General features: G+C 41.9%; 1 long non-coding RNA gene across 1 annotated transcript; it reads right to left on the bottom strand.

Annotated features, from left to right (window-relative positions):
* Positions 1-33,317: 33,317 nt before the first annotated feature.
* Positions 33,318-43,877, bottom strand: LOC307193449. The gene is made up of 3 exons (XR_013830332.1): positions 43,739-43,877; positions 33,821-33,923; positions 33,318-33,410 (listed from the first exon to the last, which is right to left on the bottom strand). It is a non-coding gene; the product is annotated as an uncharacterized lncRNA (long non-coding RNA).
* Positions 43,878-72,089: the final 28,212 nt, after the last annotated feature.

The following is a 72,089-nucleotide window of genomic DNA, read 5'->3' as shown; positions in this document are numbered from 1 at the left end:
AGAAGTTCTCTGCTGAATGTTAACATGCAGTTCAAAAACCTTCACACTTCCTGTCCACTTTCATCCACATGCCTTTTTACTAGGCCTCTTTGTCTTCGATTTCCCAATCTTTCTCCTTTCAGGACCTTGATCAACCAACCATGCCATTCACTACTGCCCATGAGTTTATCTATAGTTTTATTTCAGGCCACTTCTGTTTCTACCCAGAGTTGATGACTAGTTGCATCTAACATCAACATTCTTCCCACTGAGAGGATATGCCCTCATCACTATCCAACACCACCACACTAGAAATAAAGGTTGGCCTTTTTACTTCTCTGTTATCTGGTCATAAAGGCCTCCCAGTAGGTCACAGATGTGAGCTATCGGAGATACACTAATGCAACACTGATGGATGGCATTTGACTCTGGGCCACCTGCTTGATTGGCTTCCTTGTGCTCTCCAGCTTTGATATTTCCCAATCTTGGATGTACCATATCCATCTTAGAATGGATTGCTGCAGGGCTAGCCCCACCTTATGACTTGGTGGCTTTGACTGAACCCAGCTCATGATGGATACTCTTGCCACAAGGTCATTGGTATCTCATAGTCAGAAGCTCTGTATTTACCAAAGCCAAGCAGCACATCAGTAACTGTTTTCTAATGGTGACAGTCCTCTGTTGTAGATGGTAGGGACTTTCTTCAGAACCCCACAGGTCCACATTGTGATTCTTCTATTGGAGCTTCCCATAAACTCTACACACTGTCTTCGCCCACCATAGATGCTGTTAGTCCTACAGGGTCTCCTGGGTCGTATGACTCAAGTGTCAAGAACACTGCACAGCCTTGTCCTTCTGCTGAGCTTTCCTGCTTGAGACACTACTCAAAGTTCACAGGCTTTAGTGTTACCCAGTGAATGGGTTAGCAGTATTGCCAGGTACAGAATATGCTCCCTCTAGAACTTGAAAAGGCTACTAAAATTTATGCTTTCCTAGTAGTGGGAGGTGTAAGATAGATGTAATATTTTGTTGTTTAATTTGGAGAGGATGGTCTAGCTTTCTTCACAACTTCGGATCCTTAAATAGTTCATTAATGTGCTGGGGTTCTGAAGCTTTAATCTCCACCCTCTAGAGCACATCTGTTTTGCCAAGGCTTCCAACATACTTGCTTCTTCTTTCTCATCTGGTTTGATGAGCATGACATTGTCAATATAATGGGCCAATTTGATGTCCTGTGGAATGTCAGACACTTCATACCCCTTCTAGCAATGTAACAGAGAGTCAAAGTGTTAATATAATCTGAGACAAGACCATATTTGTATACTCTTGTCCATCTCACGTAAATATGAACTGTGTCTGGTCCTCTTTTCCTATAGGGATGGAAAATAATGCACTCACCAGATCAACGGCCACTTAATATGTGTTGGAGCCTATATTAATCTGCTTTAGTAAAATCACGTCCGGCATAGCAGCTGCATTTGGGGCCACTACTTGATTTGCAGTAGTGCATCATTTGGTCGCAATTCATTCCATTTTTGTATGGGACATTCTATTGAATTAAATGGGGATTTGTCACAGATCATCACCCTTGTATTCTTTACCTCTTTGAAGGTAGCACTAATATTTACTATTTTCCCCACGTTGCAATATTATTGTTTTATTTACTCTTGGCTTGTGTGGAAGTTGCAGAGACTTCCATCCTGCTTTCACTACTATATTTCTTACTCCACAGATTAAGGAACAAATACTAAATCCAAGGGTTTCTGCCAAATAACAAGCATGTCAATTTCAATTTTTACCAGCAAATGACCATCAGGTGTGTCCTTGAACCCTGTTGATCCACTGTGAGCCAGACCAAGGATTCCAGAATTTCCTTTATTTCCTGGTTCATACAGCACCACTGTATGGCAACACTCCCCAAATTGATCCCTAGATTCAACTCTAACAGGAAGGCTATTTTGGCATATTGAAGACTTTGGGTATTCCCTTTTACCAAATGCATGTCACTTAGTAAATAGCTGTAGTCCCTGGGAGAAGGACTAGAGGAATTTCAACTGAATACAATTGCAGGATCCCTTTTCATAGGAAACCAGCATCTCTTTCTGCCCTCAGTGTTCTGGTTCTGAGAACTGACTCAAGTTTGGAAACTTAACAAAGTAACAAGAATTTTAACTTGAGAGGTTTCCCTCATCTCTTCCTATCATCCATCCTTGATACCTTTTGCTTGTATAAACTAAGAAGTATCTCCTTTGCCTAATTGTCCCCTAACTTGCCTCTGAAAACACCAAGTTCCCATTAATATCTCCATACCTCTTTGGAGGTTAAATTTCCTCTCCAGCCCAACCCAAAGACCTTGGATTTTGCCACATAATGTGGTATCTATGGCCACCTTGCTTCATTACAATAATTGCAACTACCTTGCTTCTGAGGGTTTGAGTGCCACCAATGAACCTTTGCTGTTTGGGGATATAATCAGGCTATTAGGAAGCCCAATTCTATATTAGCCTCTCCTATGATCAGCCTTGATCTACAGAGAACTGTCATGACTAAGCTGATCCAACTTTCACCAGGGTATTCCTTATCAGTATGGCACTTGGAGTGTCCTTCAGGCCCTCCCATGGAACATATTCAACTGGTGGGTTTCCAGCCTTATATAGTATATGCAGTCCAGTGTGCCAACTTCTTTGAAACTTTTGATCTATTCCTTCACCATACTCCATGGAAGTTCTAGCGTTTCTACTTCACAATATGTGGGCCTCAGCCTTTTCCAGATTCTAAAGCCCTTCTAGCAATAGATCAGTATCATCTCTTGGGTCTTTGCAATTGTGTCAAATCATATAAAAAGAAGACTGTTCCCGTGTTGATAAACTCTTGATTATCTAACCTTATGTTCTGTCCCTCTTGATCCAGTACTCCAGGGTTCAGTCCCATGCATATACTACCAGCTACTACAAGTACCAATTAGCCACGCCTTGCAGCTCCTTTGGTGTATACCCTCTCTCCTTCCATAGCAGGCTTATCACATCTCTAGACTGGTTTACTGAGATTCAGTCTTCCTTATTGAATTGGTTGCCAAGAGCGGTGGTGGGACTAATCCTGAAGCAGGCAAGCATTGTTTCATGAGGTGCATGCCTCCTTTGAGGTCTCTGCATCACTTTCAAGGAAAGGGAGGGATACTGTCTTCTAACAAGGCAGAGGGGAGGAGGGGACTTCTGAAGGCCCAGCAAGTCAAGGTCCTTAACCACATCTACTTAGCCCATTACACATCTCAGTAGCCTACTCCTTCCCCATTAGGGTGCTGTATTTGGCATAGAAAGTTACTAAGGCTGAGAATTCAATCCTATCTGAAGCTCTACTACTTTAATGATTAAGTCCTGAGCCTAGTTTTTTATTCTCTTGGTACGAACTCTGGTTGCAGGAGATCAGGGTTTCCCTAAATGCAGCTGAGGCCCTCTAGCTTTCATATTTTGTCTTGAAATGGTGATTAGTCACCTGAGCCTGTCATTATTTATCTTGCAAAAATCAATGGTGCTCAGCAACAGCCACCCAATTCCATGGTCCTTATAATTATATTTTCCTTATCCCTTCAATCATGAGAAATAAAATCATGCAGCAGGGCGTGTATCCTCTTCTGTGGACATCCCATATCATTCTATTGCTGGTGAATGTTTTAACAATTGCACAGAAATTTTCCTGATTTTAACAATTGCACTGATATAGCATTTCAGGGGCAAGCTCTACTCCACCTACTACCGGTGATGGGGTTCTCATTGCCAGAGAGCCAATGACTGACCCATGTCCAAAATTCCATTTTGAAAGGCAGCTTCCTAAAACTACTTTTTGTATCAATGGATTCTTAGATGAGAAGTTGCAAGCAGAAGCTTTAGTAGGAAGGGTTCTTGAGGGATATATATGTAAGGAAGTGAAGATGGCAAGTTTGGGCAGAAGAAGAAGCTGACTTGAAATGAGGTTGTAACTGAGACCTAAGCAGACTCTATGGGGAGTCTTGGAGCTTGAATGGCCCTTCAGAGTTGTCCCAAATTGAGGCAAGACAGCTAGTCTTTTAAATCTCTAGGCAGGCAGTCATTAGCCATAGGTTACCCAGAAGGAGTTATGCATGGGAGGAGGCATAACTTTGGTCAAGTCAGTTCCTAGTGAGAGGCATAGCTGTGACCTATGAGCATTCAGGAGTCAATATTCCAAGAAGCAAGGGGATATGTCATCAACCCTGAAGAGGGAACCTCTGTGGCACATCACAACATCTGTTACAATGACCATCTCTATTATCACCCAACTAGGACCACAGCCTGCATTTCACAGTATCTTACCAGACTGGAATCTCCACACCCTTGCAGGTATAGTTGCTTATTCTAGACATTCAGGGTTGGTTTTTAAAGCAAAAAGAAAATACTCTGCTGCCATAGTACCACCACAAAAGATCCACTAAGCTTGGCTGGCAAGTAGGGGCCATGGGTGATCATGTAGGGTATTTTCGCCATAAACATCTTTGCTGCAAGCATTTTTGCCAAACGTTTTCACCACATAACTAATTGGCCTTAAGGTGATTCTGTTGTAAAAGATAAAATAACAAAATATAAAAGGACATAATGAAACATGAAAAATGAACTACAAAATTAAAAAGACTTTACTGCAAAATACAAAGTATTTGAATATATTTTAAATGGGTGTAGATTCAGGGCAATGCTGTACAAAAAACTGATTTTATTTTTTGGGTTGTACCTAAGCACTTGTCTTCCAAGTCTTTCATTCATAGTTTATATATATATATATATACACTATATATATAGTGTATATATATATATTTTTTCTTGTTGATTTGTCCCCTCATTCAGCATTGCACTTTTTTTCATTTAAATTTCTTCCTTCTTTAAGAAGAGGTAACCATTTCCAAATACCAGGATACATGTTGGTAACCGAGCTTTGTATTGTTTTGTGAAAGACTCTGCACTATTGTTTGTCCTTAGCATCTTGTCAGTTGTACCTTCATAGACTTTCCAAAGTTCTATGGGAAGTGTAGGCTCAATCCTGCATCTTTGGGGCCCTTGGCTTCTTTCTCCTCCAGTGTAGTGTGTTTCAAAATAAGAAACCAACTTTTGGGGGTGAATCATTGTCATCTGACAGTTGGATAAAGCTATCAATAAAGTCACTCACTGGAAGAAATACTAACTCATTTCAATCAGTTGAAACCAAACTGTCAAACCAAAAATTGTCAACCAGTTATCTAATTTTTCATAGCAAAATTGCCTTACTGCCAATTATGTGGTGAAAATGTTTGCGGCAAAGATGCTTATGGCAAAAGTACCTAGAACCATGGATGACAACATGGTGCCAGTTAGTGATGGAAGACTAGACTAGCCCTCCACTCTGTTGGCACTTTGGTTGTAGCACCTTTCCTTTCTTTGGCTCAGAAACTGATGAAATAGGTCTGGAATACAGAGAGAAAAAATTTCGTTTGGCATTACAACTTTTTGACTATGACATTATGCTGATTAATAATCACCTTGAAACTACAGAGCATCACCCTCTAATTAATGTTGCCCTGACTCTCAGACCTCTTGCAGTCTCCTGACTCTCAGACCTCCAGGGTCAAGTCAGAGCCCAAAACAGTCCATTTTATTCTCATCAGAGAGAGAGAGAGAGAGAGAGAGAGAGAGAGAGAGAGAGAGAGAGAGAGAGAGAGAGAGAGAGAATGACTGACAAAGACCGACTGGATGTTCAGCAAACCTTTTCCCTATTTACCATTCACACACAGTTAGTCTGTATCTGCCAGCCTCCTGAAGTTAAGTGTGGCCATGTGCCTGAACTCTGGACAAAGGAATCGAGTACCTCCTCCCATGCCTGGCCCATGGATGCTCCCTACTGCAATTCTCTTTTTTCTTTCCTCTCCTATGAGAAGGCAGGAAAGCGTTCTGAGGACTGAAGGTTAGAGCCATGAGATGTAAGGTACAAGGGTCCTTGGACCTCTGCTTGGACGAAAGCTGTCCAGGGGAGCTGCTCCTCTAAATCAGACTGTTACACAAACAATCATTTGTTATGTTATGCCAGTGGAATTTGGGGGTTGTTTGTTACAACGGTTGGCTTACGCTGACTAATACCGAGATAAGCAAATTAACACGAGTCAGAGGGAACCCAAGGGAACCTGAGCTGTGTTTCTCTCCAGTTCTAGGCATTAATTACTTGGTAACATTTAAAAATTCACAGCACCCACCCAGTGACTTGAGCTGACCAAAATAATCATTTTGAAATTGAACAAGTATTCATCCGAAAGTTACCTTGGTGGAAATATGAGGTAGGCAGGACTTTCCTGTGATCAGAAGGGTCTCAATGCAGCTGAGATTTATTTGTAGCCTCTGTCTTACTCTTTGGACACCCCACATGGAGATGGAGCTCTCATGCAGTAGAGAATGACCTATCTTCCTCCTTCCTATCCCCAGCCTCTTTCTTCAATATAAGCAAATCTAACTGGAGGGCTGTATCCTGCACCTACTTGGAAATGCTTTTTTTTTTTTTTTTAATTCCAAAGAACATAGGATCTGTTGATCTATTCACAGGAGTTTGTCTGGGGGCATTCCCCCAAGACAGTATGTGCACATCAACCTAAGGCATGGAAGGTGGGCTTGGGAGAAACATTCTTGCACTTAGCCATGCTAGCCTGGCACTCTACAAAGTTCATATTCTTCCAATTAAGCTGTTCAATTCTCAATCATCTGGAGCTACTGCCAACTGCTGATAGAGTGGCTGCTGCCGGGAATGTCAGCAATTCTGCTTTTCTGCCTGTCCTGGACTGGCTTCATGTATTCTTCCGGCCACCCCATGACAGTCAGGAACTTACTTCTCTTCACTTAGATGGTATCAAGGGAGACACCTGGGAAGGTGCAGTGGTGCTACTATGCAATAATTTCTTTTAGTGACCGCAGTCTATGCTTGATACTGTGCCATTCCAGTGCTTTAAACCCCACCTTATCCAAGTCAGATGTCAATTCTTGTTCCTGGAGAGAGCAAACAGCATGGGTAGTGGGGAGAATGCTGGCTGAGCATACTTTCCCTGCCAGACTGGGCTGGTGCTTTATATAACATCATCTCAGAGAATCTCTGAATCATCCAGGAAGGTAAATACTGTATCTTGATTTCACAAACAAAGAAGCTAGGAATAGCTAAGTCACTTGACTATCACCTTCTCTCCATTCTCATTACCAACACCCTGGATTAGAAACTTATCATCTTCCCCTGAACCTTGTAAAAGGCTGCCTGGGTTTTTTAGCATCTAGATTCCATCCTCTAGACATGCATTGTTCAATATTGCAGCATTAGCCACATGTGGCTGTTGAGCGCTCGAAACGTGGCGAGACAGAATTGAGATGTGCTAAAAGCATGAATTACACACTGGATTTTGAGGACTTAGTACAATAAAAAGGAATATAAAATATCTCATTAAGATTGTTTAATATTGATTACACGTTGAAATGATTATATTTGAATATGTCAAGTCAAATAAAATATTCAAATTAGTTTTTCCTTTTCCTCTTCCTTTTTTAATGTGGCTAATACCAAATTTAAAGTTACAAATGTGGCTTGCATTTGTGGTTCATAATATCTATGAATTGGATAGTGCAGAGGTTGACCAGAATGTTCTGTGTGAAGCACAAATGGACCATGCTACTCTCCTGCTCCCATAGCAGTAGGATAAACTCCAAGTTCCTTAAAATGGCTGACAAGACCCCACCCCACCATGTTCTGTTCCTTGTCTCTCTCATGTCTCCCAACTCTCCACATTTAATTTTATGCTCCTGCCACCTCCAAGAGTGGGTAATTCTTTACCCACATTATAATATTTCTAGCACCTCTGCTTTGTTTATGCTCTTCCCCCTGCCTGAAACAACTTTCTCCCTAAGAGACCCCTGGAAAACTACTTCCTGCTCATTTTTGCATACTTAATGCCTCCTTCCAGAAGACTTCTCTAATGCTTCTCCTGAACAGAGGGCCAGGTTTAGGGTAAGGCAGTCAGGGCCCCCATGGCACAAGATTTAAGAGCGCTCTTCCACAAACCTAAGAGTAGCACCTCCTTAAACTTGGTGCCCCAGGTACCTAGCTGGCCTCAGCCTAGCTTGCCCTGGCTGCCTTGTTGGATATTCCCCCTCTTGGAGTAACGTCCCTGTGTAAGTCTATGGCTGCACTGAAGCAATGTCTTAAAATTATCTCTGCATGTGATTGTTTTGAGGGTAGAGACTGATGTTTAATCATGAAACCAAGCAGAACCCTGTGGGGCTCCTGGGCATGGAAGCCTTTCTGTGTCCCCCATCTCTTGTTGTAGGGAATAGGCTTCAGCATCTATGACCTTCCCTGTGTTCCAAAGGGCAGGTTTAAACGGTTGTTAATCAGGGAAGGGAGGGGATGCAGAGACAAGGGAGGAACACTCAAGTAACAATAGTGCAAGTGGAAAGGAGGTCCTCTGGACTATGGAGTGCTGGAGTTTGGAGATTCTTTCCCATTATAGGTTATTACAAGATATCAAATATAGTTCCTCTGCTATACAAAGCTGCTGGCCTCACTGAATGCTGGAACAACCTCCCAAAGGCACAGCTGAAGCAACAGCTCAGATATAATTCTTTTTGAGGATGGTGCCTACATACTCTAGGACACAGTATCTACTTTGAATCAAATAACTTAATATGGTTCTGTGGCCCAATAAAAACAATACAGTGGTGACCAATCCCTCCCATCAGGAAACTTGCTCAAACCTCTTAGATAGCCTCATCCACCAGAGGGCAGACAGCAGAAGCAAGAAGAACTACAATCCTGCAGCCTGTGGAACAAAAACCACATTCACAGAAAGATAGACAAGATGAAAAGGCAGAGGGCAATGTACCAGATGAAGGAACAAGACAAAACCCCAGAAAAACAACGAAATGAAGTGGAGAGAGGCAACATTCCAGAAAAAGGATTCAGAATAATGATAGTGAAGATGATCCAGGACCTCGGAAAAAGAATGGAGGCAAAGATTGAGAAGATGCAAGAAACGGTTAACAAAGACCTAGAAGAATTAAAGAACAAACAGAGATGAACAATACAATAACTGAAATGAAAACTACACTAGAAGGAATCAATAGCAGAAAAACTGAGGCAGAAGAATGGATAAAGACAGAATGGTGGAATTCACTGCTGCAGAATAGAATAAAGAAAAAAGAATGAAAAGAAATGAAGACAGCCTAAGAGACCTCTGGGACAACATTAAACGTAACAACATTTGCATTATAGGTGTCCCAGAAGGAGAAAAGAGAGAGAGAAAGGACCCAAGAAAATATTTGAAGAGACTGTAGTAGAAAACTTACCTAACATGGGAAAGGACATAGCCACCCAAGTCCAGAAAGCTCAGTATAAACCAAAGGAGAAACATGCCAAGACACATAGTAATGAAATTGGCAAAAATTAAAGGCAAAGAAAAATTATTGAAGGCAGCAAGGGAAAAATGACAAATAGCATACCAGAGAACTCCCATAAGGTTAACAGCTGATTTCTTAGCAGAATCTCTACAAGCCAGAAGGAAGTGGCATGACATATTTAAAGTGATGAAAGGGAAGAACCTTCAACCAAGATTACTCTACCTGGCAAGGATCTCATTCAGATTCGAGGGAAGAATCAAATGCTTTACAGACAAGCAAAACATAAGAGAATTCAGCACCACTGAACCAGCTCTACAACAAATGTGAAAGGAACTTCTCTAAGTGGGAAACACACGAGAAGAAAAGGACCTACAAAAACAAACCCAAAACAATTAAGAAAATGGTCATAATAACATACATATAGATAATTACCTTAAACGTGAATGGATTAAATGCTCCAACCAAAAGACACAGGCTCGCTGAATGGATACAAAAACAAAATCCATATATATGCTGTCTACAAGGGACCCACTTCAGACCTAGGGACACATACAGACTGAAAGTGAGGGGATGGAAAAAGATATTCCATGCAAATGGAAATCAAAAGAAAGCTGGAGTAGCAATACTCATATCAGATAAAATAGATTTTAAAATAAAGAAGGTTACAAGAGACAAGGAAGGACACTACATAATGATGAAGGGATCAATCGAAGAAGAAGATATAACAATTATACACATATATGCTCCCAGCATAAGAGCACCTCAATATATAAGGCAACTACTAACAGCTATAAAAGAGGAAATTGAAAGTAACACAATAAAAGTGGGGGAATTTAACACCTCACTTACACCAATGGACAGATCATCCAAAAAGAAAACCACTAATGAAACACAAGCTTTAAATGACACAATAGACCATACAGATTAAATTGATATTTATAGGACATTCCATCCAAAAACAGCAGATTACACTTTCTTCTCAAGTGCACACAGAACATTCTCCAGGATCGATCACATCGTGGGTCACAAATAAAGCCTCAGTAAATTTAAGAAAATTGAAATCATATCAAACATCTTTTCAGACCACAACACTATGAGATTAGAAATCAATTACAGGGAAAAAAAGGTAAAAAAACACAAACACATGGAGGCTAAACAATATGTTATTAAATAACCAAGAGATCACTGAAGAAATCAAAGAGGAAATCCAAAAATACCTAGAGACAAATGACAATGAAACATGATGATCCAAAACCTATGGGATGCAGCAAAAGCAGTTCTAAGAGGGAAGTTTATAGCAATACAACCTACCTCCAGAAACAAGAAAAATCTCAAATAAACAGTCTAACCTTACACCTAAAGGAACTACAGAAAGGAGAACAAAAAACCCCCAAAGTTAGTAGAAGGAAAGAAATCATAAAGACCAGAGCAGACATAAATGAAATAGAAACAAAGAAAACAATAGCAAGGATCAATAAAACTAAAAGCTGGATCTTTGAGAAGATAAACAAAATTGATAAACTATTAGCCAGACTCATCAAGAAAAAGAGGGAGAGGACTCAAATCAATAAAATTAGAAATGAAAAAGGAGAAGTTACAACAGACACCACAGAAATACAAAGCATCCTAAGAGACTACTACAAGCAACTTTATGCCAATAAAATGGACAACCTGGAAGAAATGGAACAACTTCTTAGAAAGGTATAACCTTCCAAGACTGAACCAGGAAGAAATATGAACAGACCAATCACAAGTACTGAAATTGAAACTGTGATTAAAAATCTTCCAACGAACAAAAGTCCAGGACCAGATGTCTTCACAGGTGAATTCCATCAAACATTTAGAGAAGAGCTAACACCCATCCTTCTCAAACTCTTCCAAAATATTGCAGAGGAAGGAACACTCCCAAACTCATTCTATGAGGCCACCATCACCCTGATACCAAAAGCAGACAAAGATACTACAAAAAAAGAAAATTACAGACCAATATCACTGATGAATATAGATGCAAAAATCCTCAACAAAATTCTAGCAAACAGAATCCAACAGCACATTAAAAGGATCATACACCATGATCAAGTGGGATTTATCCCAAGGATGCAAGGATTCTTCAATATACGCAAATCAATCAATGTGATACACCATATTTACAAATTGAAGAATAAAAACCATATGATCATCTCAATAGATGCAGAAAAAGCTTTTGACAAAATTCAACACGAATTTATGATAAAAACTCTCTAGAAAGTGGGCATAGAGGGAACCTACCTCAACATAATAAAGGCCATATATGACAAACCCACAGCAAACATCATTCTCAATGATGAAAAGCTGAAAGCATTTCCTCTAAGATCAGGAACAAGACAAGGATGTCCACTCTCACCACTATTATTCAACATAGTTTTGGAAGTCCTAGCCATGGCAATCAGAGAAGAAAAAGAAATAAAAGGAATACAAATTGGAAAAGAAGAAGTAAAACTGTCACTGTTTGCAGATGACACGATACTATACATAGAGAATCCTAAAGATGTCACCAGAAAACTGCTAGAGCTAATCAATGAATTTGGTAAAGTTGTAGGATACAAAATTAATGCACAGAAATCTCTTGCATTCCTATACACTAATGATGAAAAATCTGAAAGAGAAATTAAGGAAACACTCCCATTTACCACTGCCACAAAAAGAATAAAATAGTTAGGAATAAACCTACCTAGGGAGACAGAAGACCTGTATGCAGAAAACTATAAGACACTGCTGAAAGAAATTAAAGATGATACCAACAGATGGAGAGATATACCATGTTCTTGGTTTGGAAGAATCAATATTGTGAAAATGACTATACTACTTAAAGAAATCTACAGATTCAATGCAATCCCTATCAAATTACCAATGGCATTTTTTACAGAACTAGAGCAAAAAATCTTAAAATTTGTATGGAGACACAAAAGACCCCAAGTAGCCAAAGCAGTCTTGAGGGAAAAAAACGGAGCTGGGGGAATCAGACTCCGTGACTTCAAACTATACTACACAGCTACAGTAATCAAGATAATAAGGTACTTGCACAAAAACAGAGATATAGATCAATGGAACAGGATAGAAAGCCCAGAGATAACCCACGCACCTATGGTCAACTAATCTATGACAAAGGATGCAAGGATATACAATGGAGAAAAGATAGTCTCTTCAATAAGTGGTGCTGGGAAAACTGGACAGCTACATGTAAAAGAATGAAATTAGAACACTCCCTAACACCATAGACAAAAGTAAACTCAAAATGGATTAGAGACCTAAATGTAAGACCGGTCACTACAAAACTCTTAGAGGAAAATGTAGGAAGAACACTCTTTGACATAAATCACAGCAAGACTTTTTTTGATCCACCTCCTAGAGTAATGGAAATAAAAACAAAAATAAACAAATGGGACTACTGAAACTTAAAAGCTTTTGCACAACAAAGGAAACTACAAACAAGATGAAAAGACAACCCTTAAAATGAGAGAAAATATTTGCAAACGAATCAACAAAGGATTAATCTCCAAAATATATAAACAGCTTATGCAGCTCAATATTAAAAAAACAAACAACTCAGTCCAAAAATGGGCCAAAGACCTAAGTAGACATTTCTCCAAAGAAGACATACAGATGGCCAAGAAGCACATGAAAAGCTGCTCAACATCACTATTAGAGAAATGCAAATCAAAATTACGATAAGGTATCACCTCACACCAGTTAGAATGGGCATCATTAAAAAAATCTACAAACAACAAATGCTGGAGAGAGTGTGGAGAAAAGGGAACCCTTGTGCACCGTTGGTGGGAATGTAAATTGATACAGCCACTATGAAGAACAGTATGAAGGTTCCTTAAAAAACTAAAAATAGAATTACCATATGACCCAGCAATCCCACTACTGAGCATATACCCAGAGAAAACCATAATTCAAAAAGACACATGCAACCCAATGTTCATTGCAGCACTATTTACAATAGCCAGGTCATGGAAGCAACCTGAATGCCCATCGACAGACGAATGGATAAAGAAGTTGTGGTACATATATACAATGGAATATTGCTCAGCCATAAAAAGGAATGAAATTGGGTCATCTGTAGAGATGTGGATGAATCTAGAGACTGTCATACAGAGTGAAGTAAGTCAGAAAGAGAAAAACAAGTATCATATATTAATGCATATATGTGGAACCTAGAAAAATGGTACAGATGAACCAGTTTGCAGGGCAGAAATTGAGACACAGATGTAGAGAACAAACGTATGGACACCAAGGGGGGAAAGTGGGGGTGGTGGTGTGATGAATTGGGGGATTGGGATTGACATGTATACACTGATGTGTATAAAATGGATGACTAATAAGAACCTGCTACAAACAAACATAAAAAAATAATTAAAAAAAAGAAACAATAGTGCAGCCTTGGGGCAGGGTCCTGGCTCAGCCTCAATGGATACACATAACAGTATCTTTGAGCTCTTCTGCGGAACTAAAACCCCCAACAAATGGAAGATATCAACTACTTAATGAAACATTCTTCACTCTAGAGAGAAGGTCACAGATCGATAACCTTGAGAACCAAAAAAGCTTATCAGGAGACCACCTGAGGTCAGATTAAAGGACTGCAGGCCCTGCACACATCCTGATCCTCATCAGCAACCCTACCCTTGAATTACTGCTATAAAACTCCTCACCAAATCCCCCTGGGTTGGGACACATAAGCCCACTGTGTCCCCACCGTTTGCCTGGCAAAGCAATAAGGCTATTCTTTTCTACTTCATCCAAAACTCTGTCTCTGAGATTCAATTCAGCACTGGTGTACAGAGGCCGAGTTTTTGGCATCAATCATTAGTGAAATCCCAGAAGCCTGCTTTCTACCAAAACATTGATTGTAATACTCATGAAATAAAATTTTGTCGGGAATATCAATCTGTTGTTTTCCAGGCGCTGTGCTATATACTGGGGATTCAACAATGACGTAGTCCACGCCCTTCAAAAAAAATCAGAAAATCCTGTTATGCACCCTCCACTTTCCTATTTGGAGGAGAAATTTCCTAGCTTTGAAACACTGACTACATGTGCAGCCAGCCAGCTAAAGTACATTCTCAGGTCCCATCCCAGAGTTCCTGAGTCTAGATCTGCAGTGGGTTCAGATGTTTCATAATCAAAGTTAGAGAAATATTTCTCTTCTACATCCCTTTATTTATTTGTTCATTCGACTATTATTGAGTGCCTACTCGTGTAAGTCTTTGTGCCAGGGGCTGTCAGGGAAGCAAAGATAAATCAGGGAAGAATAATGTCTTATAGACTCCTATAGTTTATGAAATGTCTCTGTATGTGCAGTTTGTTTGATCAGTGGATTAAGGATTATCTCCCTCTTAGAGATAAGGCTTATTTGCTCAAAATCACACATAAGTAGGTAGTTGGAATTAGGATGAAGGTCACTGAGTAAACAGTGGGGACTAGGATGAAGGTCACATAATAAGTAGTGGGCACTGGAATCAAGGTTATATAGTAAATAGTGGGCACTGGAATCAAGGTTACATAGTAAACAGTGGGGACTGGAATCGAGGTCACATAGTCTTCACATAGCGGGAACTGGAATGCAGCCCAGCTATGTCTTCCCACTTGACACAAGAGTCTGCCCTGAAAAGGTGATCTTGAGATTCACCAGAATTTCAAACCTAGGAATTTAGGTCTAGCAGAAAGAAAGGGAGGAGGAGAAAGATAGGGGATCCTGGAAACTGGTGTGTATAGAGGAGAAAAGGGGAGGGCCAGCTTGTCCCTGGAGTGGCTGCTACCTAGCCTGAAGGCTGTTAGTCCCAAGGTGACAGGGGCCAAAGGTGGGCTCCCTGCAGCTTTGTGCCTGGAGTGAGCTCTGGGGATCTCTGAACTTCCTCCTCCCCCTGGCCTCCTCCATTTCCACCCTTCCCTAGCCCTGAGGCACCTCTGCTATCCCAGCAGAGGAGGGATGTCCTGAGAGGACCTGACTCCTCTCCCACACAGCCACCTTTATACCCTGAGACCCCTTCTCCCCCTGGGTGACCAGCAGACCAGAGGACAGGCCCCACCTCACTCCCCAGGTGGTTGGCAGCCTGCCACAAGCCCCCACCCCACCCCCTGGCCAGCCCTCTCCTCTCCCGGGACTGGGCTCCCAGGGCTCTGGGTTGTCAGTTAAGCAGACCTGACAGCTGACAGCTTTCCAAAACAGCCGGAGCCTGGTTAGCTTTCCTTCCCTTTTTGTTCTGCTCTTCCTTTCCCCTGGTGTTGTTGCAAGACTAGAAGCCTGACTGGAATTTAAAGCAAGGCTTTGGGATAAAAATATATACTAGCACCAAGCTTTGCTCTCCCAGCCTCCCCCCTCAGATTGGCAGCTGCCCACTTTCCGGGTCCAAGAACAGAACACCTGCAAATGGTTAGAGGAAGGGTCTGGAGCGGGAAGGCGGGTGAGCGGTCACTGAGACGCCTGAGTAACCCTCTCTGTCCGGGCGCTGATTGTCTTTTTATTTGAGGCTCAGGAGGGGCAGGAATTCTCCAGAGAAACACCTGGAATCTGTCCTCCGGGTCCCGAATCCCCTTCGCTTTCCTGAAGTCTGGGATGCCAGGAGGCGCCTGTGCCCGCCACTAGTCCATCCTACTCACGTTATCTGCCTGTTGCCCTACGGGTCCCTGCTTATGGCAGGTAGATAAATAGCTGGATAGATAGATAAGAAGGAGAGACTCTAACCAGCTGAGATAAACTATCCTATTTACATCTCCGGGTCCAATCCATCAATCCATCGCTCTGTCTATTGTGTTCGTGCTCTCTCTCAATCTGCCACTTCAGTCCCCATCAACCATTCATCTGTCTTCCTTCTGCCCTACACTTTCATCTTCCAGCCCCCATTTCCCGGCATCAGAATAAATCCAAAGCTGAGACTCCATGAAGCATGTCCTTCCACTCCAGATATCCTGGAAGGGTGGCCATGGTGACCGATGCTGGTAGCTTCCTAGGATGCTCCTCCTTAGGACATATCCAAATAGCCCTGTGAACACGCTGGGGGACAAAGGCCAAGGGAGAGGTCTGCTGCTGGGCTGGTCCTGAATTCACAGATTTGCAAATAGAGCAAAAATTTCCTTAATCTAGGCTCTCTTGGGATAAGGGAGGTGGTGGGAGATGACAGTGCACTGGGGTCAAGGAAGAAAAGGAAGGCTTTGTATATTTTTGCACACAAAACAGTTTTATCATTTTTCAAGTAATTCAGACCAACTAGGTGAAGTGAGAGTGTAGGAGAGGAGAGATAAATGGTGGGAATTGTATACATTTCATAACTGGTACTATTTGTTGTCATTCGGTTAATTTCTTTAGATCCTCTGAACTTCAGATTTCACGGCTAACAGCATGAAGGGGCTACTTCGAGTGATTACATTCCCAGAAAATGGAGTGAACATTCATGATATTAATGATATATAAAAATACCAGCAATTTAAGAGAAGATAGAAAGAATAAAAACTACAACCCGCACCCAATCAAGTCTCTTGTGCAAGAGAGTTAGGCACACACAAAAGTAGAGCATCTTGCCCTTTCCTGGGGCTACCAGGTATCTAATTTTGTTTGGCCCAGAAAATACAGCAAATCTCAAGCTTCTCATTGCCCTTGTGAAGTCCATCATAATCCTATTTTCATAATCTATCCCAGGATTTGAGTCCTCAGCTGATGGCCCTGAGGCCTTTGGTGCCTACACGTTCCCCTGTTGACTTCTGAATAGATGTGAGCAAAGGAAAGTACTACCTCTGTCTAGAAACTCTCTTTAGAAAGAACACAATACGATATGATAGGACTTTGTTTAAACTGAAAAATATCCATCGATTAGCCTGATCCCCTGACACCCAGGTCAGAGATATGGGTCCACCCCCTTGCTCCCCATAGAATGCGATCTGCCACAGGAGGGCAGCACCATCCTGGACCCTGGGAAGTTCCCATTGAGGACCCAGAGGAAAAGGGATAGCAGGGCTCCCGGCTGCTGCACCCCGACTCCAGCAGAGCCCCTGACAGCTTCCAGAACTGCCTGGAGACCTGCCTTCCTGTCACATTTGGAGACTGCTGGTGACAAATGGACAGAGCATCCTTGGAACAGAGACATAGTAAAGACAGGAGGAGCAGCGTTGGTGGGGAGGCACTGTCACCCTCCAGGGTTAGAGAGACTCTGAAAAAAACTCAAGGTCCCGTCGTAGCCCAGGAAAATAAAGTACATCTAACATTTTACTCATCCACCATTTAATAGACATAGGCTGACTCAGTCTGGGGGCATGTGATAGTTATTTATAAGCCAACACTGGAGAATACCAGAAGATGTCAATAAGTAATTATGGACCCTGAAGAAGAAGAAAAGGTCCATTCCCCAAGCCAGCCAGATGAATATATGAAAGGAGGTATTTTTTAAATGGGAGAATATTGCTTTCACATACATTATTTTAGAATAAAAAGTTCTGAATAAACATTGTTTTAAGAAATAAAAGGGGGAGCTCTAAGCCCTTATATTTCTTGATTCTGATGGTGGGAAAATCACTTAATGCTCCCGATTTCTATTTAGTTTATTTGTAAATGGGGAAATGAGGACGATGCTTTCTTACCTTTTTGAGGACTGGGTCTTTTGAGGCGACTCCCAACTATCTGATCCATGAATCTGAGGCATCCAAGGATTCATCATTGCAGGGAAGAAAAGCTTCCTTCTTACTTTAAAGATAATCCCTGGAAAAGAGAAAAGCAAACAGTGAAGCAGAAAGTCAAGCCTTCTTATATCTCTACTATTCAAATCAAAGAAAGGAGAAATAAAAGGCTTTAACTCATGGGCTTTGTGTTGACAACAGAGCTCCTGAGAAGGAATGCAGTGGAATAAATTAGCACAGTGTCAGGTACATAGTAGGTGCACAGTAAATGTCTGTATGAATGGATAAATGAATGAACGAGTGAGTTCATGCACAGTGAGTGCATGAACTAAGATGCCCTGAGTGGTGGTGTTTCACATGACTACTCGGTACAAATAGCATCTCTAGCAAAGGAAGTTGCAAAAATTCCATAGAGATCTTTAAAAAGAAATAGACTATTTAGTGTGTTGCTTTAGGAGTGGTTCTGTATGAAGATAGTGAAAAAGGCTTGATCAGTTTATGGACAAGCTGTATCACATCTCTCAGGGAACTTGTTAAAAATACAGATTCCCAGGTGCCACCTCAGATCTGCTGAATCTGAATCTCCAGGGTGGTGCCTGGTAACTATATTTAATGAGTTTCCAGCAGATTCTCATGTAGCCAGCCTTCAACAGTTCCCAGATCAGCATTGGGGAACTATTGTTCTAGATGATACTCCAAGGACCCTTCCAGCCTAAGGGATTCTGTGGAACTGGCTCTGGGGGGTAGCGATCCAGGAAAGAGAGTTCATTCATCCCACATTTATTGAGCACATACTGGATGCCAAGTATTGGAAATATAACAGTAGATAAGAAAGCATAGTCAGGTTGCTATGGTGTCTCACTGAGCAAAAGCAACTTGACCTCCAGAGAAGACCGGTAGAAATCTACCCCCACCATCTTCATCATCCTATAGGACAAGATTTTTTTATTTTCAATTTTGGGTCTAACAGAATAAAAGTAATTACTTAGATTACATAAACTTTCACAATTAATAAAGTGCTTTTAGACACAGCAGTCACATGATACAACAAATTAGGTATGGTTATATCCCAATTTCATATATGAGAAAAGTTTAATTACTTCCCCAGCATCATTTAGCTTGTATGTAGGAGGACCAGGAATCCAATCCAGGTTTCGAAACTCCAAATACAATGCTATTTTAACTGTTCTCTAGAGACACACATCATCTGTGAAGTTTGGCTTCGATGTCCCTGTGAAATTGCTGATATTTTTTTCATATTTTATCTGTGCAATAATAGTATCTCCTAAGGCAAGGAAAGCACCATCTTCCTCAGTAAAATAAAACCCAGATCTACAAGGAGGAGGGCAGCTGGACTGATCGGATTTCATTTTTCCCCTAGAATCATCTTCCCTTGGTGAAATTTCCCAAAGTGTGTTCCTCAGAAAACCAACCCTACAAAAATTTCCTGAAAGGAGGGTTGTTTTATCATAGAGGTTTAAGAAGCACTTCATGCTTACCTCATCCTAGAGATGCACACTACTTGTAATGTATTAAAGGCTATCGTGAGTTAAATAGTGAAACTGCAAAAAGATATATTCATTTCCAAATCCCTGGAGCCTCTGAATATTACCTAATATGGCAAAAGATATGATTAAATTAAAGATCTTGAGAGGAGTAGATTATCTTGGGTGGGCTCTAAATGCAATCACATGTGTCCTCATAAGAGGGAAGCAGAGGGAGATTTATCTCTCTCTCTCTCTCTCTCTCTCTCTCTCACACACACACACACACACACACACACACACACCCACCCACACACAGAGGAGAAGACGTTGTGAAGATAGAGCAGAGAGAGGTTTGAAGATGCTGCCCTTGAGGATTGGACTGATGTGAACACAAGTCCAGAAAAGTAAACACCCACCAGAAGCTGAAAGAGGCAAGGAACAGATTCTCCCCTAGAGCTCATGGATAGAACACAGCTCAGCCGCTGAGCCCTGTTCAGTGATACTGATTCAGACTTCCTGGCTCCAGAACTGTGAGAATGCAAGCCACCAGGTGTGTGGCAACTTGTTACAGGAACCACAGGAAACTAAAAGGGCTTGAGAAGTCTTGCTAGGAGTCAACTCATTTAAAATGCTTCACCCAGCATTCCCCAACCTGGTTAACCATGGCATTCTTTTTCCCATAAGGCTTATTAATTTCCAAACAGAACACACATTATATGCAACCCACTTTGGAAAATGCTGCCTAAGGGAAATCTTCTGTTAATTACTAGGGCCACCACTGCTCATCTGGGGACAGAACTGCTCCTACTTAATGTTCTGACCAAACATGAGCCAGGATCCTGTCGTGCCAACACTGCAGCACAGCTAAGACCAGGGGGAGTATTTAAACAAGACTTCCTGAAGGCTGGGGATAGCAAAAGAGGAAAGCCGAGAGGGATATAAACATAAAACTACATGCTGCTCCTGCCAAAGGACTTTCGGGGGAAGGTCCATTGGGGTGCCCTGAAGGGATATTGCCTTGCCTAGCTCCTAGCCACCGGCATATGGCCCCAAACAAACCCAACATCCTAGAGCATACCGAAATGCCTCTAGGCTTTGCTCTAGAGAGCAAGGCCCATGTGTAAAGAATCTCTCTGAGATGGCTCTTCTGCAATGACCAAGACTTGGACAATGGTTGATGGGCCCAGTATAATAACTGTGTCCAACTATGGCAGGGTACCTCTAGCATTAGTGCAAGAGATAAACATGGTAGAAGGCAATGCTACCGACTTCTTCCTTTCACCTAGTTCCAGATGACAGCCTCATCCTCACCACGCATCTGTGCATAATCAAGGACCAAGTCAAAAAAAGAGGCGTAAGGTCAGTGTGGTGGCTGTCCCCCACCCAGGAAGGAAATGCCTCCCTCTTGTTTTGTAGGGGTTACGTCCAGAATGACAATAATGGGAAAGCTGCATTTTATTACAACCCCCGTTTCCAGCCTTCCTTCCCTAATATCTACTTGTTGCTGACTATGAGCATTATTTTACACACCTCTTTCACATGAATGGTTGGCTGTTGCCTTACATAGGCCATTAAGAAAGACTCCACCACTCAAGCAAGGAGGTTTAATTCGATTTTTAAATAAGAAAGTTCTATGACTTCAAGACATTTGTACACTCCAGCTAGAAGATATTCAGCCTTTCTGTGGAGGGCAAAGGACTTGGTGTCCTGGCCATTGAGCAAGGGAGTCAGTCTGCACGACAGTTGAACAGCCGCTGTACGAGTTCTCCTGGCTGCGGATTCTTAGGGAAAAAATTCAGAAAGAGAGCAAGAAACAGAGCAAATAACTCCAAGATGGAAAGGATGTTTAGAGAGAAGAATGAACCCATAAAGGACATGTGACAGACACAGAAGAAAAGTGGCTGCAGGCTCAAGAGGCCAGGTTTCAGAGCAATTACTTAAAGCTAAACTGCCCATATGCTCCTCACTGAGCTGATTCCTCTGGACAAGAAAGGGAAAGAGGCCGGGGTGGGAAGCAGACTTACTGTCTCTGCCATGACGCTGAATATTCTACGAATGCTCCTTTATGACAGGGAGAAAGGCTATGTGAACCCGATTGATACTCGTAACGTGCCGAAGCCAGCCTCCCGGTAATAGACTCTAAAAGCATTCACAAAAGCCTTAGCAAGGGGTGCTGAGAGGTGTGTGCATCTCTTCTTGAGATCTGAATGGAGTCCTTTTTTCAAAGAGTGACCTCGGGCTCATAGCAGGCCATTTCACCCACGGAAGCTACAGAATTGCTTTATTAATAAGCTGAACAGGTGAGTCCGAGGGGTACCTCTTTAAAGAAGTTTCTATAATTTCCATTCAACGGGGGGAGAGGAAGCCACTTCCTCCCGCCAGGGTAAAGGATGGCAAACTCTCCAGGCAGCCTCAAGAAGGAAGGAGAGTACATTCTGGGGGATGGGAGGGTGGTCGGAGGAGGGAAAATGTCACTCTGGAGGCTGAGCAGCCGGCGACCCTCTCCTCTCCGGCTGAATTGGCAGCTGTGACAGCTGGAAACAGGTGAACTGGTGCAGGTAAAAGAACTGACCCCCGCCTTTGGAAGCATGGAAACAATCTCCACTAACCTTTATATGAAGCATTTGTTCTTTTCCCATCATTGTCTCTGCCTTTCTGAAGCCTTGGATAGAGCCAGCATCGTAAATACCAACGTGCCAATTAAAAATGCAAGGATGCAAGCCCAACTGTGCCAAAGTCCGTTGGTCTGCAGTGGAACAGTGATCGAGGGGAGATGATTGAAATCTAATGGACCCCCTTGGGGATCACCTGCCTCTACACATTGTTTCCTGCCATCATCACTGACCCCAAATGGGACCATCTGACGGGGAATGAGCTGTGCAATCCGCAGACAGATTCTGCACCATATGGAACAGGCATTCCAATTGCCCATTGCAATACACAAAAACAATTCACGATTCTAACTCGATTTCCCTGGCGATCGAGTTTTACTATCACTGGGCTCACTCTAATCAGATCTGCTGCTGTATTTATTAAATATAAGTTTCTAAACATATGGCTCGAGGGTTGGGTAATAGGATATGGAGTCAGGCTTAGCAGGAGGATGATTTTTCAGGTCTCCCACCAGGTATTCAATGCCAGCAGGTATGAACCAGCCTATGGCTGCTCAGAGCCAATGAAGGATGGGTCTTCTCAGTCATGGAAGTGTATGTAGTTGGTTAGAAATTACAACTAAGGAGGTCAAGGTTATGGGTTCAGATAGCTCTGTCTCCTTTTTATTCAGCCAACATTTTAGTGAACAGCTATTATGTCCCATGCACAGGGCTAGGACTTGCTGATACCAAGGTGAGTAAATCATGACCAGTATGCTTGTCTAGAAGCCACTCAGTCAGTCTTATGTGGGAGAAAGACAGGAAGATAAACATTTTATTCTAGTGTGGTTTGTGCTGTAAAATAAATGTGCACAGATTGATATGTTTGGGAACCAAGAAAGGGGAGCAATGAAAATCTAATGTTTTCCCTTATTTGTACAGAGCTTTCCAGTTTACAATTTCTAAGTCTAACACAACACTTAGAAGCAGAGGTGTGTTTTCTTTACAAGGGAAGGAATTGAAATCAGAGGTTGTAATTGTCCAACGTCATACAGCCAGTGAATCACCATCACAGGAAAACACACTGCTCCCCTGAGCCTTGACAACCAGTTCACACGTGTGAACTGCTGATCACACACCGAGAGCCTGTCGACTGGTCAGGAAAATACCCTCTCAAGACTCATAGCTCAACTCCCTCACCAATGACTTGTAGCAGCATCTTCACAGACCAAGGTAATCTATTTATTAATTATCTGGATGGTGGCCCTCATTATTTATGGTCCACTAGGCAGAATACAGAATCATGAGAAATGCATTGAGAAGGACAATTGTGAAGAGTGGCAGATGAACACAGCTGCGTATCTCTGCATCTTCCTGAAACTCCACAAACGGGATGATTTTTTAAAGATTGCATACAGTCATGAGAGTCAAGAAAGATTAAGTGGGGAAAATGGCCACAAAATTTTAGCTCTAGAAAGAGTACATGAACAAGTGGTAATAAACTGAGCACATGTCAGAGAAGGGCAAAACCAGAGCCTGCAGTGAGAAAAGTCCAGAAGCAAGCAGGTCAGTAAGCCAGAAGCCTAGAAAAGCCCAGGAATAGCAAGCAACAATATTTTTGCAAGTGGGAGTGCAGGCAGGGCTAAAAACAAAAGGATTTGTTAAATGTCTATGTAAGAAGCAGATGGGTTCCCAGATCCCCTCTGTTATTCTGCAAAACTAGGTGACTGTCAGCCCCAACCCCGGTGGAAGGCCAGATGTGGAGTCTCTGAAGAGGGGCTCCTGGCTAAGGGACATGAAGCCCAGCAGAGGCAACCTGCTGAAAACAGTAGGCTGAAGAGAAGTCGGCAGAGTGCCCTGGAGGGTCTGGGCCTCTTACCCAGCTCAGTTCCAAGAACCCTGGCTGCCAGATTTAGACCCCCCGGCAAGAGACTAAGTAGCCCAAGACCTATACTACTCGGGGTCTCTACAATGAAATGTCCAGCAGATTATCTACAGTGAAACCCACCCATGCACAAGCCAGGTGCAAACACCAGAGCATCTAATCAGCATTTTTAAAAATTAATTAATTAATTAATTAATTTTGGCTGCATTGGGTCTTCGTTGCTGCGCACGGGCTCTCTCTAGTTGTGGCGAGCGGGGGCTACTCTTCGTTGCAATGCGCAGGCTTCTCATTGAGGTGGCCTCTCCCGCTGCGGAGCATGGGCTCTAGGCACACAGGCCTCAGTAGCTGCAGCACTTGGGCTCAGCAGTTGTGGCTCGCAGGCTCCAGAGTGCAGGCTCAGCAGCCATGCCATACGGGCCCAGCTGCTCCACAGCATGTGGGATCCTCCCGGACCAGGGATCGAACCCGTTTCCCCTGCACTGGCAGGCAGACTCCCAACCACTGCACCACCAGGAAAGCCCTAATCAGCATTTTAAAAGATCCTGAAATGTTGGAGGAGAGCCTCATGAAAGAAAGAGACCAAAATGAACAGAAAAAAAAAAAAAGAATGCAGAGACGAAGCAGGAAACAAAAAGAGATTTTCAAGAACAAAAAAACCCTGTAATTAATATTTTCAGAAAGATGAAAGAAGAGATAACATACATAATAATAAGAGCTGACATGTACTGAGCACTTACTATATGGGAGGCAAGTGCTTTCAGAGTAACTTACTGAGTCCTCACAATAACCCTGCATGAAGTGGGTGCTGTTACTGTCCCCATTTTACAGTTGAGGAAACTGAGACACAGAGGGTGTAGGTATGTTGTCAAATGTTAACACAGCTGGTTAAGTAGTTGAGCTGCAGTTTGCACCCAGGCAATCTGCTTGTTCAGTTTATAAGCTCAACCATCATGCAAACTATGCTGCTGTAAGAGGCCATAAAAAGGAACATTCAGAGAACAAAAAAGAGTTACTGGGATTTAAAACTACAATTACAGAAATGAAACATTCATTACTGAAAAATGAAGTCGAGGAAATCTTCCGGAAAGCAAAACACACGGGGAGAGAATGAGAAAGAATAGGAAAGAATATGTAAAAACAAACAAACAAAATAACCCACTCCCCTGCCCCCAAATCAATAGGATCAACCCAGTAGTTCCATCTGAAAAAAAAGACAAAATTGGTGTACCAGAAAAAGAAAAGAGAATGTGAGAGGAGGAAATTATTAGAGAAGTAATTTGAGACAATTTCCCAGAACTGAAAGTCCTGAGTTTCTAGAATGAGAGTACCTACTAGAATGAAAAAGGACATACAGACACAGCATTATGAAATTCCAGGGTTTCTGGGAAAATGATAAAATCTTAAATGCTTTCAATAGAGAAAAAAATAGATTAAATATTAAAAATTCAGATAAAACCAATCTTAGATTTTTCAGTAGTCACGTAGGAAACTAGAAGGAAATGGACAGATGACTTCAAGTTGTGGAGGAAAACCTATTTCTGTGCTCAATCTCTTAGAATAGAATAATGGTTTTTTTCAGATATAAAAGTTATCTAAAATGTATCTCCAATTCATGTACCCTTTTTGGAAAGCTACTGGTTAGATCTAAGAGTAAACCTAGAAAGGGGAAAAAGGGATCTAGGCAACCAGGGGCCCCAACACATAGCAAAGTGTAACTCCTGTGTATACTGTAGGTTAAAGAAGTTGCCAGGAGGGTAACTGGAAGCAGACACAGTGAGCAACCATCTAATGGCAGGAGAGGATGAGGGCTCCAGGGCGGATGCTTCCAAGAAAAGGAGTAACGAGAGATTACCCATTGAAGATTACCTTCAATGTTTTGAAGCATTTGAGAGGAGGTCTGCTTTGGGGATGAATTAAAGATAGCTGCATGTATAGCTGGTTGAAAAGATAATTTAGGCAAAGTATTCACTTCAGGAGAATAATTGCACAAGAAAATAAAAATCCTAGTGCTCTGTATGACTCAGCAGTATAAGCATCTTATTTATAACCTCACAGTAAGTAGACAATGCGAGTTGATCCCATGAAAAATCGTGATATAACTGTAGTAGGAGAACGAAGGGAAGAAGGGTGTATGTGTGTGCATGTGTGTATGTGCCCATGTGTGCATGTGTGAGTGGATGTGTGCGTGCACATGTGTATGTGTATGTATGCATCAGAGAGTCAAATCTCAATTTTTCGTAGTAGAAAAATCGATAGATTATGCCTACTATTGAAAAACTAGCAGTGTAAGCATGTTATTTAAAATTATTGAGGTAACCACCAAAGGAAGGATTAAATAACTGAAAGTGATTGCCTCTGGGAAGTAAGAATCTGGGGCTGGGGCAAGGCACTGAGGATTTCATTGTAAACCTCATAGAACCATTTGAGCTTTTTGAATTATGCACATCTTGTCAAAATCAAATATTTTCTTTAAAAAAAGAACAATAATTGTCTTACTGAGGGCAATATCCAATGGACACTAAAGGGTCACTTTTGACTGGACTACCACAGCTCCTTTAGGGAGAACGCTGCTCCCAACCAGTTACTGGGAAGTGCAACCCTGAGCTGAAATTCAACCCTCAGTGGACTGGAGCATGTTGGGCCTGGCTGATCTCATTTCTGCCGGCCACAAATGCCAAGAAATTTACTGCTAATGGATCCTAGGGGACACAACAGGAAACACTGGGATAAGCAGGATTTCACTGCATGTGAATCAGAGTGAGCCCGGTCTGCTTTCCCAAAGGACGAAGGGTTCTTTTCACTCTAACTAGGATTTTTCCCCTCTGGGCAGGTTGCTTCCCAGCAACCACAATATTTGGGAAGGAGGATAGAGGTTTTGAATGAAATATGGAAGAGGTAACTTTTCTCATTGGCCTGAATCCAACAAGGTGGAATAGCTCTCTTCTTAACCTTATTAATCAGTAAGTCAAACAGCAAAAATGGAATTTCTATAACGGAATGAGACACTATGGATAGATATAAAAGCAGCCAGTGAGGTTTACCCACTAAGGGAGGGACAGGGAATGCATGCTGGCCAGGCACATACCTGCATGCATAGAACCACAATAGCAGGAGTTCAAAGACATAGGTATCAGCTACAACATTAGCCTAACTTAAATACTGATGGATGGCATTTCCCCTTGTACATCCGGTTTAGCCATAACTGGATTAAAACCAAAACAGAGCTCTACCTTACCCATCTCTGCCATGACCTCTGATGGGTGCTGTTGGTTGACACCATCCAAAGGGAAAAAATGTTGGTGAGGATTGTGAGGGGTTTCACCCATCAAAAGCCACAGTCTTTTCCATTTTACTGAGGTATCTTATTCCTTCCTTTCTGCCTTCTCTAGTCCAAACACACAGTTAGGCACAAACCTAAGTAGCTGTTGTGGAGGAAAAACCTTATTTGGCTTCAAGTTTCCAAATGGATGGACCACCATTTGAATCAGCCTCCTGGCCTCTGCGGCCCACAGGAGGAAGAACGACTTCTTTTCTGGTGGGTTTGGGAGAAGGAATTGAGTCATGTGGTCCAGCCCCTTCTTTTTTCTCTTTTTGGGGTGGCAGCCTACTCACTGGCAAGACTCATCCTCTGTTTCTCCATGGGGTAAACTGCAGGTCCAGGTGCAGCTGGGGAAGCTGGTATCTTCCAAGCAGGCCTGGGTGGGCAAGTTTATTTCTTAGGTGTATTAACAAACCACTTACCCAGAGAGCTAGGCCACACCCTCTGATCTGGCTTTTTTCAGCAATAAAGCTCCCATTTTGTTTGTTTTGGTTTTTTTTTTTTTTTTTTTTTTGGCTGCACCGCATGACATGTGGGATCTTAGTTCCCTGACCAGGGATCGAACCCATGCCCCCTGCAGTGGAAGTTCAGAGTCTTAACCACTGGACCACCAGAGATTTCCCCTAAAGCTCCCATTTTGATCTCCAGCTGGCTACAGTTCCCTCACACTTCAATAATACCATGTCTCCCACCAGGCTGCCTGCTATTAGTTTCTAGAACATACCAAGCTGTCTCACCCTCTGGGCCTGCTGTCTCCTTTGCCTTCACAAGTTGGAACTCCCTCCCCACAACTCTTTTTATGACTGATTCTTTACTTTTCAGTTCTCCCAGGGAGGCCTTCCCAAACCACTCTATCAAGTAAGCCCATCTCTACTCATTTTTCTCAATCATAGCTCCCTGTGTGTTGTCCTTATTGTGCTAATGACAGCATATATTCTTATATATTTATTGATGTATTGTGTTAAATCTTCCCTATATGATGAAAACTCTATGGGACAAGGGCTTAATCTTTATTGTGTTTCCAGCACCTATCATAAGGCTTGCACATAGCAAGTCCTTAATAAGTATCTGTTGAATCAATTAATGAAGTTAATGTTTTCTACAAAGGAAGTTAATGTTTTCTACACGTTCAGGTGTTAAAGCATGGAATAGCTCTGTTGCTAATATTGGTTAATAGCTCAACAAATAATACGCCTTCAGGGATCTCTTTTCCTCCGCTTCATTAATTCACCAGCCAGCTCCTGATTAGTATGCTGATAACATTGGGGCTTCCCAGACTAGCATGTGAACCTGGTTCTTATCTGGGACATTTTGACTTGTCTGTCTCGTTTCTTCAACCTGTGACAGGAGTCCTCATGCAGACTGTATTTAGCTTCTACACAATCCAGGCACCATTTCGGTTATTGCTTGCTGTGTCATTCTATTCAAACATGTCTTTTGGTTTTTGCATTCCTTTCTTTCTGCATTCACTATACATTCAAGTTTGCTTTTGTAACTCTTTGTGTCTCTGTCCAAAGGGAAGCAGTAACACTGCCTCTCAACTCCTCCTTCAATCCGGAGATCATTTTTTTCTTGGGATTTCTCCTTCATGCTTCATAGCACTTTGCATTTAAAAATTAATATCCATATAACTTTAAAGGTTTTTAAAAGTCATGAAGACACTACATTTATATTTTAACAGGAATAATCCTCACCCACATTCTACGTGGTTTCCCTGGAATTTTTAACCACAGTTCTAGGAAGAGTCTATGCTATCTAAGAGGGTTTGTGAGTGAAACTGCAGTTGGAAAAGTACTAACGATGTCAAAGGGCTCCCTCTGGATCTAGAAATATCTATGACCATCTGTCTTAGATTGTCCTACCAGGACAAGGACAAGGCACAAAGCAAATCATAGGAGGTTTTGTTCTCATGAGATTTTGAGTTCGACCCAACTACACTTGACCTATAAGGCTCTTAGGTAGTTCAAAGTCATTCTTAGACTTTCCTAGAACTAGTGTGAGATGTAAAGTTTATAGAGGTTTTACCCATTGTGACTCATTGTCTTAGAAACATTCTGCTTGTGAATCATATATATATAATCATATATATATGAATATACATGAAACCTATTTAAGGTAGAGCTGTAAATGGCCTTTGAAAATGGAAAATTATATATCCAATTGTAAGTGGTGTTCCAAATTAGAATATACTGAATTTGGGGGTGTTTTCTTTGATCTTTCTTTCCTGAGAGGAGTGGTCTAGGGTCACAATACCTTTACAGTAGACTTTTCTGAATTTCAGGAAATTCTCATCCTTCTTATCCTGAATTTCCTTGGCCCTGAGTAGCCCAGAGGCTTAAATAGATGATAGTATGGAATATTCTGATTTAATACACAAATGGGCCTAAATGATATACCTAATGATGTCCAGGTAGCCTAAGAAAACTACTGGCTGGGTTCATGCTCTACACATGGAGAAAACATATAGCAAGATAAATACAATTTGATTATCTTTTCCTATTTTACCTTAATTTTTATTTTTTCATCCTAATATCTTATGAACTGGCATATGTCTATAATGTCCATACTGTGTCTAATATTACAGACTGGCAAAAGCAATACTGAATTGTCTTATGTATTGATATTATTATATATATGTACATATTCATATACATATATATCATATGTACTTATCCATGTGTGTGTGTGTGTGTGTGTGTGTGTGTGTATGTATAGACACAAACAAATTGAAAGATAATCCTATAATAAACATTTGGGTCCAATAACATGTCCCTAACATGACAGTTTGATCTGACAAAAGTATTGAATACTTTGTCTCCCATTTATTAAGACTCATTAAGTCTCCTGGCTATAAATGTTGTTGGAAAATGTTCTGTGGTGAGAGATACAAGCTTATGGGCAACAAATCTTGAAAGGAGAAGGTATGTCTGATGATATGTTTAAGCTAAAGCTGTTACTACAGGCAACCTGAGTCACTGATTGCAAATAAGGAACTGATCAGAAAGACAGAAAATTGAAGGACTTCCCAAGGTAGGGGGAAGTACATTATATATATATAGATATAGATATAGATATAGATATATATAATGTGTATATATAGATATATCTCAGAAAAAAACTATTGTCATTTCAGGGGAAGTGGTCTTGACGCTCTGTTACATGACTTTTCTCATCCTTTCTATGTCAGCCTAGCCTATAGGAGTGAACACATGGGGATGTCAGGAAGAATAGAGCTGAGATGCAGAGATTTAAAAGACAAATGAAATTTGTCCCTCTAATTCAAAAGAAGTCAGGCTGCTGGTAATAAACAGCTAGAGACACAATCAGGACCGAGGATTCTGTCTTTCCTTAACCCCTATGCTCTGCGCCATTCCCGAGGAGTGAGATCTAAGTACCCCCAGTGCCTACATTACAAGTGGAGTAAGCCACGTGCTCCAGGCCTTCTCAGAGCAGTCCCAGACTCTAACTGACATCCTATGAAGAACAGGACCTCAGAAGATCCCCAGAGATATGAGGAGAATGTCTCAGATCTCAGATCAATAAATCCCTTGACTTTTGTCCATTATGTCACATCACCTCTTCTTCACTATGAGATGGGGGTCAGTCAGGGCAGAAGAGGGCAGACAGGGCATCTAGTTACTCCTGAGCTCAGCACCTAGCTCTAAACTCCAAACAGGGTGAATAGACCAATAATAAGGGGGATGAAGGAAAAGAAGTCCCTGGATCTCTGGCAGCCCCAGAGCCCCCCAAGGGTCTGCTTTTGCAAAAAGGCTCCAAAGTGACACACCAGTTCAGAAGAGCAGAACCACGATTGCATTCAGAGTTCATAACAAAGAAAGGAGGTAATTTTAATCAAGGTACGAGGATAAGATGAGAATTAGATTACCATAATTTGTGAGAAATGTTCCATAAGAGGTTGTTCTTTCTGATTAGGTGCATCATCAATAAACTAGAAATTGATAGTATAAAGTTTCTATATAAAATTGCCATAAATATATGATTACTTTCATGGAAGGCAAAATTTCTAGGACGTAAGTAGTTTTGCCTGGCAATGTTCCAGGCACATGGTAGGTTTACTAAATATACGCTGAATGAAGAAACTGCTGAATGAATAAGCTATAATCTATATTTTTAACCTCGTAGTCTTATATTAGTGGCCCCATCACTAATTGTAAGCAAAGTGCCAGATGTGAGGAAATGTAACAATACTGAAGTATTAGTAAATATTACTGGCAACGGGTTTGTGGGTTTATTTTTGTTTGTGTTTGTTTTAGCAAGAAATACACTAACGCTAGATTGTACAAAGGTTTGTATTATTACTCTAAGTGATCGGGAGCCAGAAAATGACAATTATCTCAGAAGTCCTATCTTATTTAGTTGGAATTTACCTTGGCTTCTAGAGGATTTTCTCATATTTAGGACTTTGAAACAGTGGAACTCTTTTTATGTTTATAATGTTCCCTTGACTCATAAGTCACGGGAGAACTAATAACACTCTAAACTCTTCTAAAGAGTTTAAGGGAATATTCATTCTCCAGGTTCAGGAGATGAGCATATAGGTCCAGTGGGCTTTCGGAGCCACCTCGTCGCTGACAAGGATGGACTTGACTTCTAGTCAAGACGAGAACAGAGGGAGCTGACACAGGCTTTCTATTTTTCACTCTAATGAATGCTATTTTCATTTGCGTTAGAGAGCAGTCCCCAAGAAGACTAGTGACAAGATGAACGTTCACTGGTTTCTTTTTCCCTGACAGGTTCAAAAATGCTGTGCAGGGGGCAAATTAGACTTGGCTTCCCATTAACTGGTAGGAAGAAACTTCCTCTCCTGCTGTTCAGACTGTCATTGGATCTTTTAGCACATACTGAAGTTTTGTGGAATTATCATATTTATCGTTGCTTCTGCTAGTGCTATAGGCAGTATCTCTGAGAAAATGGTGAAGGGCTGATATCCATGAGAGCCCCTCTGAATGAATGTCTTAAAGTAACTAGAAACTGGAGATAACTCTTGGTCAGGTGAGGAACAAGCCAACTGATACAAATTCTGAGTTCTGGGTTTGGGTAAAGAACTTATTCTGTGGTTGTCTTTAAATACTTTGAGAAAATAATTTAAAAACTAATATTGAGATGATAATGATTATGATGTGCATTGCATAGGCAGCATAGTGTTTTACATTCATTTGGTCATTTGACCTACAGAACAACCCTAAGAGGTGATTATTCATGGAGCCCTGGGGAAGTAAGTGACTGGCCCAACTTCACGCAGATTTTTTTCAACTGCAGTTCAAAACTGGAAGGACTATAACAAAGTAAACCACAAAGATAAGAGCATAGGTCCTTCCTTCCAAGGACATTCCAGCAAACAGAGTCAAAGACTGACATGGTGAAACCAGGTGGGATTTACACCCAAGGAGGACAGCTAAAGGAAGAACAGAAGAGGAGAATGTGTCTTTCTAAAGGATGATGGTCCTTTCCTTGGAATTCAGGGAAGATTTTCTTTTTTGACAGACCAGTCCTAGATCCACTGTGGGATGAAAACATGAGAGTGAAGAAGGATACGTGTAAGTGTTGAACATTGTCATGGCTTTGTGACATGTCAGCTAAGCTAAGCTAAACTACATTCCCCAGAATTCCCTTTCTAGTATGCTTCTGATCATGGTGGGCTACAAGGGAGATTCTTCCAGGAGAATTGGAGTGTCAAAGGGAGAGAGTAACCATTTTGTAATATATATACACCCCTTCCAAGCATTTGATCAAACACTAGGCTAGATGCTACAGTGAAGGGATTTTTCAGATGCAATTAAATTCCCAAATCAGTTGATTTTGAGTTAATGAAAAGAGAGATTATTGTGGATGGGCCTGACTTAATTAGGTGGAAGCCCTTTGAAGACTAAGTCCTCCTTGAATAGCCAAGATTCCAAGCAGTAGAGGAGAAAGTAAACAGTAAAATATCTCTACATTCTGAAACCTCTATACTCACTTCATTTTTGCAGATCTGCTGACTCACCTCATTGGCGTGAAGCAGCAGCTGGAGCTATAATTGCTCTCTTTCCTTCCTGATTGCCTGCCCTGTGGACTCCGGGATGATGAAACCAGCTCCTACATTGCATAAGCATATGCCTTGTAACTAATCATATATATATATATTATTAACATACATACACACACACACACACACACACACACACACACACACACACACACTCCTCTGGTTGCACTTGATACCAACACTGAAGGACAGTGGAATCATAGCACATTTGAACACCAGCCCTGTCCACCAGCTAAATAGGCTTGTATATGGAGTTGTATTTCCAGGAGAGGAGGGAACACTGACTAGTACAGCATTCCAGGTAAAAGAATAAGTGGGAAAAATTAATATAAAGCCATAGGCACCAGTGAGGGGAGGGTGTTCTTTTAATGGAACAACACATTGTGTTTAGTCTGCTTGGGCTGCCACAACAAAATACCTCAGACTTAGTGGCTCAAACAACCAAAATGTATTTTCTCACAGTTCTGGAGGCTGGAAGTCCAAGATCAAGCTGCCAGCAGGGTTGGTTTCAGGAAGAGGCTCCTCTTTCTGGCTTGTAGACAGCTGCCTTCTCACTGGGTCCTCTGTGTGTGCAGAGAGAGAGAACTCTTTGGTGTCTCTTCTGCTTATAAGGACACCAATCTTATCAGATTAGGGCCCCACTCTTACAACCTCATTTAATCTTCATTACCTCCCCAAGTCCCTGTCTCCACATTCTGTCATGTTGGACATTTAGGCTTCAACCTATGCATTTTGGAAGAACGCAATTCAATCTCTAACATTTTTCTTCTTGTGAACAAAAGGAAGAAAAATGTTTCCAAAATTAGGGAAGTTGAAGGACAGTCATTCCTACGAAGGATTAGCTAGTTATTGGTAGAAAGGAGAATTCTTCTACTGCTCAGGTTGTCACTGGGTAGCTCGGCATGCTTTTTATTCAACTTCCCTCTTGCTCCTCTGGTTCCTACCAACCATGCAGAATGTCTTTGTCTTGTCTTTACCAGATTGTCTGTCAATACTGGTTTCTCCATTGTTTTTCAAAAGAAATCCAGTTCATGTTTGTTAATAGATTTTACTGAGGAAGCATAAGAAAAATAGAAAGCAGAGTTTATATTTCACTCCCCTACCCCCATAGCCAAATATATCAAGTCTTCTTACCAGATATAACTCTCTTATACTCCTACTGTGGTCCTCATACAGAATTCCCACACCCAGAGTCAGCCTTTTCTCCTCTAGTGTCCCATGTAATTCTGTCCCTCATCTGAATACTCCATCAGGCTATTGTTACTTAATAAAACATAAATTTGAAGTCTCATCCCACCAACCTAAGTGATTTATCAAACAACACAAAATGGTGTCCCTTGAAGAAGTTCTGGTAAAACATACTTTTCTCCCTCTTGCTTGAAGAGAAATAGAACTGTTCAAGTGGTTTGATGCCTGTACAGGACAGCTGCACTCCATCAAAAGGACACCCCCAAATGGATGACTGTGGCACACCAGCTTGTTAGTCATTGGTGAAAGTGAGCTGATTCAGGCAGGGGACAAAGACAGAGGGAGAGGTAGGCTTCAAGTGACCAAAGACAAGCAGATATTTTTTCATGAAGGCCAGACTAAGTTCTTCAAGAAAGAAGAAATGCAGCAAACCTGGTATCATGTTAGCCACCTTAATCATCAAAGAGAACAGCCCGTTGGGACAGTTGGGCTCAGGGCATATCATGCAGCTCGCCCTGAAGGAATGCTCTCCACTGCTCATAAAAATGGCTAATTTAACACCGCAACAAATTAATAATGGAACATAACTTTGCCACAGCACTGAAGACCCCACATATGTCTGCTGCACTGTTGGGACACGTCCTCCCCATGCCCTTCCCTCATCTCACTACACAAGTACCTCTTTCTGGAACTCACTGAGAACTGTAGCCTGTGGAACTCTTATACTTGGGTGCCTGAAAAATGTTTTAGCAATTCAGTTTGGAAAGGCAACACGGTGTAACAGGGAGAGTTTGGGGAATAATGTGTGTGAATGTGCTTTGTTAATGAGATAACACATAAATGTACATTTTATTTTTTATGAGTCAGAAGCCAAGGGTACTAGTACGCATTTTACTAATGATCCTCAGAAAGTCACTTTACCTCTTGAGAATTGAGCTTCTTTATTTCTAAAATGGTATTATTTAACTAGATGCCCTCTAAGATCCATTCTGCATGAATAATGACCATCATCATAGTGATGACTTGGTATTTACTGCATGCCCAATATACCACGGCACTCTTCTAATCCTTGTACATGTACTATCTCATTTATTCCTCAGAACACTTATGAAAATATTATTACCATCATCCCTATTCTTCAAATAGAAAAAAACCTGAGGCACAATGACATCAAGTAGCTTGTTCAAAGTCATTCAGCTAAGGAAAAGAGCTAGGATTTTAACCCAAGCAATGTGCCTCTTGCCTACATTCAGCCACTTTGCTATACTGCTATTGTGCGTATGTTTTAATGATGCGCTCTATAAAAACAAAAACAAACAGAGCAAAAAGAACAAAGCTTTGAGATGGCCAATACAGCATGAGTAAGCCAGCTAGTATCAAGCTGGGGATGTTTTTAGTGGTGGTGACAGATTCATCATAATCCATTTATGCTCTTGTCCAGGCTTCTTATAACTAACATGGAACAGTTGACAGCACTGACTCATGTCGTGAAACAGGCCAAGCTAACTGGCCTACCCAGGATTGAACCCTTGACCTTGGGCACTTGATCGTTTGGAAATATTTCACTTCCCAAGTTGTCGATGGATATTTGTTCATGTGCTGCCTGAAGAACCAGGCTTTGAGATCACCGTCCCTGACTGCGTTGATGGTCTGCTCATGGGCAAATGTCATCTTGTCTCACCTTCACGTTGGGAGCCATCCGAAGGTGCAAAATAAAATTCAAAAGAGGCAGGGTTTCACTCAGTACTTAGAGACGGCTCAGAACATCAGCTTTGGGTTAGCTCTGATCCCTACGACAGCCGAGCACATTTTCCATACCTTGAATGTCTTTCTCCTTCTGCCTGCTAACCCCTGACCCACTCAACCCTGCAGAATAGCCATTCACATTGATTTATCCCTCTTTGAACTTGTGTAGTATTGTCAGCACTGCATCAGAGTTTAGTGTCTGATTATGAGTTTTATCCTGCTGATTTGTGGCTCTTTCATGTGTGGTTGAATCTCATTTGCACCAACAGGTACCTTGGAGAAAATGAGGCATACCTTTTTCATTCCTCCATATTACTGGGGTCAGTGATGTACCAAGTGTATGTTTCTGTTACTACCAGCAAAATATTTGCTGAGTTAGATTGAAAGAAGGAATTGCATACAGGGATCATCCTTTGAAGGAAGAGCTTTAGAATTCAGGAGTCTGTAGAAATGAGAACTCCTGATCACCATATGCATGGGGGTTCCTATGGGCCTAACTCTCTACTGGCCTGGCCACAATTGTCATTTCTTCAGATTGCAATGTCAACAAAAGCCTTTAAAGAATAAATGCCATCTGGGAATGACCCTAGCACAAAAACTTGGGAAGTGATATAGCCAGCCATCCCTAACTCAATTCCAATTAGGCTGGTAGAAAACCAAGCAAAAAGTTAGATTCCCATGGGAATCTCCTCAGGAAGAAACAAAGGTCAGGTCTAAGGAGGGACAGTCACTCCTGGACAACCACACAGAATGTGGGAAGGCAGGAAAGTAGGAATGTCAAAAAAAGGAAGGGAAAAAGCCACTGGAAAATGTGTCATTAGGCCAACCTTTGGGGATACCCCTTGAGTATATTTCTGTGATGACAGTGTGCATATGTAGTTCAAGATATTGCATTTTCTCAAGCAGGAGACACCAGATAACACCGCATCACTTTACAATCTAAAGGAGCCAAGGACTCTCCTTGCATTGTCCTGATCTGATTGGCATTCTAGACCGCAATAGAATTTGAAGAAACTGCTTTTGAATCATCCCTCTCTTTCTGTAAAGCCATTATAACCATGGTTCTCAAAGAGGACTTACTGGGTTGAAGAGTTTTTTGAGCATCTTCCCTTCACATAGTTTTCTAGGGTGAATAGCGGAACATCCGAACAGCTCAGCTGAGTATGTGTGTGCAGAGTCTCTGCTACTTGTGTATGTGCTCAGGTCAGGGTAGAGCAGAGGAAGACCTTTTGATTGTTCCCGTCAGCGTATGCATGTCGCTGACTGTGAAACAAATGTAGGCAGTCCCGAGCCAAATGTCCATCACTGTCCAAGGCATCTGCAAGCCACATTTGTTTTGGGGCTATGATGGAAAGGGGTTGGCTATCTCTGTCTTGTCTTCTTTTACTTCCCTGATCCCCTGAGCTAGAGGAAGGTGTTGCCATTGATGTCTTTCTCAGGTATGGTTTGTTGTTTTTCTTTGTAGATGCATTGACAGCCAAAAGCCTTGAGTAAGGAAATGATCCTTTAGGAACAAAAAAGCTCTTTTGTCTGTGACATTTAGGACATCAGGCAGAATGGTCTTTCCAGATAAAGTTGGCTGACGATGGGAAGAGTGGCGTCTACGGGTCATAAAGCACCATGTCTGTACATATTTCCTGCCGACAGGCACTTCCTCTGCGTGCCAATCCCATGTGTTAACGTCACTCCTTCCTTCTCCACAGGGCATGCAGTTCTCTTTGCTGAATAATTCTGCCTGTGGTACTTCCGTTGGTGGAGCTGGGAAGGAAGAGTGCACTGACTTGAACATCTTCTCCAATGAGTTAATTTTTATTTGTCTATTTCTAAATGTTTAAAATTTTCTAACAAGCAAGACAAAAAGGTAGAACAAAAGGAAATAAACAGCAGCTGACTATACATTTTTTTTTTTTACTGGATTCAGAACTTAGAATCTGACTCGGTATTGAATCTGGCCCTAATAAACTTTTTAGAATACAACAATAGAGACAGGAAAGTCCCAAGCCCCCAATGGTACCAGAGGTGTCACAGACTAAGTGAGCACAAATATTAGGCAAGTGCTAAAAGAGGAGCATCCTGTCAAAGTGACTTGACTGTGGATGGAGACCTCTGCTCCTTTCTGTTAACCCTGTCAGAGCTCTCCAATGATTTGTCCTTCCCCCACCCAGGGCATTTTTGTGATCTTCTATGTCATGAGAAAACATACAGATATCATCTTTTTAAGTCCAGACTGGAATTATCTCCCAGGGATTTGGTAAAAGAAATAGTTTGGGTTATTTTTTGGGGGGGGGGTTGGGTAGGGAAAAAGGATCAGAGGAAGAGAGGGTGTTTTCCCACATTTTACAGACACTGATTTTCTTGTAAGAGGGGGGAAAAATAGTTACAGAAAAGTGAGTAAAAAAATAAGCTTGTCTGACCCACCTTTTCCCCTAGATATTGGGCAGCTATAAATCTGGATTGAGCAATGCATAAAAGAAGTCTGGTCACTTTCACTGATTTGCATAAATAGTGTATCATTGTGATTGGTGATTTTAAAGATTGTTTTAATTTTTATATGCTTTATAACTCTAGGTTAGGTTTTTTAAAAATAAAATGTAGGGCAACAAAAGGAAATTGAAAATGCATATTTTCCTTGTTAAGTAAAATTAGTGCGCATCTTTAATAATATTTATTCAAACTATGTCACTTTGGAAAAAACGTATATCTTTGGAGCATCTCTTTGATGCTCTCCTCAGGGTCAATAACTTAGAATTGCCTCAATCTAAAAATATTTCATAACTCTGGTGCTGCAAGGGCACAGTATTCAGTCTGACGTAGAAGATTCTGAAGAAAGACATAAGAGGCGCTTTCAATTATAGGGACTGTTATTACACAAGGGATGGTGATCTTATCTTCTCTATTCCTAACGAAGAGAAAATGGAAAAAAAAAAAACCTGAATAAGGAAAAGCTATAGTTAGATACAAGGAAGAAGTAGCTAACAGTGGGGTTTGTGAAATATGAGAGCCATTGAGGGGTATTTTCTTGTCTCCCTTCTTGAACAGTATCTGGGTTAGAAGACACCAATATCCTAGAGGGGTCTTAGTTTCACCTCAGTGCAAGGGAGGGACTAGGACATCCAACTCACCAAGTCTAAGTAACCAAAAAACAAAAAAATAGTGCAAGTGTTCACAAACATTGGTGTCAGGAAAAAGCATCTGGGGAGTTTGCTTAAAATAACTCTCCCACGGCCCGTTTCCAGAAATGGTGATACAGTGGCTCTGCGGTGGTCTCTGGAAATCTGTATTGATTTTGAAGCATGCCAAGGCTTGAGAAGCACAGATGTAATGTTGAGGCCTCTGACTTAGGTGCTGGGAGCCTGCGTTCCTCCCCTAGTCTGTCCCTAATTCATTAAATGATCCTGTCAAGCTGCGGCTTCTTTGCCTGAAAAATCCATATTTCATTTGGTCCTTCTCGCCTATGAGAAAAGAGCTGCAGAAGGTTTCCTAAGGTAGGAAAGCATTTTACATATCTGATGGCATATTCTTTCTATCAAATTTTACATCCCTCATTAATCATTTTCCCAAATTAATCAAAGAAAGCCTTCTCTTCCCCCAGCTAATTTTATACATGGAATTTCAAACCCACAGATACTAATTAGGAGCCTGCCCTGTGTGCAGACCTATAGAACCCAGTCTGCTACTTCCCACCTTTGTGATCTCAGGCAAATTATTCAAATTATCTGAGTTTCTATAACCTCATTTGTAAAATGGGGATGCTTTTACCTGCCTCCCTGGTTGTCATGAGAATAGAATCTGTAAAATTCCTGCTACCCTTACAGGAGTCTGATTCTTCTCCCCTGCAAACCCTATCCATACTTTTTCAACGTTTCCTTCTATTTTTGAATGTGACTGTCCTGTGGCAGAAACTGAATGGCAAGATTAGATTGGAAAAAAGTAAGGTTAATAGAAAGTTACCCAAAATGAACAGAAATAAGCTTTTTACTTTCTCCAAAAGCTCAACAGGTTTCTCAATATATATATATAAATCAAGAAAGGAGCCAGTGGTACCTGTCCCTGGGCATGTGGTGAGGGACACAGAATTCCCTTGGGGCTTCTGCAAACTCAGATTTATTGAGAACTCAAGGTCCTTCAGCAAACAGAACACACGGAATTTTCAGAGATTCTGGTAATGATGTTTAAAAAGCAAACAAAAGTATATTCAGTGGGGTCTTTTCTGGCCTCAGCTCTGGAATGATTTTTGCCCTCTTTCTGCTAAGAAGGGACTTAGGGGAGAAAATGGAAGCTGTAGTGTCAGACAGGAGAACAATGGAACCATGTTTTAGGTGGTATTTTAAAAATTACAGCTATGGAACCTTTCATCCTTAAAAATCTCTGACATCAACCGAGAGCAGATATGGCAGGTGCCTTTGGAAACATGGGTTTTCTTTTTTTTTTTTTTGGCAGTGGGTGGGGGAGTCCTTGTTGTTTAAAATAGGTTAGTGAATATGTTGCCTATTGTTGGCATGACTGCAGTCCTCAAAGAGAGTATAATACCCAACCAGAAATTGCCTACTGTTTTCTTTTATTGCATACAAGCTCAACACGATGGGAGAAATGTCCTTGAAACTTCAACCTGAGAGTGTCTTTGTAGGAGGTGGTGGCATTGCCATCTGACAATCAGCTGAGCACTTGGGCAGTCACTTTTGAACCCACCCTCATATACTGAATACTCAGTGGCAGAAAAGATCCTGTGGCAGAGGCTGGCTGGTAACTTCCCCCAGACTAGGGGTGTGTCAAGTAATCAGACTGAAGGCCAGACTCCCCAGAGTGACACCTGAGGGCTTTCCTGATATGCCACTGGCCGGCCTCTCCAATTTATCCTTTCTTCCTGCCCCTCCCCCACTTCTCCCACCACAACTCACTGTATGCACGAAGGAAGGAAGGAAGGAACCCTTTCAAGCAGCTTCTTAAAAGCAAAAACCCTACCTTTCCCTACCTCCATGTCTCACAACTCTACATTTTGGAAGATGGAGCTATAATACTTTGTTCTAGAACCAAGAAGTTTTGGGGGGGTAAGGATTTGCTGACAAATGATCCTTTGAGTTTACATGAGGCAAATACTCTAATCCCATTCCCCACCCACAGATAGAGGGTATCTATAAGTACAGACTGAATGTTTGTGTCCCCTCAAAAACTCATGTGCTGAAGCCCTAATCCCAAGTGTGATGGCATTTAGAGATGAGGCCTTTGGGAGATACATTAGAATTAGATTAGGTCATGAGAGGACCTCATGATGGGATTAATGCCTTTATAAGAGGAGGAAGAGACATGAGATTTTTGTCTGCCATGTGAGGATACAGCAAGAAGGTGGCCATCTGCAAGGGAGCCCTCACCAAACAGAGCCAGCTGGCACCTCGATCTTGGATTCCCAGCCTCCAGAACTGTGAGAAATAAATTTCTGTTGTTTAAGCCACCCAGTCCATGGTATTTTGTTATAGCAGCCTGAGCAGACTAAGACAGAAATTGGTATTGATCACGGGGTGCTGCTGTAACAAATACCTAAAAATGTGGAAGTTGCTGTGGAACTGGGTAAAGAGCAGAGCTGGAAGAGTTTTGAGGTGCGTGCTGGAAAGAGCCGACATTACCATGAAAGGAGAGTTAAAACTATTCTGGTGAGGGCTCAGACAGTGTGGGAGCAACGGGCTTGGCTGTCCTTGAAGGCTCTGCTAACAACTATGGTTCCTCTACATGGAGGCCCTTGGGTAGCATGGACAATGGTAGAAGGGTAGGACTGGATCCTCCTTGTGCTGGTGGCAAAGCCTGGCTTCCAGGTGCCAGCTTTGAAAGGGGGAGAGTGTTCTGGAAAGCCAACCTGGCATCTGTTTGCAGTTTGGAAGACAGAAAATTTTAAATGGGGAGAGAAAATTCCTGGGGAATCCTGCGAGAGATAAAAGTGGGGAAAATTGAGAGAGAGGGCAAGTAAGGGAGTTTGTTTGAATTTTAAAAGAGAGCCATTTTGTTGTGGGGTACTTTTAAGAGTTGCCAGAAAATGGCTCAGGTTCACTGCCACCAGGTGAGGGGCTGAGAACTCCTTTGCTAATCTTTCCTGCCACCAAACCCCACCCTCCAACTTGTTATAATACTTGTAGTAATTCAACAAATAGTGATGTCTCTTTCAGTTTCATTCAGCGTTGTGCTAAGCCTTATGGGCCGTATAGAAAATGTAGGAGACACAGGTGTATACCCAAGTTGTTTACAGCCTCACAGAGGAAACAAGGTTCACTCTTGCACAAACAAGCACACAAAAAACAGTACAATACTAGATAGTAGAGTCCACAAAGAGCTCTGGATGGTGGCTCTTTGCTGCATATTAGAATCGGTTGGGGAACTTTGAAAAATCTTGAGCCCAAGCCATACCCCATAGAAATGAAATTAGAATCTCTGGGAGTGGGACCCAGACATCAGTATACTTTAGTTTCCCAGGTGATTCCAAGGTACTACAAACAAGTTTGAGAAACCATGTTGAAGGAAGAGCATTAGCTCTAACTGAAAAAATCCAAGCTGTCCATTCATTAGTTCTGTAACCTTGGACTAGCCAGTGAATATCCTGGGGTCTGACTATTCCAGAGATTTTTGTAAGTCCTATGAAGGGCACTTTATGTCTCCAATGATTAGCATAATGACTGCCACATCAAAGGTACCCAATAAAGATGTATTTATTTCAATGGATAACAATAGAAGAGATATTTAATAAGCTTGCAAATTAACAATGGTACTATTTGCAAAAGATAGTTTAGTGATAATATTAGTAGTCAAAATTGTGGTAATTCAGATTCCAAGTTAAACAGTAGAGTCAAGCCCCAGTGTTTAACATGGTAGCTGTACCTAATGGTGTTCCACACGTTTGCTAAATTGAGAAGTGCCTTGGGTGGTTTCGAAGAATCAAGAGTAAAGCTTTTTCGTTCACCTTGGGAAATTGCCTGCTTCATTGCTCTGGTCTCTGTCCATCTGTCTATGTACCACTGAGATGCCAAGCCAATAAGCCTATGACAGAGGTCCACGAAAGTACAGAGGATACGGGAAAGAGAGCGAGATGGGGGGTGGGGGAAGAGGAAGAGGAGGAGGGGGAGGGAGTAGGAGTTAAGGATTCTTGGGAAAGAAGGAAGAGGAGGGGTGTGACAACAATAATGGGAAGGGATTAAGAGAGGTTGGGAGGATGGAGAGTGACAGAAGAGACAATGAAACGCTGGATGGGCTCAATGGTTCAAGACGATGGGATGACAATAAAGGTTTGGCTTTATGATGATTTGAAGGTCCCAGGAGATGGGAGCAGAGGAGAGAGGGGGTTGGACTTGTAAAAGGAGCTGATAAACCTTAAGAATTCAGAGAACACGGCTATATAGCCCAGCAAGAGTATGTCAGGTTTTACTTTCCTGACACTTTGAAAGCATGAAGGTGGTTAACTTACCTCCCATTCCTGAAAAAGCCCAGGCAGGGGCTTCCCTGGTGGCGCAGTGGTTGAGAGTCCGCCTGCCAATGCAGGGGACACGGGTTCATGCCCTGGTCCCGGAAGATCCCGCGTGCCGCGGAGCGGCTGGGCCCGTGAGCCATGGCCGCTGAGCCTGCGCATCAGGAGCCTGTGCTCCGCAACGGGAGGGGCCACAGCAGTGAGAGGCCCGCGTACCACAAAAAAAAAAAAAAAAAAGCTCAGGCAGGCAGCTCCCTCTGGGACTTGCATTAACCCTCGTGCTCCACTGCCAGAAGCATGAGCTCACTCCACTCGTCCGTCTGCAGTCCTCACAAGCACGATCAAACTTTATGAGGCTTGTTACCAGCAAATTACATGAGAAGCTGCAAAGGATTGGAGGGAGGAGGGTGGCAGTGGGGTGCCAAGTACACTGCCGGGAAAGGGGAGCAGGGGTAGGGATGCTGGGCTCAGCCTTGACTTGGAAGGCATCAGAGTCCATCAGTGAGCAGCTGGCAGCTCCTGCCACCAGGGCCCAATTTTCCAAGTGATGACTTGATCGTTCACACCTGCACTGGCTGCGCCCAAGGCCCTCCCTCCGCAGAGTTAATGGTGCAGGCAGAACCCGGGAACGCTTTTGGCCACAACAACAATTTCTCTCCTCTTTGGCCTCACCTTCTCTACTGGCAGAGCAGATTTCTCTCCAGCTCCTCGTCAGCTTCTCCTTCATGGGTCTCTCTGCTGCTGAGGTGTGCAGATCCCACCTCCTTCCCCAGCTAGGCAGCCTCAGAGAGACCTGCTCCAAGACACAAAAGAATCCCAGTACCTTTCCCCTTAGATGAGCAGCTGGTCTCCCCCCCTCCCCATTGGCTTCCTCTTCCCCTTCCCAAAGTACAGACCCAAAACTATTTACCTTTTTTTTCCTACATAACACAACCTTGGACAATTCTCTTTACAGTTTTTGGCTTCCCTTGGTATATTCTCCTGGAAGTAGACTGGAGATGGCATAACTAGAAATAACGCAGGAGCTGGGATTCCTGTGGCTTGGCGTAGCTCTTACAGAGAGAAGTAGAAAACTCATGCAGATAATTTTGCTTGAATACTTTCCTATAGCAATTGCCCCTTGGAGAGTCTCTGTAACCAGGGTTCCTCTCTCTTCAGTGCTACACACTTTTGTATGAGCACACACACACACACACGTCCAAGTGAAAACATGCTCACTCACAATCTTGCTGAAACAGCACCAAATCAGAGTGTCCAAACAGGCCTGATGGTTTGGGGAAAATTTAGGAGATGGATGCAGGGTAAGTTCAACCCAGGCAGAGTTTTGGACAGATGCTTTAGACCAATCTGAAATGCAGGAAACCAGGGAAGCAAAGGAAAGATACCACGTGAATGCTGTTATATAAATTTTCTCTCCCGGCACAGCTTGAGGTGGTTAGATGTTGTTTCTATCCAATGGGAGCTACTTAAGCTCTCCCATTAATGCTGGAAAAACATTCACTTAGTAGGCTTGTCCAAGCAATTCCCTTTTTAATTCAGACATGATGAACTGCAGGGGAGAAGCAGTGCCCCAGGGCTGCCCGCTTCAATACCATCACTCCTGACACGGCACACAGCCACATGTCCACCCCAGCGGTCCATTAAAAAGCCTGACAAGGAAACTGTGTTTACAGTCAGGTTACAGAACAGGGCAGGCGGGGAGGCAATTAACACCTTCCCCATAACCCCTTTCCTTCTGTTTCCTCTCCTTCCCAATGCCCACACAACATTCACACACAAACCCACCTCCATCCCTGGCCTTAAGTGCTGTTTGATAAGCTCTTCCTCTGGCGCACCCACCTCCTTGCACAATGGTTCTCTCAGAGTGCACCTTGCAGGAGAAACCGTGTTCACACGTGGACCACTCACTCACACTCCCTCTCAGATCACAGCTAGACCCACAGCCTCTTCTTTTTGTTCCATCCACATTTTTGTCTAAACACATTCATGTGCCATTTCGTCTCCCTAAGCTTGAATCTGCTCCCATCTTCTTATCATGCACAGTCGTTCAGGAAAATACCCCTGCCTCCTCCCATGTCCCTGACCCAACCCTCCACCATGGCTCTTATCTCCCTCCACCTGTCAGCGGCCAATTCAGAGGCTCCTCCCCTGTTCCTGGTACTCACAAGAAGCTTCTACACAAGGCGGTATTATAAGTATTTTTTTATCTTTCTTTTTTAAACATTTTTAAACATCTTTATTGGAGTATAATTGCTTTACGATGGCATAACTACTTTATTGCTCCCTCGCCCTCTCAATACATTCCTGTCCTTCCAACTGAACTAGATTCCCCTGAGTTAAAAAACCTGCCTCTGGATTATGTAACAAGTTCCTCGGGGAATACATGAGGATTCAGCCAGTCACTTAAAAGTAAAGCAAACTGCCAACAACAACAACAAAAAACTATTTAAAAAAATGCCTAGTTTACGCAGGAACCTAATTAAAGAAAGATCTAGTTGGTGAAGAGTAGTGGGAATGGAGGCAATTCTAGTGTGGGTAATGTGAGTTTCTTGTCCAACAGCCATTTTGCAAGTGTTAACGGGATAAAAAATGCCATTGGGGAAAACATGCATCTTTGAATACCTAATATTGTGCTTCACAAGGTACAGTAACTGTGTCAAATATAGCAGTATTCACTGCAGCAATACGCAATACATACCACAAGTGTGATTAATTAGCCAGACTATCTACAACACATGCTATCAAACATTCACTATTATGATGAAGTTTAATAACATCACATATCACACTGTGATTAATATACATTCAATGATTCAAATATGGCTGTGCTGTGCTTATAGTTTCTTTGTAAGAAATGGAAATCATTGTAACACATTTCACACATATTTCCATATATAACTTTATTTTTCTGTGATATTTCCAAAAGTTGGATATCGTCCCCATGTGATTGCTCAAACGAAACTCTCACGTACACTGAGTTCCACTGGCAGGCTGACTTCCAAAAAGAGCGGCTTGAGATGTGCAGGGAATGCAGGTGGCTGAGGGGCAGAGGAGAGCAGGAGAGAGCATGGGAAGGCCTTTCTCTACCTGTCTTTGCAGCACTGGCCCTCAATTTACCAGAAAAGCCGCCCAATAACAAAGAACTGCTGAGTGCTTCTTGGGGAAATTGAGACTACCCAATCCAATTGACAGACCAGCTTTTAACATGCTATCTAGTCCAGGGGTCAGCAGGTAGCAAATCTGCCAGTAAAGGGGAAGATAGTAATGTTTTTTGATTTGGGGGCCATATGGCTTCTGTCACACCTGCTCAACTCTGCCACTGAGGTCCAAAGGCAGTGGTAGTCAGTAACCAGTGGGCAGAACTGCATTCCAAGAAAACTTCATGTATGGACACTGACATTCGGATTTCATGTAATTTTCATACGGCACAAACTATTATTCCTCAGTTTACTTTTTTCATTCAAATATGCAGAAACAATTTGTAGCTCACGGGCTGTGGAAAAGCAGGTGGTGGGCCCAATTTGGCTCATGGGCTGTGGTTTGTTGACCCTGATTTAGAGTGTTTCACTGCAGACATTTACTGACTCTCGAAGTCCCTCCCTGCCCTGCCTTCTCTCACCCCTCCCTACCTCCTTCTCTCTCTTTTTGATCTCCAGCTTCTGCCTGCTGGGCCTCCAGCAGTTACCAAGGGCATCCTGACATGCCAGATACACCCTCTCTGTATCAATGGAATCCTTTTTTTCGCTTTGTTGTTGTCATTGAGAGTGGGGATTTCTGTTATTTCTTCTAGGAAAAAAATGCCACTGAAGAAATGCCTTTCTGGACCTCCTCATCAAAGAAGATGCTTCTTCTCACCTCCAGAGGATGGGAGCTCTTTACTCCTATTCAGGAGCGGGGAGGGAGCAAAAACCTTCATGTAACTGGTGCCTTAACATCGGTGATATTTCTTTACATGTTCCTACAAGACAACCACAGCCAACCCTTCAGGGAGTGTGTGGAGGAGAACGGGGACCTGGTCAGTCATTTGGGGTCTTGAATAGGGTCTCACAAAGCATAGGTACTAACACCCACTCCCTATACCAATTCCCTGCTGGGGAATCTCCGGATTCCGCTTTGACATTCACTCTGTACTTGCGAGCTGGGAGACATTCAGAGGCTGGCTACGTCTTGTCTCTGAGTTCCTCATCCAGGAACACAGAGTTGGCATTGGAAGCGGACCTCCAAGGGTATTGCATGTGAACATGACATGGGGTACGCTTTTGCCTCAGGCCAGCCCTGACCTCTACAGGCTCTAAGAACTTAACAGAGCTAAACGATATGTGGGGGGCCAAGCAAAGTGCTATATTACCTCCAATTTACAGAGACACTGAGGTTCAAAGTTAGGAAGTAAAATGTCCACAGTCAGAATATGAGATATAGCTGCAGCAGAAAATCACAAAGACTTCTCTCTATCACCAGTCCTATGTCTCTACTACAGGAGTCCTGTGTGAGTATGTGTTACTTTATTTGTCCTCAGTGAGTATTCTTGCATTTTTATAGCCATAACATTTGCCAAAATGCAACGACACGAGGTCAGTTAATGTCACACTCCAGGCAGCCCCCTCTTCCATCCCTGGGTTCTGGGGGTGGGAGAAATTCGCAAAACTGTAGAACTAAAGACAAGTACACAAGTAAACAAAAAGTCTGCATCCCTGCTCTGGTGCTGTCCTTCCCCCGTGATCCAGGCTCTCCGCTTGTTGATACTTGCCTGCAGAGTAACTAGTCAGCAAGGGGAGGTTCCTGAGAGGTGGGGAAAGTGTGAACACGTTCATAGCATTTTAAGTCTCTCTACATAGTCTGATACCATTGTAAGCCCGCACTCTCCCTCCAACTAGTTATTTGTAACAATGGCAAAACAACAGCAGCTTAGCTGTCGGGATGGGCAGCTGGGAAGAACCGTATCAATCGCCAAACCTCCCTTCTCCCTGCAAGCAGACAAGCCGAGCATCCTACCTTGGCACAGAGAACTCATCCCTCCAAAGGCCTAGAATCCGTATGGGTATTAACCCATTGGTCAAGTCTACTAGAACTCTTGGAAAAACAATAATGCCTCGCTGCTCTGCACTGCAATTGCAAGAGGACAAGATGGAGCTAATCAAAGCTCGCATTATGTGGGCAAAAGGCAGGAATCAATATAAAAAATAAAACTGTTATGTGGAAAGGGCTAATGATAGGCCAGTGTCTAGTTACTTTGAATCAAAACATATGATCTCAGGAAGAGCAGCTAGGACTGGCAAGGTACATCCGAGAAGACCCCAGCAGGACTTTATAATGATGTGCCTCTAAAGTATGAGTTATATGTTAAGCAAGTGTTCTAAAATATCTCATGAACTAAGCTGTCAACAGCCAACTGTTGACCTTGTGCGCTTTCCTTTGAACGTGCCAGGATGTATGATTGGTTCAAGGCCCAGTATTTAGGACATTGGAAAGGGCAGATGAGTATACCCAAATCCCAAGTTGGAAGATAAGCCTTACAAGGCCAGTTGAACAGAATTATGCCTAAGCAACTCTTGAAAGAAATGGTTCTAACATTTGAGACCCATATGAAAATGCAGTTTACTCTTTGGACGACGTGGTACCCTGTCCACTCCCCGTGCAGTGAAAATCCAAGTTACCATCTGCTCTGGGCATCCGTGGTTTTGCAGCCGCAGACTCAACCAACCTCAGATCGTATAGTACTGTAGTATGGATTTAGTGAAAAAAATCCACATGTAAGTGGACCCACACAGTTCAAACCCGTGTTGTTCAAGGGTCAACTGTACTTCATAAGTTCCTCATGGGAACATTTCGATTGATTCCAACTCTTCAGAGCCAACAATGAAAAAAAATGTTGACGTGAACCACCAGGCAGTCAGAGTCATCTGGGCCCTGACCCTGGAGGAATGTATTAGTACTCACTGCAGGTGTACCCATTTTCATAAATTCATGTACTCCTTCATCCAGCTAACATTTATGTGAACACCTACTTGTACCAGGCTTTATAGTAGGGGCTAGGGAGACAAACAAACAAAAAAGTATTATCTTTACCATCAACTAGCTTACAATCTAATATGGAAATTGACATGAAAATAAACAATTACGATACAACCCAATTAGACAATGCCTACAAAAAAAGATGTGTAACAGAAATAGTTACTATTTGTGCCAAGCTCAGTAAGTGACCTAGGGACAGATTATTTATATTAGTTACATAAAATTTAAAAGATGTGAGGGTCTAGGATAAGTGCCTTAATCTTCCTAGGAAGGTCAGGAAAGGCTTCTCAGGGGAGATATTATTTAAGTTGACCAATAAGGCATATAGGCTGCTTCCCAGGCAGAAGAGACAGCATACACAGAGGCGCGGAGACACAAGAAAGCATGGTGCATGCAGGCAAATACTAGTAGATCAGAGGCTTCTGGAAGAATTCAGCGAAGTGAGGATCTCCCCTAAATGACACCTTCCTCTAAGGAGACAAGTGATTCTTAAAACCCTGACAGCTTTTCTCCAGTGGGAGACATGGATACCACAGCCAACCTCTTGCAGATCCTTGAGTACCTCTCCATACCCCTTTTCTTTATATGGTCTGCATCCTAACCATACCGGTAATGATCTGTCCTAATAGACGTGACAGACTGCATTCTGGTTTTCCAACCAATAGGCAGAGACAGGCCAAGCAGCATTGCCACAAGCTTGCCCTGAACTCATAACCTGGACCACAGCCAGGGGTAAACACACTCCGAGGTCCTAGGGTCCAAGCATATTTCCCTGTTGCTATGTCTAACCCTCACTCCTAGATATCTGCCATTTCTACTGACTAGGAAAGCAGCATTTTTATTTTTTTAATTTTTATTTATTTATTTATTTTATTTATTTATTTTTTTGCGGTACGTGGGCCTCCCACTGCTGCGGCCTCTCTCGCTGTGGAGCACAGGCTCCAGACGCGCAGGCCCAGCGGCCATGGCTCACGGGTCCAGCCGCTCCGCGGCATGTGGGATCTTCCCGGACCGGGGCACGAACCCGTGTCCCCTGCATCAGCAGGCGGACTCTCAACCACTGCGCCACCAGGGAAGCCCGAAAGCAGCATTTTTAAACACAGTCTGATGCAGTGAGAAGAACAGTGGATTAGAAGTGAGGAGGTCCAGTGAGAAGAACACTGGATTAGACGTGAGGAGGTCTAGGGATCTCTGTGAGTCTACTATTACTTATCATGGTTCTTCTGCCGGGTCTCTTAACCTCTCTGGACTCTGGTTTCCACATCTGTAGACTGGATGGATTGGCGTAGATGACTCCCACGGTCCTTTCTAGCTCTAAGATCCTCTGAGTTATTGCTACTCAGGGAACACAATGGGTAGAGGTTGTCACCATACTCACAGTTCAGCCAGACTCTGTGTCATGAAAGATTATTCTAGAACAGGGTTAGCAAACTACAGCCCATGGGTCATATCTGGTCTGCAGCCTATTTTTGTACAGCCCACACACTGAGAATGGTTTGCACATATGTTTTAAAAAATTTAAAATAAAACAAAAAAAGAATATGTGACAGAAACTATATGTGGCTCGCAAACCTAATATAGTTACTATTTGGCCCTTTACAGAAAAACCTTTGCTGACCTCTGCTCTAGAACACTCAGAAACTGGCCATATCAGAGGCTGTAGCCATTCAATATTCTGGAAAAAGAGTATTTCCTAATTTTTCTTAGTCTGTGTGGCAGATTATATACGGTCACAATTTTTACATTCTTCCTATTGGTCTGTGTCCCAACACCCTGGCTCTGGGTGGGCTCTGTGACTGCTTTGTCCAATAGGATACTGAGGACATGTACTAAGCCAGTGTTGGGGCCCAGGCCTTGAGAAATTGGCACTTTCCTCTTTCTGTCTCTTGGGACACTCTCTCTGGGAGCCTGGAGTGGCAACCCCATAAAGGTGACAGCCATGTGAACTGAAGCCGTCTTGGGCCCTCCAGACTGGCCCATGTGCTAGCTGAACACCACCAAGGATCTTCAGGCAACATCACATGGAACAGAAGAATTGTATAGTCAAGGCCTGCTCAAATTTGTGACCCACAAAATCTGCACATGTAATAAAATGACTGTTGTGTTGACCCTCTAAGTTTTGGTGTAGTTTGTTACATAACTAGAAATAACTAGAATAGGACCAGTGTGGGGTGCTTATGAAATATATAGCAGGAGCTTCCTCTGTCTTGGGTGGGATCCCAAATCTGTATTTTAATAAGGCCCTTCAGGTGATTCGTATTCTCAAACAAGTTGGTGAATTAATCTTCATAGTGACTCTGTTCTGGTAGCATGATTTTCCGGGATGTGCTTGGGTACCTAGATTCTTCTGTTGTACCTTCTGGATGTCTCTAGGTATGGCCTGGAGCTGCGCACAGCCTACTCCCCAGTACTAGTCACCTCCAAGACACCAAGTCCTTTCTTTGGACAGAACATTACCCAAGACTGTGGGGACTGGATTGACTGTAAATATTGAAGGCCAGGTCTTTGTGTCATTTGTCATCATAACCCTCGCATCTAGCATAGATCCCAGCCAGGCACAAAGTAGTTGCTTAATACACGTTTATGGGTTAAAAGCAAATAATAATTGCCATGCATTTATTGATTCTTTACTTCATCCCAGCATTTGGTTTTCTATGATTGTTTCATTTAATCCTCACAGTGATCCTGAGAGGCAGTTGTCATTTGCTTTACCTTAAAAATAACAAACCTAAAGTTCAGGGGATGAATTCGCCCAAGGTAGCTGGTAGAACAGCTATTCAGACAGGATGCTTGACTTCAGTGCTCTTAACCATCCCACAACCCGCCCTCTCATAGGTGAGGCATTCATAGTCCCTGACTTTGAGGGGCTTAAAACCTGGGAGAGCCAGAGCACAAGTGCACACCTGGAAACATTGCACAGAGTAGATTGTGTAAGCGGTCCAGCTCTGTCAGCAGACTGCTGTAGGGATCCACGAGAGTTTTATCAGTTGACTGTTGCTTCATAGCAAATGAACACAAACTTAATGACTTAAAAATACCATTCAGGGGCTTCCCTGGTGGCACAGTGGTTGAGAGTCCACCTGCCGATGCAGGGGATACGGGTTCGTGCCCCAGTCTGGGAGGATCCCACATGCCGCGGAGCGGCTGGGCCCGTGAGCCATGTCCTCTGAGCCTGCGTGTCTGGAGCCTGTGCTCCGCCATGGGAGAGGCCACAACAGTGAGAGGCCCGCGTACCGCAAAAAAAACCCCAAAAAACACCCATTCATTAGCTCACTCATTAGCTCATACAGAACCTCATTAGTTCTGTATGTCAGAGGTCCTAGGGCAGTGTGGCTGGGTTCTCTGCACATGGGTCACCCAAGGCTAAAATCAAGGTATCAGGCAGGCTGCAGTCTCATCTGAAACTCAGGGTCCTCTTCTAAGCTCACTTGGTTGTGGCAGAATTCAGTTGCTTGTGGTCGTAGCACTGACTAAGGTCCTCTTTCCCTTCTTGACTATCAGCCACGGGCTACTCTCAGCTCCTAGAGGTCACGCATTTTCCTCATTCCCTGGCCCCTCTACTTCCAAGCCAGCAATAGAGAATCTCCCTAGTGTTAAATCCTGCTCACACTTCAAACTCTTTAGGAAGAGCCCAGTGCCTTTTAAGGGTTCCTCTGATTATGTCAGATTTCTCAAGGATACTCTCTTTTTTGTAAGTCGACTGATTTACATCTGCAAGATCCCTTCACAACACCCTTCTAACACAGTCCCTTCAAACACCTAGGTAAGCCTTTGCTTGAATAGGTGGTAGAAGAATGGGGATCTTGGGGACCATCTTGGAATTCTGCCTAACCCAAGAGCACAGAGCAGGAACAGACTGACGAATAGAGGCTGCTTCACAGATGTGTTCTCTTGCAAAGATTTTCTCTTTCTCTCTACTTAGAGGCCCCAGTGGAGATGGTTCCATTCTGGAACCTTAAGGCAGATGATTATACGGTGGCTTCTTAGTCTGAGAGTGGGGTTTGGGGAGGAGGGAGTGCTGGCCCATAAAACAATGACTGCATGGTAATGTGCTGTACAAAGGTAGAGGGGCTGTGAAGAGTGGTACCCCATGCTGGCTCCCCGTCTTTCTCCTCTTAATAAGGTCTCTGTGGAGAGCATTCGCCCCAGAAGTGTGAGCTGGGCAGGGTCTGAGTTTGCCTTTCCCCCACAGCCCTGTGTTCTTGGCAGAATCTGCTGCTTTTGCAAGAGAAGTTGATTACTGAATAATGAATTATCATTCTTTTTTCATTTTCCAGCTCTCTTCAGAAATGTGCTGCTATTTTTCTACTTATTGAGGCTCAAAATGGAAAGAAAAAGAGGAGATTCATCCTTCATTCAGAGAGGGAAAAAAAATACAATCTTACCTAACAACTCCATTTCATTCCCGGGGATGATAGTAATAATCGTTTTAATTAATTCAATTTCTAACTTCGGAGTAATTTCATTACTGCCTTAACTGGATAATAATGTCTCCAATGAAGAGAAGCTTCACTAGATAATACCAGGCAGGGCCACTTGGTCAGATAAAAAGTCCTTACCCTCTTGGGGGGCGATCTCCTCCCTGCTGGGCAGGGAGGGGACATATCTTGGAAATGAGTATTCCACTCAAAGAGGATAGAGCTGTTCCTGCATCAGAGACCAGAAGCGTGCTCGGAAGTCCTCCCAGGGCTGTGGCGGAGGCTGCCCTATATATCACAGGTGTGGGAGTTCTATATAATATGAGATTTATTCTCCTGGGAACAGGGATGCATACAGGGAACTTGCCACGAGCGAGGAGGCGGGTAGCCATAGGTAAGGAAGGGGTCATATTACAGGCTAGAATTCATGTATAGCGGAGTAAGCAGAAGGAAGCTGAAGGTGGCGCAACATGAAAATTGACCTGTGACCCAAGACCAGTCCTTAACTAACTGCAACCCAAAATAAGTTCCTGAGGAAGGAAAAGCTGACAAATGGCCGGTTCTGGGATACGACCGCTTAGAGGCCCTTCTTCAAAGGCCAATTACAAGTTGCGCAGCATCAGTGAGGTTCTGTTGGAGGGATCTCAGTGTGTGTGAAGGTATGTGTGTATGAGGATATGTGAGAGTCTGAGTGAGTGTGTGTATGTGTGAGAGGGTGTTGTGAGGATGTGAGTGAGAGACAGTGGAGGGTGAGTGAGTGTGTGTGTGTGTGTGTGTGTGTGTGTGTGTGTGTACGTGGTGCTGGAAGGAATCCTGACACAAGCCAGGTTTTGCCTGAGTGACCTTTACACCTTCACAACAGATTAAAATCCCCATGGAGAAGGAATGGCAGGACCTGGCAGGGCAGGGAGAAGCAGGAATGGATTCAGCACTTAGCAAACAGAGACAACTAAATCGGGTGACTGGGGGAGGAGGAGGGGGAGTGGAGGTCAGGAGGCATCTGAGCATCTGGCTTGAGCAGCTGGGTGAATAGTGGCCCCATTAACATGGAGAATAGAGAAAAATGGGAGCGAGGTTAACAGGAAGTCATTTGAAACGAGTATTTGCTTTTGAGGAAACCACATGGGTCTTCAAGAAATACTTCTTGTCTTCAGAGTCTGCAAAATCCTCTGGTCTGCTCTCATCCACAGACTGAACTACCAAGAATATTATCTCATGCTTTAATCACCGTTTCCTGTCTCTCCATCTGCCTTCCTCTGTGTCTATCAAACTTCTTCTGTCCTGCTTTTCGAGTTTTGCTTCTTCCCCCCTGCTGATCTTGTGTACACTTTCTAGAAAGCCAGCATTATCTCCACATTTTGTTAGCTCAAAACCGAGTGCAAGCACAGCCAGGGCCCCAGGAGGCACCCCCAGCTGTTTGTTGACTTGAACTGCACACAAATAAGGATCCAAGAAAAAGTAAACTTTTCTGTAGTTTTTATATTGTGTAAAACTTACTTAGCTTGGTACCTACTAAGGAAGCTCCAGAATATCAAAGAATAAATAGAAATTAAAATAAAAGCAAAAGCTTCTTTTGCTTGTGAGAGATCTTGCCCCTCTCCATCATTAGCTTATTCAGCTAAGTACCATTAGTAGAACCTGGGCTTCCACGTGAGCTGGTAGCCCCTGGGGCGTTAAGGCAATTGTTGGGGATGGAGCAGTGATGAAATGGCATCACTCTCCAGCTTCAGTTAGAAACATCTGGAAAGGACAAGGAACATTGAGACTTTGAGACCAGGGGAATGGGAGAGGACGATTTCCCTGAAAGGTGACCAGGCAGGCATGGGTCAGGACATGTGACACATGACTGTGTCACAGGAGGCTCCAACTGAGAGAGAGACTGTCCTTTCAGATGGTCCATTACTGGAGGATTACAATTTTTTTTTTTTGCTGTACGTGGGCCTCTCACTGCTGTGGCCTCTCCCGTTGCGGAGCACAGGCTCCAGATGCGCAGGCTCAGCGGCCATGACTCACGGGCCCAGCCGCTCCGCGGCATGTGGGATCCTCCCGGACAGGGGCACGAACCCATGCCCCCTGCATCGGCAGGCGGACTCTCAACCACTGCTCCACCAGGGAAGCCCGAGGATTACAATTTAAAAAATTAACTAGCCCCCTTATGAGAGGGACCAGATTTAAGACAACATGCTGCTTTGTTTCCTAGTTCTCTTCCATAGCAAACAAGGTTCTAAAAATGCTTTGCAGAACTAAATCATGAATCATGCTGGAGAGAGCAGTAAAGTCCAGATGAAGGACAGGCTGCTATAATAAACTCCCACAAAAACCTCAAGAAGGGTACCCCTGGCAGGAGTTGAAGGGTAAAACATTCTGCATCAGGAATCGTGGAAATGTATAGAAAGACAAGGGCAAGAAATCTGAGGACTGAGAAAATTGGAGGCAGGGGACGGGGGAGGATCAGGTTATAAGGAGCTATAAGAGAGGCCATGAATCTCATCCTATGAATCGTGAAGTATCCCTGTAACAGGTCTGGAACATGGTGGATTGGTGTGCCTGGAAGGGCGTGTGGAGAGTTTGCCTGCAGACACAGGTCAAATCAGCCTCTGGCAGACGCAGCCTTTTTCTCTGGCACCTAGATCATTAGCATCATAGAGATGAGCCGTCTTCTGACTCGGCCATCACAAAAGCAAAACTCTGGAGGGCCCAGGCAGGCCATGGAAGTGAGTGAACCCAGCTAGGCATAGGAAAAGCCATTCATCTGGATCTCTCGACTGATGGAAACGTGGATAGAGAGAAATATTTCTCTACCATCAGGAAATCTGCAGTGTGAGAGGATGATCAAGGGGCCCTGGCACTCAGCCTCAGTGTCAGAAGCCAATATGGTACGGATGGAGAGGAGGCATGCTGGACGGTTCATGGTAATGGTGTGGCCACACTCTCTACAGGCCACTGCCAGCAAAGGAGATGGAGTGCCCTATGGCTGCCACATCTGATTGTCCAAAGAAGCTATCCTGATTTTTATATGATGTCTGCCAATTTAAAAATATTCAGATTTTTAAAAGATACAAATAAAACACCTGGGAAGGTTGCATTCAACCTGTATGCAGTCAATTTAAAATCTCTGATCTGGTTCAACAGTCTCTCATTTTACAGATGAGAAAACTGAGGCCCATGGAGAAGTGTCTGGCCCTCTGTTACACAATGAGTTGGGGCCAAGGCTACACCTCGAGCTTACACCTCCCTGACTCCAGGCCTTCTGCCATCTCCCTGCTTCTCTGGATACGTTATTGTCCCCTCTCAGAATCTGTTGCAGCCTTGTGCTGCTCCCTGGTCATCAGCATCTTCACTGCATTAACCCAGTCAGGAAGCTTTCTGTGTACAACACATGTTCTACAATACCTGCCAAAAGTAAACAAAACAAAATACCTTACCCATTCCTTCAGGACCTAGGGTGGGTTAAACGGTAGCCCAGTAAAGATATTCATGTCCTAATCCCCAGAACCTATAAATGCCATCTTATTTGGAAGGACGATCTTTGCAGACATCAAGTTAAAAGATGTTGAGATGAGATCATTCTGGGTTAGCCATGTGGGTCCAAAACCCAATGACAAGCATCCTTATAAGAGGGAGGCAGAAGAAGATTAAACAGACAAAAGAGGCAGAGGCAATGTGACCACAGAGGCAGAGGTTAGCGTGATGCGGCCATAAGTCAAGGAATGCTGGCAGCCACAAGCAGCTGGAAAAGGCAAAGGGTACATTTCCTCCAGGGCCTCCAGAGGAAGTACATCCCCGCCACACATTGATTTCAGACTTCTGGCCTCCAGAACTGTGAGAGAATAAATTGTAATTGATTACAGCAGCCACAGAAAACTAACACAGGACCCTTTCTTCTGCTAGGGAATAGGAATTTCCTGTGAGACTAACAATAACAATGACTACCATTTGTTGGCTACTTCATTTATACCAGGCCCATATGTTTTTTCCAATCCTCATACCTCTCTTTAAAATAGGTGTTATCTCCTCTCCCATCCCTCACCCCCACCCATTACACAAACAGGGAAACAGAGGCACTGAGAAACCACCCAGCTCCTAAGCAGTAGAGCCAAGATTTGAAGCCCATGCTTTTTACTCTCTCCACCCTACTTATATGGAACTTCCTCGAATAAGCTCTTGTAATGTAATAGCGAGGCTTTCTTAGCTCCAGAAAGCGGCTCTGAAGGTGGAAATCTCCCATTGTTAGAACAGATCAATGCAAACATTTTTTTTTGAACAGTGACCAAGTTTTTCAGATTTAATATTTTAAGCTAAATTATGCCAGTATTAAAGAAAGAGCTGTGCCTGGTACACCGACCTGTGGGCAAATGCACATCACTTTCAGATGCAGGCATTGCTGAACTATATCCTAAGATGAATCACCATGAGGAGAGACTCTGTTCATGTACTGATAACTTCATTTTTTCAGACCTCTGGGAATAACCACCACACCCATGTATGAAGTCAGGAAAAAACAACTTCACCCTAATACAGCAGAGGCAAAGCACAGATTGACCAAAACTGGGATCGGCTTGACTGGAGAAAAGGGAAGTACCTGGAATCATATGATGTTTAAGTAGCTAGAAATATTTTGAGGAGTTGCTTGTGATCCAGAGAAATAGTGTGGATGTTGAATAGTAACCGTGAGTGTTTAGATAGTTGAACTTAATCTCTTTGAGCCTCAATTTGCAAATTTGTAAAATATAAGGATAGAAATAATGTATACGTATCATATGGATAAGGATGTGGCAAATATCTGGTTCTCAATTAACAATGGTTATTAAATTATTATTATTGCTGTTGTTAATTGTCCCGACTCTTCCCTAGTTTATTATACAAAATTTAAACTCAAATATTCTGTAAGAGGATATCACAAAAATTATCCAATCACCAGTTTAATTTCTCTTTCTATAGTTATACAGAGAATTGAAATTCCACACCAGAAATATTGCACCCTTTCAAATTATCCTTTAAAATAACTTGTTGCATGTCTTCCTTGGTGAAATGTCTATTTAGGTCTTCTGCCCATTTTTTAACTGGGTTGTTTGTTTTCTTGATATTGAGCTCCATGAGCTGTTTGTATAGTTTGGAGATTAATCCTTTGTCTGTTGTTTCATTTGCAAATGTTTTCTCCCATTCTGAGGGTTGTTTTTTGTCTTGTTTAAAATTTCCTTTGCTGTGCAAAACCTTTTAAGTTTAAGTCCCATTTGTTTATTTTTGTTTTTATTTCCATTACTCTAGGAGGTGGGTCAAAAAAATCTTGCGTGGTTTACGTCAAAGAGTGTTTTCCTCTAAGAGTTTTATAGTGTCTGGTCTTATGTTTAAGTCTTTAATCCATTTGGAGTTTATTTTTGTGTATGTTAGGTAGTGTTCTAATTTCATGCTTTTACATGTAGATGTCCATTTTTCCCAGCACCACATATTGAAGAGGCTGTCTTTTTTCCATTGTACGTTCTTGCCTCCTTTGTCGTAAATTAGGTACCAATATGTGCGTAGATTTATCTCTGGTCATTCTATCTTGTGCCATTGATCTATATTTCTGTTTTTGTGCCAGTACCATACTGTCTTGATTACGGTAGATTTGTGATATAGTTTGAAGAAGGGGAGGCTGTTTTCTCCAACTCCATTTTTCTTTCTCAAAATTGCTTTGGCTATTCGGGGCCTTTTGTGTTTCCATACGAATTGTAAAATTTTTTGTTCTAATTCTGTGAAGAACGCCATTGGTAGTTTGATAGGGATTGCATTGAATATGTCGATTGCTTTGTGTAGTATAGTCATTTTCACAATATTGATTCTTCCAATCCAAGAACATGGTATATTTCTCCATCTGTTTATGTCACCTTTGATTTCTTTCATCAGTGTTTTATAATTTTCTGAGTACAAGTCTTTCACCTCCTTAGGCATGTTTATTTCTAGGTATTTTATTCTTTTGGTTGCAATGGTAAATGGGAATGTTTCCTTAATTTCTCTTTCTGATTTTTCATTGTTGGTGTATAGGAATGCCAGAGATTTCTGTGCATTAATTTTCTATCCTGCAACCTTACCAAATTCATTGATTAATTCTAGTAGTTTTCTGGTGGCATCTTTAGGATTTTCTATGTGCAGTATCATGTCATCAGCAAACAGTGACAGTTTTACTTCTTCTTTTCCAATTTGTATTCCTTTTATTTCTTTTTCTTCTCTGATTGCCATGGTAAGGACTTCCAAAATTATGTTGAATAGGAGTGGTGAGAGTGAACATCTTTGTCTTGTTCCTGATCCTAGTGGAAGTGCTTTCAATTTTTCACCATTGAGTATGATGCTTACTGTGGGTTTGTCACATATGGCCTTTATTATGTTGAGGTAGGTTCCCTCTATGCCCATTTTCTGGAGCATTTTTATCATAAATAGGTGTTCAATTTTGTCCAAAGCTTTTTCTGCATCTATTGAGATGATCATACGGTTTTCATTCCTTAATATGTTAATGTGGTGTGTCACATTGATTAATTTACGTATATTGAAGAATCCTTGCATCACTGGGATAAATCTCGCTTGATCATGGTGTATGATCATTTTAATGTGCTGTGGGATTCTGTTCGGTACTATTTTGTTCAGGACTTTTACATCTATGTTCATCAGTGATATTGGTCTATAATTTTCATTTTTTGTGATATCTTTTTCTAGTTTTGGTATCAGGGTGATGGTGGCTTCATAGAATGAACTTGGAAGTGCTCTTCTCTCTGCAATTTTTTGGAAGAGTTTGAGAAGGATCAGTGTTAGCTTTTCTCTAAATGTTTGATAGAATTGGCCCGTGAAGCCATCTGGTCCTGGACTTTCGTTTGTTGGAAGATTTTTAGTTATGGTTTCAATTTCATTACTTGTGACAGGTCTGTTTATATTTTCTAATTCTTCCTGGTTCAGTCTTGGAAAATTGTACCTTTCCAAGAATTTGTCCACTTCTTCATGGTTGTCCATTTTATTGGCATATAGTTGTTTATAGTAGTCTCATAATCCTTTGTATTTCTGAGGTGTCAGTTGTGATTTCTCAATTTTCATTTCTAATTTTATTGATTTCCATCCTCTCCCTTTTTTTCTTGATGAGTCTGTCTAAGGGTTTATCAATTTTGTTTATCTTCTCAAAGAACCAGCTTTTGTTTTATTGATCTTTGCTATTGTTTTCTTCGTTTCTATTTCATTTATCTCTGCTCTGATATTTATGATTTCTTTCCATCTACTGACTTTGGGTTTTCTTTGATCTTCTTTCTCTAGCTGTTTTAAGTGTAGGGTTAGATAGTTTATTTGAGATTTTTCTTGTTTCTTGAGGTAGGATTGTATTGCGATAAACTTCCCTCTTAGAACTGCTTTTGCTAGATACCATAGGTTTTGGGTCATCGTGTTTTCATTGTCATTTGTTTCCAGGTATTTTTTACTTCTTTGATTTCTTCAGTGATATCTTGGTTATTTAGCAGCACACTGTTTAGCCTCCATGTATTTGTAGTTTTTACAGTTTTTTTCCTTTAATTGATTTTCAATCTCATAGCTTTGTGGTCAGAAAAGATGCTTGATATGAATTAAATTTTCTGAGGCTTTATTTGTGACCCAAGATGTGATCTATCCTGGAGAATGTTCCATGTGCACTTGAGAAGAAAGTGTATTCTGCCACTTTTGGGTGGAATGTTCTATAAATATCAATTTGATCTATCTGGTCTATTGTGTCATTTAAAGCTTGTGTTTCCTTATTTATTTTCTGTTTGGATGATCTGTCCCTTGGTGTAAGGGACATTTGACATTTTAAACAAATACATTTTACAGACTGTCAATTTTATCTCAATATAGCTATTTTGTTAAAAAAAAAAAGACCCACTCGACCTCTTGATAGAAACAAATCAAAAAAATGAATAAATTACTGCTAACCGAGGACTCTATATTCAGTGAAAAATTCTCATCAGAAATTTAGGAGAAATAAAAATATCTTCAGACAAAAGCTAGAACTTATCAGCAGACTTACCTTAAGGGTACTATTTTCTTTTTTAAACATCTTTATTGGAGTATAATTGTTTACATTGTTGTGATAGTTTCTGCTGTATAACAAAGTGAATCAGCTATATGTATACATATATCCCCTTATCACCTCCTTCTTGTGTCTACCTCCCACCCTCCCTATCCCACCCCTCTAGGTGGTCTCAGCTCAAAGTACTGAGCTGATTTCCCTGTGCTATGCAGCTGCTTCCCACTAGCTATATATTTTACATTTGGTAGTGTATATATGTCCATGCCTCTCTCTCAGCTCATCCCAGCTTACCCTTCCCCATTCCCGTGCCTCAAGTCCATTCTCTACATCTGCGTCTTTACTCCTGTCCTGCCTTTAGGTTCATCAGAAACTTTTTTTTTAAAATTTAGATTGTATATACATGTGTTAGCATATGGTGTTTGTTTTTCTTTTTCTGACTTACTTCACTCTGTATGACAGACTCTAGGCCCCTCCACCTCACTACAGATAAATCAATTTCTTTTCTTTTTATGGCTGAGAAATATTCCATTGTATATATGTGCCACATCTTCTTTACTCATTTATCTCTCAATGGACACTTAGGTTGCTTCCATGTCCTGGCTATTCTAAATAGTGCTGCAATGAACATTTTGGTACATGACTCTTTGGATTATGGTTTTCTCAGGGTATATGCTCAGTAGTGGGATTGCTGGGTCATATGGTAATTCTATTTTTAGTTTTTTAAGGAACCTCTATACTGTTCTCCATAGTGTCTGCATCAATTTACATTCCCACCAACAGTGCAAGAGGGTTCCCTTTTCTCCACACCCTCTCCAGCATTTATTGTTTGTACATTTTTTGATGATGGCCATTCTGACTGGTGTGAGCTGATAACCTCATTGTAGTTTTGATTTGCATTGCTCTAATGATTAGTGACGTTGAGCCTCCTTTTATGTGTTTGTTGACAAACTGTATATCTTCTTTGGAGAAATATCTATTTAGATCTTCTGCTCATTTCTGGATTGGGTTGTCTGTTTTTCTGATACTGAGGTGCATGAGCTACTTGTACATTTTGGAGATTAATCCTTTGTCAGTTGCTTCATTTGCAAATATTTTCCCTCATTCTGAGTGTCATCTTTTCATCTTCTTTATGGTTTCTTTGCTGTTCAAAAGCTTGTAAGTTTCATTAGGTCCTATTTGTTTATTTTTGTTTTTATTTCCATTTGTCTAGGAGGTGGGTCAGAAAGGATATTGCTGTGATGTATGTCATAGAGTATTCTGCCTATGTTTTCCTCTAAGATTTTATGGTGACTGGCTTTATATTTAGGTCTTTAATCCATTTTGAGTTTATTTATGTTTATAGTGTTAGGGAGTGTTCTACTTTCATTCTTTTACATGTAGCTGTCCAGTTTTCCCAGCACCACTTATTGAAGAGGCTGTCTTTTCTCCATTGTATATTCTTGCTTCCTTTATCAAAGATAAGGTGACCATATGTGTGTGGGTTTCTCTCTGGGCTTTCTATCCTATTCCATTGTTCTATATTTCTGTTTTTGTGCCAGTACCATATTGTCTTGATTACTGTAGCTTTGTAGTATGGTCTGAAGTCAGGAAGCCTGATTCCTCAAGCTCTGCTTTTCTTTCTCAAGATTGCTTTAGCTATTCAGGGTCTTTTCTGTTTCTATACAAATTGTGAAATTTTTTGTTCTAGTTTCGTGAAAAATGCCATTGGTAGTTTGATAGGGATTGAATTGAATCTGTGGATTTCTTTGGGTAATATAGTTATTTTCACATTGTTGATTCTTCCAATACAAGAACATGGTGTATCTCTCCATCTGTTTGTATCATCTTTAATTTCTTTCATCAGTGTCTTATAGTTTTCTGCATACAGGTCTTTTGTCTCCTTAGGTAGGTTTATTCCTAGGTATTTTATTCTTTTTGTTGCAATGGTAAATGGGAGTGTTTCCTTAATTTCTCTTTCAGATTTTTCATCATTAGTGTATAGGAATGCCAGAGATTTCTGTGCATTAATTTTGTATCCTGCTACTTTACCAAATTCTTTGATTAGCTCTAGTAGTTTTCTGGTAGCATCTTTAGGATTCTCTATGTATAGTATCATGTCATCAGCAAACAGTGACAGTTTTACTTCTTCTTTTCTGATTTGGATCCCTTTTATTTCTTTTTCTTCTCTGATTGCTGTGGCTAAAGCTTCCAAAACTATGTTGAATAATAGTGGTGAGAGTAGGCAACCTTATTTTGTTCCTGATCTTAGTGGAAATGGCTTCAGTTTTTCACCATTGAGAATGATGTTGGCTGTGGGGTTTTTCATATATGGCCTTTATTATGTTGAGGTAAGTTCCCTCTATGCCTACTTTCTGGAGAATTTTTATCATAAAACAGTGTTGAATTTTGTCAAAAGCTTTTTCTGCATCAATTGAGATTATCATATGATTTTTATTCTTCAATTTTTTAATGTGGTGTATCACATTGATTGATTTGCATATATTGAAGAATCCTTGCATTCCTGGGATAAACCCCACTTGATCATAGGGTATGATCCTTTTAATGTGCTGATGGATTCTGCTTCCTAGTATTTTGTTGAGGATTTTTGCATCTATGTTCATCAGTGATATTGGCCTATAGTTTTCTTCTTTTGTGACATCTTTGTCCGGTTTTGGTATCAGGGTGATGGTGGCCTCATAGAAGGAGATTATGAGTGTTCCTCCCTCTGCTATATTTTGGAAGAGTTTGAGAAGGATAGGTGTTAGCTCTTCTCTAAATGTTTGATAGAATTTGCCTGTGAATCCATCTGGTCCTTGGTTTTTGTTGGTTGGAAGATTTTTAATTTCAGTTTCAATTTCAGTGCTTGTGATTGGTCTGTTGATATTTCTCTATTTCTTCCTGGTTCAGTCTTGGAACGTTGTGCTTTTCTAAGAATTTGTCCATTGCTTCCAGGTTGTCCATTTCATTGGCATATAGTTGCTTGTAGTAATCTCTCATGATCCTTTGTCTTTCTGCAGTGTCAGTTGTGACTTCTCCTTTTTCATTTCTAATTTTGTTGATTTGAGTCTTCTCCCTTTTTTTCTTGATGAGTCTGGCTAATGGTTTATCAATTTTGTTTATCTTCTCAAATAACCAGCTTTTAGTTTTATTGATCTTTTCTATTGTTTTCTTTGTTTCTATTTCATTTATTTCTGCTCTGATCTTCATGATTTCTTTCCTTCTACTGACTTTGGGTTTTCTTTGTTCTTCTTTCTCTAGTTGTTTTAAATGTAGGGTTAGATGGTTTATTTGAGATTTTTCTTGTTTCTTGAGGTAGAATTGTATTGCCATAAAATTCCTCTTAGAACTGCTTTTGCTGTATCCATATATTTTGGGCCATCGTGTTTTCATTGTCATTTATTTCTAGGCATTTTTTAATTTCCTCATTGATTTCTTCAGTGATCCCTTGGTTATTTAGTAGCATATTGCTTTGCCTCTATGTATTCATATTTTTTACAGTTTTTTTCCCATAATTGATGTCTAGTCTCATAGTGTTGTGGTCAGAAAAGATACTTGATAGTATTTTAATTTTCTTAAATTTACTAAGGCTTGATTTGTGACCCAAGATATGATCTATCCTGTAGAATGTTCTATGAACACTTGAGAAGAAACTGTATTCTGTTGTTTTTGGATGGAATGTCCTATAAATATCAATTAAGTCCACCTATTTTAATGTGTCATTTAAAGCTTATTTTTACTTACTTATTTTCATTTTGGTTGATCTGTCCATTGGTGAAAGTGGGCTGTTAACGTCCCCTAATATTATTGTGTTACTGTTGATTTCCCCTTTTATGGCTTTTAGAATTTGCTTTATGTATTGAGGTGCTCCTATGTTGGGTGCATAAATATTTACAATTGTTATATCTTCTTCTTGGATTGATCATTTGATCATTATGTAGTTTCCCTCTTTATCTCTTGTAACAGTCTTTATTTTAAAGTATATTTTATCTGATATGAGTATTGCTACTCCAGCTTTCTTTTGATTTCCATTTGCATGGAATATCTTTTTCCATCCCTTCACTTTCGGTCTCTATTTGTCCCTAGGTCTGAAGTGGGTCTCTTGTAGACAACATATATATGGGTCTTGTTTTGTATCCATTCAGCCAGTCTGTGTCTTCTTCTTCTCCTGTGTTTTCTTCTCCTGTGTTTCCCGCTTAGAGAAGTTTCTTTAGCATTTTTGTAATGTTGGTTTGGTGGTGCTGAATTCTCTTAGCTTTTGCTTGTCTGAAAAGCTTTTGACTTCTCCATCAAATCTGAATGAGATCCCTGCTGGGTAGAGTAATCTTGGTTGTAGCTTTTTCTCTTTCATCACTTTAAGTATATTCTGCCACTCCCTTCTGGCCTGCAGATTTTCCACTGAAAAATCAGTTGATAACCTTATGGGGATCCCTTTGTATGTTATTTTTTGTTTTTCCTTTGCTGCTTTTAATATTTTTTCTTTGAATTTATTTATTGTTAGTTTGATTAATATGTGTCTTGGCGTGTTTTTTCCTAGGGTTTATCCTGTATGGGTCTCTTTCTGCTTCCTGAACTTGGGTGAATATTTCCTTTCCCTTGTTAGGGAAGTTTTCAACTATAATCTCTTCAAATATTTTCTCAAACCGTTTCTTTTTCTCTTCTTCTTCTGGGACCCCTATAATTCGAATGTTGGTGCATTTATTGTTGTCCCAGAGATCTCTGAGATTGTCATCAATTCTTTTTTCTTTATTCTGCTCATTGGCAGTTATTTCTGCCATTTTTGTCTTTCAGCTCACTTAATCGTTCTTCTGCCTCAGTTATTCTGTTACTGATTCCTCCTAGCGTATATTTCATTGCAGTTCTTATGTTGTTTATCTCTGTTTTTTTTTTTTTAATTAATTTATTTTTGCTGTGTTGGATCTTCGTTTCTGTGCAAGGGCTTTCTCTAGTTGTGGCAAGGGGGGGCCACTCTTCATCGTGGTGCGTGGGCTTCTCACTATCGCGGCCTCTCCCGCTGTGGAGCACAGGCTCCAGACGTGCAGGCTCAGTAGCTGTGGCTCACAGGCCCAGTCGCTCCGTGGCATGTGGGATCCTCCCAGACCAGGGCTCAAACCTGTGTCCCCTACATTAGCAGGCAGACTCTCAACCACTGTGCTACCAGAGAAGCTCTATCTCTGTTTTTTGTTCTTAATTCTTCTAAATCTTTGTTAAACATTTCTTGTATTTTCTCAATCCATGCCTCCATTCTATTTCCGAGATTCTGGATCATCTTAACTATTATTACTCTGAATTCTTTTTCAGGTAGGTTGGCTATTTCCTCTTCATTTATTTGGTCTTGTAGGTTTTTACCTTGCTCCTTCATGTGTGACATATTTTTATCTCATCTCTTTTTTTTTTTATGAGTGGTATTGTGTTCCTGTCTTACTGGTTGTTTGGCTTGAGGTTTACAACTCTAGGGTTTGTAGGCTATTGGGCAGAGCTGGGTCTTTGTGCTGAGATGAGGAACAACATGAGACCTCACTCTGATGAATATTCCCTGGGGTCTGAGGTTCTCCATTAGTCCCTTTGTTTGGACTGGGAGCTCCCACCACAGGAGCTTTGGCCTGACCCCGGGCTCATGAACCAAGATCCCGCAAGTTGCTTGGGCCGGAAAAATAACAACAACAGCAAAGTAAAAAATAACATTAGACTAGGAAACTAACAGATGTGTTAGGAAAAATATAAAAATAAAAATATCGGTGAGTCAACAACTGCAAGGTACAACAGTACCACAATAGCAAAAAAGAGGAGGAGGGACAAATAAAGTGGGGGGAATGGCTTTGGCTGTGGAGGGTGGGGCCTGAGCAAGTGCGAGGTTTGGGTAGTGGGCGGGGCCAATGCTCAGGACCCACATGGCTGGAAAATGACCTGGGGGTTGTGGGGGGTGGGGCTTACGCTCAAGGAACAGAAGGGGCCCAGGTGTGCCCCCCACCCCTAGTCTCAGAGGGCAGGGGACCTCACCTGGGAGCCCAGCAGGCTTTCTGTGCTCGAGTGAGCCAGGCCAACGCCCTCCTCTCCTCTCCTGCTTCTCCTGGATGGCTCCTCCCACCAGCCTCTCCTGATCTCCCCAGCCTCAGGGGTGCGGATCCTGTCTGGCCTCCGCTTGTCCCCCCCCCCCCAGTCCCCCTATGTCCTACTGGTTCACCTTGGGGTTCCTTCCATCTCCTTGGGTGTCAGAGGCCCCCACCAGTGGCCTGCAGGATGACCAAGAGGCACATGAAAAGATGTTCAATGTCACTAATTATTAGAGAAATGCAAAACAAAACTACAATGAGGTATCACTTCACACCAGTTAGAATGGGCATCATCAAAAAATCTACAAACAGTAAATGCTGGAGAGGATATGGAGAAAAGGGAACTCTTTTGCACTGTTGGTGCAATGTAAATTGATACAGCCATTATGGAGAACAGTATGGAGGTTCCTTAAAAAACTAAAAATAGAACTACCATATGACCCAACAATCCCACTACTGGGCATATACCCAGAGAAAAACATAATTCAAAAAGAGACATGTACCACAATGTTCATTGCAGGACTATTTACAATAGCCAGGACATGGAACCAACATAAATGTCCATTGACAGATGAACGGATAAAGAAGATGTGGGGGCTTCCCTGATGGTGCAGTGGCTGAGAGTCCGCCTGCCGATCCAGGGGACACGGGTTCGTGCCCCAGTCCGGGAGGATCCCACATGCCGCGGAGTGGCTGGGCCCGTGAGCCATGGCCGCTGAGCCTGCGCGTCCGGAGCCTGTGCTCCGCAACGGGAGAGGCCACAACAGTGAGAGGCCCATGTACCGCAAAAAAAAAAAAAAAAAAAAAAAGGAAGATGTGGCACAGATATACAATGGAATATTACTCAGCCATAAAAAGAAATGAAATTGAGTTATTTGTAGTGAGATGGATGGACCTAGAGTCTGTCATACAGAGTGAAGTAAGTCAGAAAGAGAAAAACAAATACCATATGCTAACACATATATATGGAATCTAAAAAAAAATTGTACCGAAGAACCTAGTTGCAGGGCAGGAATAAAGAGGTAGACATAGAAAATGGACTTGAGGACATGGGGTGGGAGGGGGAAGCTGGGCGCAGTGAGAGTAGCATCGACATACATACACTACCAAATGTAAAATAGTTGGCTGGTGGGAAGCAGCAGCATAGCACAGGGAGATCAGCTCGGTGCTTTGAGACCACCTAGAGGGGTGGGATAGGGAGGGCGGAAGGGAGACACAAGAGGGAGGGGATATGGGGACATGTGTATGCATATGGCTGATTCACTTTGTTGTGCAAGAGAAACTAACACAGTATTGTGAAGTAATTATACTCCAATAAAGATCTATTAAAAAATTAAAAAAAGAAAAGAAATAATAAAAAAATAAAATAACTTGTTGCAAGCATACATAAATTCACTCCACGTATAATATTCTTTCAATTGACTCAGAGATGTGAAGGTTGACTTGTTAGAGGTAAAAAAAAGTCTATAAAGGCTGCACTCATTCATCCACTAGATATTTATGGAGGAATGTCTCCAGAATCAATGCAAAGTACAATAATTGCCTAAGAGGTTTGAGTAAAGTGGTATGGGATTATAAACAGAAAAAACACAGTTAAGTTTGTTAATTAAAAAATGTGAATTCAAAAGAGGGAGAATTCCTTTTTAATACCATACAGGGTTGGGGAAGAGGGGAAATGAATGATGAGGAAGAAAGCATAGCATAAGAAAATGCTCTCTGAAGGAGGTAGCTTTCTAATTAAATCTTAAAGGAGTTGGCAGATTTCAACATGGGAAGCAAGGGTCTTCTACACAAAAAGATGGAGACTGACAAATTCTAGGTGACTGTGGGAGGAAGCAAATAAGTCTGTTTTGATGGGGCAAAGAGTATATAAAAGTGAATATTTTATTTAATATTGGAAAGGTAGGTAATAGAGACCTCACATATGACCTGAGCATAGATAGTGGATGTAATTAACATCCTTAGTAGAGGAGAGATATGGTGAGAAATAGGCATTTTGTCTCCTGGGTGTATAGCCTGTGTTTGTGGGAATGGAAGCAGGGAGACCAGTTGGGGGGCTAGCTGATAATCTAAGTGAGAGGTGAATGAATGATCAGCTAGCTAGGAGAGAGTGGGATGGGAAGGGAATGTAATACAAGAGGGAGTTAGCTGAAGGATGTGGTGGGCCAAGCAGGGATGCTCAAGAAAATCTCCTGGTAGTAATGGGAATAAGGAACACAGAACAAAGAGCAGACTTTTGTGGAAGAATTATATGCTTAGTTTGGGATGCACAGAGATGCCCATCATACAAATGAAAACAAAACAAAACACCCTTAGTTTAGAAGAAAGTATGGCCCTGGAGATTTAGGTTAGCACTCTACAAAAGTAATGGTTTATAGCCTTGAGAAAGCTCAGATTACTGAGGGAGAATATGAAGAGAAAGAAAAGAAAAAGACAAGGACAGGCTCTGGAAGGCAACATCTCATTTCATGGGGGTAGGTGTAAATTAACGTCCAGAGAAAGGGCAGCCTGAGAAGTAGAAGGAAAATGAAATTTGCCCAATGTCTCTAGTCCTTGAAAATGAGGAAGGTAGAGATACTTTACAGACAAAGATCTAGGAGAAAGCTATGCTTTTGCCAATGCTGTTTCTCTGTCTGGAATGTCTACCCTACCCCCACTCTCCTCCATCTAGCCAGTTCCAATTCATCCATGAGGCTCAGTATGAATGCCACCTCCTCTGTGAAATCATCCTAAGCCACGTCCTAAGAAAAATTGATCCTGTCCTCTCTCTTGTATAGGAATTCTCACTCTACATTATCATTGCTTCCAGTTATGCAGTCAGTCATACGGTAGACCTTCTCTAAATGCTGGTTGATGGGAACCAGGGCTAGGATTAAAGGCATAAGAGAAGAGGCTAGTCTTGGTCAGCAGGAATGATACTTTTCTTCTAAGACAGGAGACAAGGGAAGACTTCTGGGCTCAGTATCTAGGATCTACATGTTTCCCAAGGGTTTCAAAAATATTTGAGACAAAAACAAACAAAGAAAAATCCCTCCAAAATATGAAAAAACTGAAAAGCAAAAATAATAAATGTTTAATTATCTACAAATGTTATTATATCGAATAGTCAACAAAAATTCAAATCAAGGCTTCTATAATCTTGTGTAAATGTGATTTCATGTGGGGTGTGGGTGCATTAAATACATACGTAATAGACAGACAGGTTTGATATGGTTTGAGGTGGTACATCCAATAGTATGCATGCCCAGAACCTGGGAAGACCTGAACCCATCCTGAGAGAAGGCCAGTGGAGGAATTTTGAAGCAGAGAGGACGGAAGTAACAAGGCATACTTCACAGGCCGTCTATGGCAGGCTGCTTTATGTCACATACATTGTTAAAATAAAGGTGTATTAAGACTGAGAAACTAATCCCATACAAGTATTCACTTCCCGGAGCCTGGTTACTACCTTCAACTCATCCTTGTTTCATCTGCAGCAATGACTGACATGGAGGCAGGTCTACCAATCATGTCGTTGACCTTCAGGAACAGAGAACAGTCATCTACTATCTTAGCAGTCTAGTGATCTCAGCCCAAACCTCACAAATAAGTACTTGATTACTATAAAAATTGAAATTATTAATAAACAAATGTAGACAAAACAAGTTCTTCACAGCCACAAAGAATAATTATGATATTTTCAGAAACAAGCTACTACTTGCCAGACAACTTGCTAGGCCACTTTCAGCCTGCAGTAAATCTATACACTTAGCTTTGCTGTCTTCATAAAACACATTAACAAAGTAATAGCAAAATGGCTGCTGGAAAGATGCAATGTCTAGATGAAGCCCTAAGGGAATTACATAAAGTAAAGCAATCAGATGAAAGTAAGCAGT

Source organism: Stenella coeruleoalba, assembly GCF_951394435.1.
Source record: "Stenella coeruleoalba genome assembly, chromosome: 1".
Lineage (NCBI taxonomy): Eukaryota > Metazoa > Chordata > Mammalia > Artiodactyla > Delphinidae > Stenella > Stenella coeruleoalba.
The sequence above is the reverse complement of the archived record's forward strand: the minus strand, read 5'-3'. Positions and strand labels throughout refer to the sequence as shown.